We start from the raw sequence: 72,089 nt of genomic DNA, 5'->3' as shown, positions 1-72,089 counted from the left end.
GCTTTTTTCTTTCAATTCCGCTTCCTTTTGTTGCTGTGCCAACTCTTGGTTTTGCCGCCTTCTTGCAGTACGACTTAGTTTCGGCTTCTCTTTGATTTCTAATTGGGCGATGTCATGAGGTTGCGGAATACACCACATGACACTTTGGAGGTATTGTCCCCAATTATCCGCTAACTTCCGATGAGCATCAACGATGAGCATCAATGGCTCCTACATAACTAAGCCATTCTGCAGTAGATCTTTCCTTGTTTATTGCAGTGCGTACATTAGCTCGATAGCGTTGGCGCTTATGTCTTGTTTTCTTCTTACCAAGTTTTTGATTTTTGTTTCTATCAGATTTGGACTCACTTGGTCGATCTTCACTTTCGGATGAACTGCAGGAGGTCACTGTCCTAGGCCTTGAGCACCTTGCTTCCACATTTGGGTGAATATTTGATTCATCCCCCCCATCAAGCTCAGAGTTAGTTTCTTCTTGAGATTCATACTCAGAGTTGCATTGGTTAGAGTCTTCGCTACTTTCAGTGTCAGTGGAGTTTGCCACTTTTTCGCCATCAGGAGTCAAGTGCATAACACCTACCATGTTTATTGGCACTAACGGTGGCATATCTTGCCCCTTAGGTGTTACCCAACTTGTGCCTTTATTTCCCCATGTGTCTATGGTTGTGGCTAGGTGTACCCAATCCACGTTATTTGACTCAGACATACCCGGTAGGACATCCATATAAGGAGAATCTTTCCCATCATCAGTCTCTTTTTTGCATGTATAGCAATACCTTAATGGGGCGGAGTGAATAGTGGTATCCGATCGATTATCAATGATAACCTTGCTTCCTAAAGGATGTGCACGACCATTCTCAAGATCAACTCGAATGACAGAGTCCTGGAATTGTAGATAGACATGGTTTTTCGACCAGTCATGCACCATTTGTGCTTCCCTCATGAAAGGACGTCATAAGATCATTTGATATGACATAGGATGCTTGGAGAAATCCATTACAATGAAGGTATATCATACCTTGTATCCCAGAACCTTGATCTTAAGGTCCCTTAACATTCCAATAGGTTTAGCAATAGTTCCGTTTTGCCATCTTAACCACTATGTTTGTGACCTCGAGGTGAGGTCTCCCCATAGATTCCCAACAGTTTTTAGTCACAATGCTCACTCCAGTACCACCATCAAGGATTCCCTTTAGAGTTAATCCCTTGGTAGTAATGGGGAGGGTTGCATTAGATTCGTCACCCTCGAAGTACTGTCCCAACTTGTTAACAGGTATTTCAACGACCGAGTCTTCATCTAGGTTGGGTTGTAGATCCCAATGTTCCCCTTCATCTTGAAGCGTGTTGGGTCTATCCATATTTGCAAATTGTGGTAGCCCCACCTTTAGTTCTCCACCATTGAGAAATGCCCGAAGAGCTAAGAATAGCTCAGGATCTCTGTATAATTTGGATATGATCGTGGTCCTGATTTCAGAGGACATGAAATCCATTAGCTTGGACACATTCAATGGTACTTTTCAAGATATCGCCCCTTGACTAGGAACTGGTGAAGATGGAATTCCTCTTCGATGGGGTCAGGCATTCCCTCACTAAACATTCTTTCAAGCAAAAAGGGTGTTTGCCCACTTCCTGATGTCCTATCCTCACTTTCTTCCCGAATGATACTAGGTATAGCTAGTGGTTTATGGTTCCTGTGAGGCTGAACTTGCGTAGGAAACACTGTGTCTGGAATTTTGATTTTTCTCGGGTTTGGCTCCAGTTCTCTTTGTGTTTCTTCCACCAAACCCCTTAAGTGTTGCACTTGTTCAATCTCCTCAACTGGGTTTGGGTAAGTTCCAATCTTTTTGTTGAGGGTTTTTGGCCCACGTGGCTTGTCTTAGGGAGTCTCAGTCAGCTTGGGTGGTCGAGAGGGCATTAACTGACTTGGTTGTGGGGCCGAGGAAGTTTCCTTTTGTTTCCCCTTATTTATGTACTCGCTTGATTCTCCTTCATTGAGCTCCCGAGTGGGTTCCTCCCTTAAGGTAGTGGCTTTGGTCCCCATGGTTTCTATTGAATCAGAATCATCCTCAGGATCATTCATATACATGGGGTCGTCTCTCGTTCCTATGTTAGTCTTTGAACCAGGCTTGGAGCTCGTGGCATTAAGCGATCTCTTCCGCCGGGTTTTCTTTTTCTTTGCCTGAGCGATTGATGCGGTATCCCTCTCTTCAAGAATGTAGTTTTGATTTTGAAGCATTGACCATGTAACTACATTTGCGGGTACAACGGGTGTGGTTCCTCGTGCTTGGTTGGTGACCTCAACCAAATTCAATGGCATAATCTTGGGTGCACTAGGATTATGTGGACATTGAGTGATCAAATGATCTATGCCACAACGATTACATGTAAGTACCGGCATTCCCGATGTGCTCCCTTGATTTGGTTGCATCTGAGTAGCGATCTTCTGTAGCCTATTAGGGCACTCCGCTACACGATGCGGTCCACAATCGTAGCATTGAAGAGGTGGTCTCCTCGCCAAGGTATTAAGGGTTTTCCCTCTTGTGGCGAGAGCAGCCGCTTGATATACAGGCTTGACTTGCCCGAAATGATCCTCCATGTAGTACTGGGGAATCATTTCAAACGTATCAATCCCATATGGGGCAGTGGGGTCTATCTCCTCTTCATAATCCCCACACGCACTATGTGACTCACAACCCATCTGGTTCATTGGGGTAATCCTTGGTGGATGTGGAGGTTGTGGTCCTAGCACTGGCGGTGGTAACGGCACAGACGGGACTACACTCGGGTTCCTTGGAACTATGTGCTGTGACGGTTGCTCGATAGGTTGTGCAGGCATCAACGCGGGTACTTGAGGTGTGTTTGACCAGGCTAGTGGTGCCTGATTTGCCAACATTCGCTTAAGTACTAGGCAATCTTTAGATTGATGGCCGTACTTACCACATGCATTGCAATTCCCATTGAATTTGACTCTGAATGTGGGACATTCACTCGTGCTATGTGGTCCTAAGCACACCGAACACCATTGTTGCTCTCTCCTTGGGTACATATGGCTATTCTGAGGAGCTCGATTACCCCCTAAAGTATTCTTGGAGAGCCTTAGTAAGGTCGGTCACACAGACATTTCAGATATCTTGGGCTCCTTGGCAATAGGTTTCACCGTCATTGGCTCGTGCCCAGATACTTGCGAACTAACGGATTTTGTCTCTGAAGACACCTTTTGACCTGTAATCATCAAGTTGTCTTCTAACTGGATTACATTGGCAGTGACTGCTTCCCACGTTGTAAGACCTCTAATGACCAGGCCATTGTATATGTCCTCGTGGCGCAATCCTCGGATGAATCTATCGAGCAATTGGTTATTATTGAAGCGCTCGTCGGGAGTGCAGCGAGAATTTAGATGCTTCAATCGACTTATAAAGTCTCTCACTGACTCCCCTTCCTCGCGTTCAGCATTTTGGAGTTGAGATTCTACTCCCCAAAGCACACCCTCACGTATGTATTCTTTCAAGAACAATCTCTTAAGAGTGGGGTAGTGAGTGCGCTCTTCAACCCTTAAGGTTCGATACCAATCTCCGGCCTTCCCACTTAAGGTTAAGCCTAAGGCTTTACACTTATGCAGCTCATTGTGCTCTTCCAAGGAATCACACACGTGTTCGAAGACTTCAATGTGCTTCCTAACATCCTCGTTGCCACTGAAGTTTTGAGTGAGCTTAGCCACTTGTACTGCCTTGCTTCTAGGTTCTCTCTCAGGCATACCCCGCATGTTTTCCACAATAGATCGTCCGATTGTCTGAGCAAACGCTGCGAGATCACCTAGGTGAGCAGGCATAGCTGGTGGAGGCACTTCTGGGATAGCTTGGCTGATAGGAGTTGGCGTTGGTCTGAGTATGTTGGCAAATGACGTAGGATATGATATGTGGCTAGGCCTAGCTCCTCTTGGATAAGGGTTGTGATAAGGTGGTTGTGGAGCATACGCCATTGGCATACTAAGAGGCGTAGGAGCTACATAAGCATGAGTAGCGATAGGTACATATGGTCAATAGGCACTGGCACGCACTGTTGTAGCTACTGTTCCACTAGGTAGCGGTGTCATACTAACTACCATGGTAACAGGTGCGCTTTCTGTCATACTCATCATTGGGGTAGGCATTGTGGATTCCTTAATGGAAAGTTGAGCCAAGGTTGGAAAGCTAAAGTTACTGCTCGTGGGCTCAACCTGCATTGAGACTCTAGGCGAAACTACATACGAAGGGTCTATGGGACTCACCGAGGGAGTCTCCAATTATGATAGGGTTGGTTGTTTAGCCTTGCCCGTATCCAAAAATCTCATAGGGCCAGTGGAAACTAAGTTCACTCCCCTATTTTGTTGTTGTTGCTCCTCTAGATTAGTGGCGCTAGATGTAGATCGTAGGACTTCTAACCAACCTACATGGTATGTGTAACCCGTGTATAGGTCAGTTAGAGTCTCTGTGTGTAGATCATATTCCCAATTTTCATTGAGAAATATCCCATCCAGACTTGGTGTGCCAAACGGTTCTCTTGAAGTGGACGCAATGTCACTTCTTATGGATTGGCTTCTAGGGACCTCTACTTTAGGAAGAGCATAGGAAGGTGGTAACTCAGTAGGGCCCTCATTAAACGAAGTGGGTAGAATATCCACATGGACACTCTTTGGGAGGGTAGGGTCTACATAAGATGTGAATGGCGAATCTACCACCCCTCCTTCCTCATTTACTTTGCTTGTCGCATGTTCAGAGCGTGTAGCTCTACTAAAGGTCTCTATTAGACGACTAAACATGCTAGATCCGGGTTGTGGGGCCCACACTGGCATGTTTTGGCTTGTCTCCTCAGGGTTCTTGGTAGGATGCCCTTCCATGGCTTCTGAGTCAGAGGACGAGTCACTATCCACTATTCGTGGATCTTGGGTTGCACTCCCTTGGGTTCCAGTCGAAGGCCAAGATGCTAACGTGGAGGGATGGTGTGAGCCTACGTAAACTGAAACGCTTTCTAGTGGCTCAGGCTCTAGCACCCGACCAGAACGTAGATGCATGTGACGTGGTTACCCCACGTGCGTTGGTAACTACCCTTGAAGCCCACACAAGTGGTTTCTTGGGTATTTCGCACCCCATTTTTACTTGTTTTTAGATTGTTTTTAGATTGTTTTTAACTCGTTTTTGACCCCCTTACTTACGGTCGAACTTGGACTAGGGCGTGTGATAGCTCGAAACGAGCGTATCGTTTAAAAGGTCCTAGCGTGCTTTACAGCACCGTGTTTGCCTATCCAGAGCTCCTGTAATCCTCAAAACAATTTGTTTCCTTGTGGGGAAGGGGCGAAAGCCTATTTGCTTGTGGAGGAAAGGGTGAGGGCTTTATCCCACATGCTCACTTTACTCCTTGGGGAGTGGGCTACATATAGGGCATAACTTCCCATAAGCTCTCACTTGAAAGAAAGCTATGGAGGCTCACTCTCCTATATATATATATCAAAAGATTGAGACCGAGACCGAGACCGGGGTCGTGGGTCAATTGGGGTTTTTTCTTTTCAAAATAAAATTTAATTTTTTTTATATTTTATATTTTTTATTTTTTGAGATAAGTTTTCTAGGGTTTCTTTCTAGGTTTCAGCCTTGGCCGCGGTGCGGTTCACACACAGCACAGGTCTGCTGGGGATTCAGAAATCCCCCCTCACGCGCAGAAAACCAGATAACAGAACGCATGCCCACACGCAGAGCGGATAAATAACAAAAGAAACAGAAATGCAGAAGACAAATTGCAGAAACAGATTGCAAAACACAGAAACACCTCAACAACAAACACACAGTCGCTTTCCTACAGTGTAAATTAAACTTCACGCAGCAGCCCGAGCTGCAAACTGGAGCTTGGTGTAGGACAACTCCCCGGCAGCGGTGCCAAAAATGTGCGCTTTTGCCGCACAGGTCGTAGAGCTGGGGACTTGCCGAACACCTTATGTGAGCCACGAATAGCTGCAAGCATACAACCAAGAAAGCAAGCTCAAACAGAATGCAACAGGTGTGTCACTCACCGCTCAACCGCCGCCTTGAAGGATTCCCGCGTCGCAGTGAGGAAGAAGCCGCCGTCGTCGCCTCTACCGCCTCTCCGCCGCCGTGCCGCTACACAGTGCTCGATCGCTCTCTCACTCTCTCTCTCTCTCTCTCTCTCTCACACACACGTAGGAGAAGGAAACCAAGAGGATAAGGCAAGAGCACTCTTGTATTCACAACACATGAGAATGAGGGTTTTAGGGTTACAATTGACTCTTATAGGTGACTTGGCCGTTCACACATGGGCGCCCATACATGGCCGGCCGATCCTAACCCTTACCCTGCTGATATTCAAGGTGCGCCTCTCATCGGCGATCACCCAATCCCTTTATCCTTGACATATGGTGCCGACAAGCCCGGCCCATGACTCAGAATATTTAAATTTACATGACGTAAAACGTAGTACGTCTCCATGTCCGTCATAAGTTAACACACCCTGCGAGCAACAGGTTCTTGTGTCTACTCTCTTTTTTGAGAGAATAGGTTCTTATGTCTACTGCATAGCTTTTGCACTTACACTTCACATCCAGAGGGGTGAAAAGGGCATTGTGAGTTTATCTTTGATGCGCTTATAAGTCACCGCAGTTGATGTGAAAATTGATTGGTTAATTTGTGGCTCAAGTGTTATCGAGGCGGTAGATACAAATTCTGGTTAGGTGCCATTGGGGATGAGTGAACACACAAGCTCTTGTGTAGGTGTTGTATGCACGAGATGGGTTGAGTTGGTGTTGCTTGGGTTTCCATTCTTGTCAAACTTAAGATAAAGTTGTTGGGATTGAAGTCAATGGTGAGGCTTTCTTCACTTTGTTTGATTTTAGCAACCATATGATGAGATTACCATCATAGTATCCTTGTTGTTGAAGCACGTTCACAAGCACTCATCTTTGATGAACATTATAATTTGGGGCTGATGGGCTGATGCTTTTGGTGGTGAGGTTTCTTTCTTTGTGTAAGCTTAGGGGACTTTTCGATGCGCTTGGGAATCCAAGCTTTGGTATTACTTGTTGAAAATATACAAGTGAATAGGGTGTGTGCGGGAACAAGCCCTTGGTTAGAGGCTGTAAAAGAGAATGAGTAAATGTGAAAGAACCTGTGAAAAGGTGAGAAGAATCTACTGGGAGAGAATAAAGGGTAGCATGAGAAGATTTAGGAAGTGTGGAGATATTCTGGGAGATATTCTGGGAAAAGTGAAGAGGTGGAGAGAATCAGGGAAAAGAGGTGGAGTGAATCATGGAGAAATCAATGAGATTTGATGCTTGATGTAAACTCTATAAATTGAGGCATTGCCCTAATGAGAACTTGCTGGTTTTTGAGTATCCATGCCTACATTAATCTATTTGCTAATTATCCACTAATTACGTCTTAATTATTTACTAATCACTTTGTTAATGATGTTGATTCTAGTGTTTGATCCACCATAGCTCATCACAATGCTCAAATTTCAACATGGTATCAGAGCCATGCCTAGAATCCATCAGATTTATGAGCCCATTATCTAATTAATTAGGATTAGTAGATAATTAAGAAATAATCAAAATTTTAGTTATTTTTCACTTTACTTCTGTACCCCCAGCCAGTGGAGGATCTCATTCACCTTGGACACTCACATTTAGCTTAAACCCTTCTAGCATATGGTAGCCAACCCACTTGCCTTCAAGCCCATCAAAACGGCGCAGCAAACCGCCAAGCAACGAAGGAGAAATCGACGATTTTGCTGGCACCTTTTTTTTCTGAGTGAAATTGACATTACTACTTGCACAGATCAAAGGTCTCTAATTCCTCCTAGCCCAAGGTGTTTTCAAGCATGCTCTACAAGCTGGTGAAGATAGAATTCAGTTTCATCAAGTCTACGGTGAGATCCAAGCTCTTCATCAAATCTGCAAGTGACTTTGGTAAAACAGAGATTAAGCTTTCAATATTTGGTCAAATCTTGTGTTTCTTGGCTTAATCCTCTACTAGATTCATTGCTATTGATGCCTTTGAAAGCATTTGAGCTCATTTGAAGTCTAAGGCACCAGATCTGGACTCCCCGCATACTCTGTTTTTTGCACACAAAATAGAGCATTAATTTGCTAATCAGTGATTAATTAGTGCTAATCACTGTATTTTGGTGCAGTTGAGGGTTCAAATTAACCATTAGGTATCTGATGCAGATCCTTATAACTTCAGATTGCAATTCGGAGTTGGTTTGATACTCCAACCATCCCGTACAAATTGGTTACCCTTGATTTAATGTAATTTCTGGTAAAATTGTGCTGATAAATTTGTGAAAATCATCATTTTGCATTTAACCCTTGGTTAAAGCCTGTAAATCTCACTCAAAATCAAGATTATTCACATCCAGAGTTGCATTTGGGAATGTCCATAAGAATGGATGCTATATGCATTATGTATTGGGCACATTGCATCAGTGTAAATATGGGAACAGACACTGCCCTTGTCCAGGATAAGGCAAGAGGTAAGACCTCCCGCATAATTTTGCGTTTGCATTGCATAATGACAAAAGATAAATATAAAACGCCCAAAGGAACTGTTAGCAAAACATTGAAACATGTTGCTCACATGGAGCAAAAAGACCTGACGGACAAGCTCATGGCCCCAGCCACCATGAAAGAAGAAGAATATCTCTTTCCAAGAGGAAGATCCACACCAAGAAGATCTAAAGGAAGACATGGACACGAGAAGAGAAGCTGCCCCAAGAAGACTGAAAGAAGAGACGGACACGTGGAGAGAAGTTGCCACGACAAAGAAGACTGAAGAAAAGAGAAGATGTGAGGCTCCAAAGAGTGAGGAGCCATGTGAAAATCTCTGACAGAGAGAGAGAGAGACCCCACAACCCAATGTAACCTGCCCCAACAAAGTAAAACCACCTCTGAGCCACCGATGATGTAGGCCACGTGGTAGAGAGATGTATGTGTGAGCACTTTAGTCAAGGTCGCGGGCAACTATAGTAAGCCTTGGACACATAGAGAGAGAGAGTGTCAAGGACAATAAGTTTAGGGACTTGAGGCACTGGTCGCAGGCTATCAAGTAGGGTCCAGGTGTGCTAAGATAACTTGAGGGGAGGTGTGCTAGACACTAGTCGCAGACTATTAAGTAAGGGGAGGCAAACTTGGTATAGGGTCTAGGTGTACTAGGAGTATTCACTTGAGGGGAGGTGTTGAAAATATACAAGTGAATAGGGTGTGTGCGGGAACAAGCCCTTGGTTAGAGGCTGTAAAAGAGAATGAGTAAATGTGAAAGAACCTGTGAAAAGGTGAGAAGAATCTATTGGGAGAGAATAAAGGGTAGCATGAGAAGATTTAGGAAGTGTGGAGATATTCTGGGAAAAGTGAAGAGGTGGAGAGAATCAGGGAAAACAGGTGGAGTGAATCATGGAGAAATCAATGGTATTTGATGCTTGATGTAAACTCTATAAATTGAGGCATTGCCCTAATGAGAACTTGCTAGTTTTTACATTAATCTATTTGCTAATTATCCATTAATTACATCTTAATTATTTGCTAATCACTTTGTTAATGATGTTGATTCTAGTGTTTGATCCACCATAGCTCATCACAATGCTCAAATTTCAACATTACTTTGGTATAGTACCCTTGTGCTTGTAGTAATCTTTTTGGTACCCACACTTGTTGACTTGGTGGAGTTCTTTGAGGAACTCGCATAGAATTTTGTGGACGGTGCTTTGGAGTATTTTTTTTCCCTTGGCCTCTAAGTGTTGCGTTGAGGAAGAGGCTTTAATGATCAAGGCACCCAAATTGGATTGGTGCCTTCATAGTAGCCTTGGGCTACAAGTAGTTTCTTCTCCACCCACCTTTTGATACCATTAAGATACCTTGATTTGTGTTGTCTTGGTGGATTTTTCTTTTTGGTGGAAGTGGAAGGTTTTGGGCCCTCCTTCACGTTGGTTAGCGTTGAGGCTGCAAGTTTGAGACTCATGGGCGTTGTTGATGATGAGGTTCGAGTCTCTTACTCTGCAGAGTGGTGGTTACTGATGTGGAGGCTTTTGAGCATGTAGCTCCCTCTTTTGGCGAGGTTGGTTGATGAAGAGGCGTTTGCTTCGAGGCTTTTCCCTTGAGTTCCTTGTTAGATGGTTACGCATGGGAAACTTCTTCAGGAATAGAAGTGGATTGTGAGGTTATGGCATTGGACTTTGTTGGTGAGGATGGAGTTGAAGGAGTAGATACTTTATCGGAGTTGGTCGTTGAGGCAAGTGGTACGTCATTGTGTAGAGGGGCTTCCGTGGAAGAGGCTTGTAACTTTTTGCGTTCAGCATCATAGAAATCCATAAGGGTTAGATCCTCTTCCGTGGAGCATGGTATTGTCAACAACTGTGTGTTGTTGACCGTCATTGATGATCCTATCGTTCCTAGCAAAGCACAGTGGTGCTTGGGCATCAATAGTCCATTTATGTCCCAAGTTCAAATCTGCTTCCAACACATAATCACAAAAAACTTGCAAGTAAGGGGGTTAGTTTCAATATACATTGTATGTTCAAAGTACCCTAGACATGGCATGTTCAAGTTTTGTGTAAATGGAATTCTTTCAGGATGAGTCATAACTCGAGGGTCATGAGATTGTGTTCTCGAGTTGGATAAAGTTGTGCTTGGATTGTGATGATTCTATTGGAAATTTCCAATCCAACCATAATTCTTGGAATATTCTTAGTAAGGTATGTTGGAAGTTCCTGCTCCTCTAAGGTCTCTTCTTCCCGTAATAGCAATTGCACAATGCTTGCAGGAGTGTTCAAGGTGAGACTGTTTGCATGGATTCATCAATTGAATACAACGAGTCACGTATCCAAGTTCCACCAAGATGACATCATACTTAAGGGGATCTATGGTAACATGGAATAAAAATTCCACATCTCCACCGATTGTTTGAGTAGCATAGCTAAAGTAGCAGGAACTTCAATGTTTGACACCCAAGTGTCTATTGTCATGATGTTATGACTAGCTCAAGGGCTAATCAATGCGCATTTACACTTAACATCATTGCATGTAGGAAAATCTTACTATACCATGATAGAATCTTCAAGAGGAACCATGGATGTTTTAGTTTTTGTTTCAGCTTCAGATCACATTTTGGTTTCATATTCCCATTCACTTCCATCCTCGTTTTGGCTCTCAGCTTTTTCAAGAGTCCCCAATGTGTACAATGGTACACTTGGTCCTTTGTGACAATTCTAATTGAGGCCTGGTTGGAAACTTGTGAACCCTCACAATCTTGTTCTATGTAGCTCTAGATGTCTTTTTAATAACTCATGTTTAGCCTTTAAAGGTGCAATTGCTGATGCTATGCTGGCTTCACCCCATGAGAGAAGAGCACTCCTCTAATTGAGGATTTGAGAGACTACTTAAATTTCGTAAGGGATTCATCAAATTTCTCATGTGCTTTTTCAACTACATAATTCTTGTAATATGTCTCTAATGACTCTTCTGTAGAGAGTACGTCTTCCTCTTGAAAGGGGAAGCCGTACTCCTCAAGGTCTTGTATTTTGGTTACTTTTTTAGGATTGGCATTATGAGGTTCAATCACAACCGGTGATCCTATAAGACACTCAACCATGCTAAGCATGCTCTCTTGAGATTGCTTTTTGCATTCCGCATATGTCATGTGATCATGATTTTCAATTTGGAGTGGTTGGGCGGGTTCTAGTTTCTTAATTGGTCTGTGAGGTGCACCTAGTGCTGAATCAGAACTTGTTTCATCCTCTCTTAGCGACGTATTAGAACTTGTTTCATCTTCTGACTTTCTTTGGATTGTTGTTAGGTTTTCATTATGTTTGCCCATGCGACGAGAGCAAACTTTCTTTTGGGCTTTTGTATCCTATGTCGCACATATGGGTCTTGTGGTTTGTGTGGTAACCTTTGAGGTGGATGCTTCTGCATCATGTGTAAGTTTTAGCTCTTTTGGGGTTATGTCCTCCACATGCTCTTTTTCCCTGTCCTTTATTTCAGCTTTGGTTTTGATAGTTTGTTGCCCCTTGTTTTTCTTGAGTTTAGAAGGTTTTTCTTTCTCTTTTAGCTCCTGTTTTAAAGCATGTTCCTCTACCCATTTCAAAGTGTTTTCTTTTACGTTCTTTTTGACCGTTTCTTGTGCCTTGGCTTGCAATCGCATAAGCACATTCAAGGGTACCATGGACAATTGCCCGTTTTGGACACTTAAGATGTTTAGAGTTGTATTCTGTGAGACATGTTGCAGTGAAGCAACTCGCCTTGGGCAATCTTGGAACATATGGTCGATGCCACATCATTCACACAGGGGTTGCAAAGTGTCTGTGCATGGAAGTATTCCAAACTGTGCTTGCAATCAACCACTTTGTGTGGTCCATGATAATAGAAACACTGAAGTGTTTGCTTAACTGCTTCATGAGCTGTTTCTACCCTTTCGAGTGTTTTTGCTTGATGCATGGGAGATGGAGGTTTTCAGTTATTTGTAGATGGATTGGGACATAGGGTTGTGTCATGACCCAAGGTTTTGCAATATATATAGTACAGAAAAATAGGTGCCTTGTATATGCACAATGGGGATTGGGATGGTCGTAGTGATTGCACTGAACATAAGGCATCTCACTCATCACTTGGAGAGGCATTAAGGATGTTTGGTTTTGGAGGTGCTCATCCTCTCCTAGAGATGTCGATTGTAAGTTTTTAGGCAAGGTTGCATAGAATTCAGGGAATGACAATTTTGAGATCAATCTTTCTTTTTCCATTGCTTCACTTGGTTTAGATGAGGAATATCTCGTAGCATGATCATCTTCCATCGTGTTGTCATCTAAATGTATTGCTTCTTTATAACAATGATCAAATGTTTCTAGATTGGATACAATGATCAAGTTGTGTAAGTTGTTTTTCTTTAAGCCCATCATGAAACATCTCTTCAATTGAGAATCGTTTAATTTTTTCCATGACTCACATTGTGAGTCCAAGAGTTTTATCCGAAGGATAAAGTCCCTAATGGTTTCGTTTGGTTTATGCTTAATTGAATATAGTTCGCTTTGCACTCCACCGATCACCTTGTCTTGAAAAGCCATGGATAAAGGCTGACTTCAAGGTTCTACGAAAAAGGTGCATGTTAGTAGCTTCCCAAATGGAAGAGGAGGTCCTAAAACCTATTTTCCAACATTTCCTCAAGACGAAATTTTTTTCTCGAGATTTTTTCCCTTGTTTTTCGCAGCCCATTTTTGAAGGTGTTCCAAAAGTAAATTGGAAAAACTCTGTATAAGAGAGTTGTAGTATTTTTGGAGTACTACAACTTTGTCTCTCTGAGTCTTTCGTGATTTTGTCGTTTAGACCCTCAAAACGTAGCCCGAATATGGTTCGTAGTCGTTTTGTGTTGTTTTGGATGATTTTGTGCTTTAAGAACTAATTTGGTTCTCAATTTGTAGACAAAATCACACGAGTACCGAATGCCCTCACTTAAGACCAAGACAATTGCTCTATTGTGCTCATTGGTGAGCCAGGACACAGCCATGTGTAGATATCCGAGGGTCCAGCCATATCTACACAGCCATGTGTAGATATCCGAGGGTCTAGCCCTAACACAACTGCCAGCACCTAGAGTACCGCTAGCATGACTGCAGGGTAGCCAAATACCTACCAACCAAGAGGGATGTTCCGAATGTAGGACATGTTGCCTTTGCCACACCACCCGTTCTACGACCACAACCAACACAAGCTAGAATCAACCAGGTGTTGATTGAGGAGCCCTTGGATGAAGGAGAAATCATGCGCTAGGTAGTAGAAGTCAATAAAGACTACTACGAGGAGCCCACGGAGATTACACCAGAGTATTATGTCTTACAAAATAGCATGCTAGTACCAGTGTTTCAAACCATGGTACAATGGAAAGGAAAGACCTAAACTCAACTATGATAAGGGGACCCATACAATGCTTTCATTGTAATGGACCTCATAGAGTGGCAAAGTGTTCCTCTTAAGAATTGGGCTAATGCTGGCTCAGCCAATGGCAGCACATACCAATGCCATGCCACCACTTTCATGTGTTATGTGTGGTATTCATCATCTGATCAAGGACTGCCCATATCGCGCTAGTGGCTCTGCTTCTACTTCTAACCACACCACCATTAGAACTATAAGTGTTCCTCTTAAGAATTGGGCTAATGCTAGCCAAACTCAGCCAATGGCAGCACATACCAACGCCATGCCACCACTTTCATGTGTTATGTGTGGTATTCATCATCTGATCAAGGACTGCCCATATCGCACCAGTGGCTCTGCTTCTACTTCTCACCACACCACCATTAGAACTATAAGTTTACAACCTAGAAATATCGCGCCACTGAATGTCCTGACACGAGTGCAAGCAAAACAAGCGCCACTGAATGTCCTGACACGAGCGCAAGCAAAACAAGTGGACAAAGAGAAAAACCTAGGTGGTTTTACAACTTCCAAGGCTAGGAGAAGGAGAAGAGTGAAAAAAGTGGGTAAGGGAGATACCATGGTCACAATTCAGGATGGATCAAAAGAAGATACCATTGACACCGGATCCACCCAATCAAAGGAAGAAGGTGACCAAGTGCCAACAGGATGGGAATGCCCAAGAAACTACAAAGGGAGAGACCAGCAACCCCTAAGGGGATTGGAGAATATCCAAATGCTGAAGAAGAAATAAGGAATCTTGAAGACTCTAAGGGCCTAGTTGAAGAGTGTCAACGCAATCACGAAGCCAAATTGAGGGCTAACTGGGCTAGGGATATAGTGTATCCAAGGAATGAGCTATTAAAGGAAAGGAGATTGGATGTGCCTACTCCAATTCCAGAAGAGTCTGAGGAAGGGACTCACAGTGACCTCATGGAGAGAATGTTTGAGGAAGTGGATCAATATTTGTCAATCCATTCATTCCCTAGGATTGACTACGCGACAAACACATGGAAGGAGCCCTCACTTTTGCTAGAGAACCTAGAGACATAGGCAATATTGTAGCAATAGTGTCCACAACTGTCAAAATGCCGCTAGGACCATTGTTATGCAATACCTTGGCAATGTGGGCAGATGTCAAGGATTGGGTTGAAGAGAGAACGAGCCCCATGTCCACTAGAAGGACCTCTGGCAGAGACAAACCTAATACATGAGGAAGGGGGAACACCCAGATTTGTCAAAATACCTATCAACCAATTGGGTCGATATTATCAGAGTGATGATATGAATGCCATGATTCCAATCCATTCATCATAATAGGTACCAAGCATTGGCTATCCTGGATGGAGGTGCGGGTGTGAGCATTATTACCAAATGATGTTGGGAAAATTGGGGAAGACTAGAATTGGAAAGAGCGGATCTATCTGTCAAGATGGCAGATGGAACATCCTCAAGACCAATGGGGCTATTGAAAATTGTTAGACTCAAGGTCTTTTTATTCCTCTACCATCATACATTTGTTGTAATGGACTTCCTGCTCTAGGCGGATTCATATGACATTATCTTGGGAAGAACCTTCATGAGGGAAGCTGAATTGGTGCATGATTGGGTGTTAGATCAAGTGTATGTTCAAAAGGATTCGCACATCCTAAAAATTGATCTGCATACGTGGAAGGTACACGCCATGGAAGGGCAATTGTTTGAAAATGATTCGGTCACCACAGAACGAATGACATCCTTACAAGTATGTCAACCAGTTGATGAGGAGAATTCACGGGAAGAGGAAGAGGCTGAAATGTACGCATCGCTTCCACCTACAGATTTTAGTGAAATTCGGATGCATGTGCTTGCCACTATAGATGTGTTGCCTTCCCCGAGAGGAACCCAATACATTGAATCGGGAAACATTCCTATACCACCTCAGTGCGCATGGTATATGTGCAACCAATAGAAGAGGAACCAGAGGATGAAGCCTCCAAGCACCAAAGGGTCTGATTCGCAAGGCCACAACAACACCCAACACCTCAGTAGATGGCTAAAGAAAAAGAGGTATATTGCTCGACAAAATGCCCTGTTACGAAGTAAACCCATGTACGCCCCAGTGGCTAAGATATCTCGAGGTCACTAAGGTGCACGAGGAGTTTTCTAAGAACTGGGGTGAGGAGTTGAGCAAGATAACATTGGAAGAAAAACGAGAGGAATCTGATACGCCACAAGAGCCAGAAAGAAGGCGATGGCTCGGGAAAAAGATGAGTAGGACAACAAGCCAGACCTGCTCTCAATGTCGAACCATTTTAATACATACGCCATTGAGATGAACGAAAAGTGGTCCAATTGATGACCAAAAGAGTAAATAAAAATGGCCAATCCATGTCTTACGACGATGGACTAGCGAAAGTTAAGGAGGTAGACATTGCACAGCCAGGGGAGGATACCAAACATGTTTACATTGCTAAAGACTTAAAAGGGCGGTAGAAGAGGAGCTCATTGCTCTCTTAAAAGAATTCAAAGACTGTTTTGCTTGGAAATACACGAAAAGGTGGTTTGACACACTATTCTGATCATGGAAGGATCAAGACCATCCAGGAAAAATCCATACCATTTAAATCCGAAGTATGCAGCGATTGTAAAGAAGGAAATTGATAAACTCATTGTTGCTGCGGATTTCATTTATGAATTGAGCACACATATTATCTTTCACCAATCGTGATTGTGCTAAAGAAGAATGGAAAATTGAGAGTCTGTGTTGATCTTAAAAAGGTTAATGCAGCCACTAGGAAATACCACTACCCACTGCCTTATATGGAACATGTTTTAGAATGGGTAGCAGCAGCAGGTGAAGAGGCCCACAGCGTCTTAGATGGATTTTCAAGCTATAACTAGATGTTCATAGCACCAGAAGACCAATATAAGATGACTTTCAATAAGATGTGGGGAACATATGCTTATAAGGTTATGCCTTTTGGCCTTACCAATGCCCCAGCTACTTTCCAACGAGACTGATGTGCATAACATTCAAGGACTACTTGCAAAAGTGGTTAGAGGTATTCATTGACGATCTATGTGCACAGTCACACTGGACTAAACACGTGGCTTATTTCAGAAAGGTGTTTGAGAGATGTCAATTATATCATATATCCTTAAACCCTATAAAGTGTCAATTCTGGGTCAGGCACGGTGTAATCTTAGGGTACATTATGTCTAAGAATGGCATTTCCATAGACGAGAGCAAAGTAAAATTGATCTTGGAATCACCCCCACTAATCAATTACAAAGGTGTACAGTGGTTTATGGGCCGCGTGTTGGGTATTATCGACGCTTCATCATATTCTATGCTAAAATTGCCAGGCCATTGTATAGACTACTCATTGTCTTTGAATGGACTGAGGAATGCCAAGAGGCCTATGATAATTTGAAGAATGCACTGTGCACCAATCCTGAGACCACCCAAGTGGGATCTTATATCCACGTACACATTGATGCATCAAACTTCGCTATAGGATGCATATTGGTGCAACTTGGGGAATACAAATTGGATTACCCAGTTTGCTTTGCCAGTCGCCATCTAAATGATGCAAAGGAAAATTACACCACCCTAAGCAAGAAGGGTTGGCCATGGTTTATATTGTAAAGATGTATAGACATTACTTGTTGGCTAACAAATTTGTATTCTTTGTGGACCATCAAGCCCTATTATATTTGGTGAACAAGCGTTGCACCACATGAAGGATCACAGGCTGGTTACTTCTACTCCTAGAATTTGACTTTACGGTCACGGCGGTGAGGAAAGGAAAACAACACATTTTGGCGGACCATATGTCTAGAATTCTAAACGAAGAGCCTACAACTGGCGTTGATGATGACCTCCCAGAGCTGCTTGTCTGTTCAAACTTGACATGGTGCTGGAGTGGAGTAAGGAAATATCCGACTACCTAGCACATGGTTTCCCACAAGAACAACCTTTGAACAAGGATAAAATGCTTCGACTTATTAAGCTGGCCACACCTTACCAATTGATTGCTAGAGAATTATATAAGCTAGGCAAGGACGATATCTCTAGTAGATGTGTGTGAGAGGATGAGTTTGTCACAATCTTAAAAGAAGCGTACCCAAGAATAGCCAGAGGACATTTTGCTGGTGAAGTTACTGCTCACAAAGTGCTTCAAGCGGGACTATGGTGGCGGGGACCCCGTAGAATTTGTTAAGAGATGCGAGGAATGTCAACAATTTTCTCTTCCCTAACAAAAGGATAGGATGCCACTTACCCCTGTGATTGTGAGACAACCATTTGAGAAATGGGGTATTGATTTTGTTGGAACCATTAGTCCAGCAGTGCATCCGTTTTTATAAGCCTGTTATGTGATCGTGGACACGGATTATATCACTAAGTGGGAAGAGGCAAGAGCCTCTAAAAGAGTTGACGGTCAAGTTCTTATATAAACAGATCATTTTTTGATTTGACTGCCCACTTGAATTAGTCAGTGTGACCGGGGTTCACATTTCATTAATGAGGTGATTGAACATTTACTTACAGGATTCCTTGTAGTCCATCACAAGTCATCACCTTATTACCCACAGGTGAATGGCCAAGAAGAGAGCACGAACAAGATTTTATGTGCTATCCTGACTAAAACCTTAGAAGCCAACCTGAAACAAAAAGAACTGGAAATGAGGGACCTCGTCCTCATGTATGGTGTTGGGAGCACCAAGAAAAAGAAACTAAAATACTAAGGGTTAGGACCCTTTAGGGTGTCCGAAATCACCCCTCAAGGGTCAGTCCGAATCGAAATGATCGAGGGACCCTTTAGGGTGTCCGAAATCACCCCTCAAGGGTCAGCCCGAATCGAAATGATCGAGGGAGTAGAAATGGAAGGGTACATCAATGGGAGTAAACTCAAAAAGTATTTTGGACCCTTGACCCAGGAAATGCGCGCCCGAGAGCATCTTCTAAAACAAAAGAAAGAGCTAGTCAAGGAAAAAATTAGACAAGCTTGAGAAGAAGCCAAGGCAAGGGAAGCCAAAGCAAAATAGAGATTTCAAGGGAAAATGCTACATGTGAACATGGCTTCACTCACCTTGCTTGACAAGGATAACCTGGATATTGAACCTGCATGACTCAGTGTAAAAGTCTTTACAAAGGAGGGTCACACGACAATAATTGATACGGGGTCAAGCCATAACTTGATTTCCTATGAGACATGGGCAGCCTTAAACATCCCCCGAGAGGATGCACAGGTTCGCAGTGTGCATCCATTTGTTACACATACAATAAGGCTTTTGAAACATCTCAATAAAAAATTATCCCTTGGTCAGGAAGGTGTTTGTTATGCCTATAGGAACCATGGAAGAGGAAATGCTTCTTGGACGATCCTAGATTTGCGTGAGCAACTGCCATATCCAATGGGAAAAATGAGAAGTACAACTCAATGATGGCCAGGACACCATCACCGTGCCATTATGGAGTCCATTGAATAAGGGGAAACAGGTAGTGGCATGCGACATGAAGTCTCCAATACCACGAAAAATAGAAGGCTTAACAAAACAAGCATCCACATCAAAAAAACATTCCTCTTCAAGAGAACCAAAGAAAAGGCAACAAAAGTATCCAGGTAAAAACTAGTGGGTTCCCAAGGCCTGACTTCAAGCACAAGAATACTACGAGACAGACAAGGCCTCATGGGTAACAAATCAAAAAAGCATGCTACAAGTCCCAGTTAAATTAAGTGCTAAGGAAGCACCAAAGTTAGTATGGAGAAAAAGCAGTACAGTAGCCAAGTAAACAAAGGAGTGCGTCACTGCCAATGCCATCCACCAAGGACGAAAAGCTGAACCAAGCTGTGGACCATGCAAAGGAAGATGTGCACTCACATGCACAGGAAGAAAAACAGGTTCCCCGGGATTCAATGGATGTACTACTCCACTGGATGGAAGGAAAAATCAAAGTTCTCACTCAGAACTCAAGCGGTTGCAACAACAAATATCCATTGGCTCCAAGGTACAACATTGGTTCTTGTGGCAATAAAATGAAGGAGGATGATGAAGGGTACCCAACTCTAAGCAATAGGGTACAAGGTAAAGGGGTATGCTTTTCATGTTGTGAAACATGTTCATTCATTTCATGTGTACACTTCTAATCCTTAGAATGCATAACATACGGCCTTGGAGTGTTTGAGCATATAGGAAACCATAGGGTACCAATATTTGCATGCATAAGGGTACAAGCTATTTCACATCGTGAAATGCTTAGGACCTTCATGTTGTGAAACACTTCAAAATGGTTCACATCATGAACTGACTCATGCTAGTTCATGTTGTGAAATGGTAAGAAAAACCTCCACGATGAATCGCAGGCCGACACGTGGTATGCCCAATTAAGATGGTCGTCGAGGGCCAACGGCTAGATCATAAATACATTTTTTCCCCTTTTTTTGTCATTTTTCATCAATCGGCTTTCTCTGCTTCTTGGCATCATCATTTGCATCGTCTTTTGGAGTGCATTCTTCATTAGGGTTCTTCCTCACGTGATTGCTTGCGACTATTAATTGTCAGGTATGAGTTCTTCACACACCTTCAATGGTTTCATTAATTTTCATTAAATCATTGGTGAACCATGGTTTCATTAATTTTTCATTAAATAATCTCTATGCTTACACACACATTGCCTGCATCTGTACCATTTCTAGTTTTCATACATCTTGCCATTTTTGTTATCATCTTATCGACCACCAAATCTCATCATACATGCATACAAGAAAGGCCCATGAAATAGCAGTCTGCTATTTCATGGAGTCAACTGAAAATCTCGGGCTTGGGGTAAAAAATGCTAGTTGCTAAAACGATATTGCTTACACGATAGGCTACCCATCAACACTTATTAAACATTGATAATAACACACTGCTATTTCACGAATTAACACCTGCTACTTCACGGGTTAATAGTTCACATAGTACTAACACTTCACGGGTTAAGCCTTTCACGAACTAACCCTTCACGTGCTAACGCTTCACGGATTAACCTTCCATGGCTTGCTACTTCATGGATTAGGACTAATTCTCGATAAACACTAATACACACCCTTTATTAATTCACTGCTCACCCAACTAACACTCTTCCCATCAAACATTAATGTACACAAACACACACACACACACACACACACAAACACACACACACACACACAAAAGGTTCGTGAGCTCCTACCAATCATAATGACTGATAATCTTTTCAAAATGTTATTGATGGCCTCCTCTGCTACTTCTAAACTAGAGGTTGAGGAAACCTTGGTTGTAACTCAGGCTAGTACCACAGGGTCACCAGTAAAAAAGAGGAAAAGAGCACCACGCGGCACCAAGCTTACTTACCTTGGGCCGTATGTACAAAAAGTACAAGGTACAGTGATCCACAAGGACATTCAGACAGCTCACAGGAAGATTATGTTCCAATATCACAACCCGGAGTGTTTGAAGATCTTAGAAGATATAGATGATAGGAACAAGATGAAGGTCAGACTAGGTAGAATGGAAGAGGTCCTTCACTGCACCATCAATCCACAGCGATGTGCGGAATTTCTGAAGACATGACAGAAATGCCAAGCGAGGTATAGTCACCAAGTCAGATGGCTCCATTGAGTAGGTCCTCATCACAAAGGAAATGATACGAGATTCTCTACAGTTACCCCCACCCATACCGACACGTCCATACAATTAATCAGATGCCTATGGACATGCTGAAGAGGGTTTCCTTTAACTCGAATGGGGCAGAGTGAGAATATAAGAGATGAGGCATATGAGAAAGCTTGCATAGCCATGTCCATGCTTATGCAAGTAAAGCCAGTGGATAGATATAACAAGGTTATACGCACGTGAATGACCTGAGATATTTTTCTGAAAAAGCGTATGCTAGGAACTTCCCAGATGGAAGAGGAGGTCCTAAAACCTATTTTCCATCACTGTCTCAAGACGAAAAATTTTCTCGAGAATTTTTTCCCCCTATTTCAAAGCACGTTTTTGAGGGTGTTCCAAAAGGAATTTTGAAAAACTTTGTATGAGGGAGTTGTAGTATTTTTGGAGTACTACAACTTTGTTTCCATGAGTCGTCCATGATTTTATCGTTTAGACTCAAAAAAAGTAGCCCAAATATGGCTTGTTGTTTTTACACTGTTTCTTACGATTTTTCGTGGTTTTTGGGCTATTTTTACCTCGATTTTCGGGTCAAATTTTGAGGCTGCTGGTCGGAGACCAAAATAATCGATTTTGACTTCAGACGACTAAGTCCAAACTCGAAAAGCTCGATGTCAGCTTTCTGATGAGCCCTAGAGCGCCTTCATCGGATATACGGTTTAGGAGATACGGGCCTCCAAACAGGGGTGTTTTTTTCCCCACGTGAAACTGGTTTTTTTTTCCCCCACGTGAAACTCTGGTGTTTCATGTTGTGAAACAGTTTTCATGCGTGAACCGGACTTCACGCGAAAAAATAAATTTTAATTTTTTATTTTTTTGTTCCCCCCCTCCCACGTGTAACTTAGCAGGTGTTTCACATCATCAACAGTTTTCATGCGTGAACTGGACTTCACGCGGAAAATAAATTTTGATTTTTTTCCTCCCACGTGAAACTTTGGTGTTTCACGTTGTGAAGCGGTTTTCACGCGTGAATCGGACTTCATGAGGAAAATAAATTTTGCTTTTTTTTTTGGCCGCGTGAACTAGCGTTTCACGTCGTGAAATGGTTTTCACGCGTGAACCGAACTTCACACGAAAAATAAATTTTGATTTTTTTTCATTTTATTTTTGCTGCGTTGAACTAGTGTTTCACACCATGAAATGGTTTTCACGCGTGAACTGGACTTCACGTGGAAAATAAATTTTGATTTTAATTTTTTTTTTGCCAGGTGAACTAGTGTTTCATGCCATGAAACGGTTTTCATGTGTGAACTGGACTTCACGCGGAAAATAAATTTTGATTAAAAAATAAATAAAAATAAAAGTCTAATAGAAAATACGAATTTTTCTTTTTTGGGGGAATATTTTTTGAATTTAAAGTAAAAGGGATATGGACATTTTTCCAAAAAAGGTAAGTGGAATAAAAAAAGGTAAGTGGAATAAAAAAAGTCAACCTTTTAATGACACACCTTACACCCTTCATAAATGACTCCCAAAATGGACAAATTGACAACTTATGAGCATCTTCATTAGCCTTAATGAGTCATGTAAAAAAGTGATTAAGAATTAATCCAAGTTTAGTCCTTGCACTAATCTTTCTCTCTTTTATACTAATCAAGGACTCTAATTAACCATTAATCCCTAGCTAATTCACACAATTGGACACACCATTGGATAGAGCAAGGAAAAACTAATCTTTGTGTAAATTAATCTAAATTAGGAGATTAATTAGACTCTTAATTATAGTCTCCTCTTTAAGATAAAATTAAGCAAAGAGAGTCAAATTTCTCCAATTGATCAAAAAATTGATGTGATTAGATGCTCTCAAAACACTCAAAAACCCCAATTTCGACTACTCATATGATCAATTTAGACCCTAATTAACACATTTTCTAAATTTTTAGCCTCTTGAACAAGATTAATCACCCTACTCATATGATCAATTTAGACCCTAATTAACACATTTTCTAAATTTTTAGCCTCTTGAACAAGATTAATCACCCTTAATGACAAAAACCAGTCCATTAAGAGAAATTAATTAAATTCAAGGATTTTTTTATGGTTTTATGAAAGATTAAGCTACTCCTAATGCTTGCTAACACTCTAATCCAAACAATTTCAATAAAAAACACTTAATTTAACTAGAACTAATAATCTTAGATCTATGTTTAAACTAAAGAGAGCTAACATTTACTAAGAAATGCATTCTCTTGCATTCTTTGATGCAATAGTCTAATACAAACTATGTACAAGTCCTAAGAACATGAAAAACCACAAAAACAACAAATTAATCTAAAAATTAAGCAAAAAGCATTCTTTTCAAAAACAAAAAAGAGAGCTATTCTACACCAAATCTCACACAAATCACCATCAAATCCACATCTTTTTCATGGGAAACCATTAATCAAGATAATGGGCAATGGGTTATGCGTAAATTAAAGACAAAACGATGGAAAAAGCCAAGGGATGGCTCCCTGGCAATGATGCCAAAAATGCTATGGCTCACCCTAACCCTCCTTGAAACACACCCAAAAAGAGATTACCTGGTGAATCGCAACTGTCATGAGGATCTTTCCAATGGCCGAGCTAGTAACCCTTAAGGTCTCCAAGCTCCACAACTCCTTGAGAAGCAATTCTACTATGTCTCTAATGAGCGTTGTCACACCGTCACGTTGCACCATGGGTCCTCGTCCCTCCTCTCACCTCACTTCACTCACACACACTCACTAGCATGCATTAGAGAGAGAGATTAGCAAGAGCAAGACTCAATTGCACAATGGGAGAGTATGTTGTATTATGAGATAAATTCACTTATATACATGGCCATAAGCGTTCACACTCACTTAAACTATGGTCGACCGAGCACTTTAGGCTCATAAGGGGCCTAATGCTATTACAATGACTACTTTCATAATATATCCATGAAGTACATCACTTAGGACTTCATCCTAACTTGCTACCACACACTCTTGAAGCGGGAATTGCCATAAATACTCCGTCACACCATTACGGGCACCCGTCCAAGTTGTAGCTTTGGATACTATTGCTTCATATCATGAATGTATGACCCTTTGGTGTATCTACCGTGACTCCTTGATGTAAGATAATGGTTGTAGCTCTTGTTAATCCTAGAATTGGATTAATAACTTAATAACGTGACACTTGATCCAAGTTTAGGTCCATAACATTTGTCAAGAGTTACTAAACTCTTGTCTATCTTATTCCCTTAAAACATAAGAGACTATAGTACCGTAAGATCACATAGCCCTACCTTAGGTTGAGAACTTTAATCATAGAACTCATAATTTCCTAAGGTTAAGTAGGCTCAAATTCTTTCAAATAACACCCTCCTATTTTTGGGTTTCAATAAGAAAATCATGCACCCAAATTAACTCTCAATTAAAAGAAGTAAGCTAAAATTTTAAGGATTTTTGGATATTTTGATAGAGATAAAAGAATCGAGGCATGATTAATTATATCATAAAATCAACAAAGAGGAAAAGAAACTAAAGAACAATAAACATGGGAAATATATATTAGCTTTCTGCATAAAAAGAATCGAGGCATGATTAATTATATCATAATCAAATTTAAAGGTTTAGAGTCCAAGGTTGTTGGAAATAATCCAAACATAAAGCCAAGATTAAAGCCCAAGGTTCAAAGGTTATTATCCATGTAACTTCAGCATTGTAAAAGGCACAAGAATCTAGCCAAAGAGGTGAAAAGAGGGCACCCTTCTCCATAGGGAATTAAGGAGAAAAATGAGGGCAGTGCCCACCTACATTCATTGCACCTCTCCTACAATCACTCCACCTCTCCACGTTCCTCTCCATCTCTCCTAAAATCAAGCCACCTTGCTAAACATATGTAATGGAAATAATGATATATTTATGGTGGATCAAAGCATATGCATGCCATTACTAGTGGATGATTAATATGAGATTAAGCTAATCACACAAGCATGAAGAGGGCATGAATCAAAACACATGAACTGTTTTCTCATTCCCAAAGGTGCCTTTTTATAGGCCAAAAGTACATCCTTGAATATAAGAGAGGTGGCTTGATTTTAGGAGAGATGGAGAGGTGGAGTGATTGTAGGAGAGGTGGCCTCATTTTTCTCCTTGATTCTCTGCGCCCTCTTGTGCCTTTTACAATGTTGAAGCTACATGGATAATAACCTTTGAACCTTGGGCTTTAATCTTGGCTTTACGTTTGGATTATTTCCAACCCCCCCTATAATCCAAACATGAACACAATGACTTATGACTGACTTTTCCTAACAACAAATCCTCCTTGATACATTGAGATAGAGTCCCCCCTTAATCACAACATAGGGTGTGTGTACTCTTCTCTTACAAACTTTAAGGTATGGATTAACAACAAGTGGGTATACACAATAAAGATTTAAGCTAATAGCACAACAAGGCCTACTCAACAACTAGTGTTCCCACAAACATAAGGCATAGCCAATATATGACTTAGATAATGCTTTAAAAGGCATAAGAGTCATCTACATCTTCACACAATTGAGCAAGGTTGGTTTCTTCTACAACAGTGTTAACTTTCTCCTTTCCTTTCTTCTTGTCCTTGAGGTAGCACCTTTGAGATGAGTGGTTAGTCATTCCACAATGCACACATGGACTGTTGGTGAAGTAGTCTTTAGTAAGGTGATTTGTTCTTCCAGAGCTTGCACACTTCTTCTTTATATTGTTGGAGGAGACAACATAGGCACCTCCAAAGTCATCTTTGACCCGCTTCTTCTCTTCTTCCTGCAAAGAGTTAATCATACTTTCCAAAGAAGGAATGGGTTCCTTCTCTTTAAGCACAGTGACTATTTGATTGAAATTTGAAGGTATAGCCTTTAGCAGTATGGCACTGGCATCTTCGTGAGTGAGACTGGAGCCTTCACATACACAAGTTGAGTCATAAGACTCTTAAGTCTATTGATTCGTGAAGCCAAACCTTCACTATCTTCCATTTTAAGCTGATACAATTTCATTTTAAGAATAATTTTAGAGTGTTTAGCCTTAGCACCAAAGATCTTTTCAAGTGTGTCCCATGACTTTGTAGCAGTGTCATCATCATCAATGTAATGAATGTAACCATCATCAAGTGTAGTGATTATGATGCCTAAATCTTACTCATCTTTGGCTTGCAATGCAGAAGTGGTTGCTCTAGTAGTAATAGCAAAAGTTTCATCTCCATCAAGTTGTGGTTTGCCAAGACTCCATATATTCTTCTTCATTAAGTACCCTTAATTTTGGCTTGCCAGGTGTGGAAACCTTGGCCATTAAACTTATCTGGCACTTTAGATGAGGCCATGAGAAGATCTTACCCACTGCTGAGATGAACCCAGGGTAGTGTCTAATCTCTTACAATTATGATTAATATAAGTAATTATCCCAAAACCCCAATTACATTGATATACCCTGTTTTGTATGCAGATAACTATATGTCTTTTGTGGGTACATTAGGGTAGAAAATGAGAGTAAGAGTTAAATTTTTTTGAATAAACATCAATAAAAACTCTCTAATATTGGGTTAGACCAAGCAATGGTCACCAAACACTTCAATTATAAGGATTAATTGCTTGTTTTTCAGAGGTAAGATCACTGTTGGCATGTGTAGGGGGTACCCTGATTTGGAGTGCTCAAATGGAGTACCAAATAAGAAGGGAAGCTTGATGTGAGGCTATATAAGGCTTTAGAATAACATGAATTGAATATTTAAAACTTGAATGGCTCCAAAAACCAAGTATGCAAAGATTAATTGAGCAAATTAAAAAGTTTTTCTTACTGTGGTATTCTGCAGAAAACAGGCAACTGATGACCTCCCTTATGTAGCCTGTGTGGTTGATTTTTTGAGAACCCTTTTAGAGGTTTGAAGATGGATTATAGGGCTACAAAATCCCTCAATAAATTTCTTGAATGACTCACTCTTCAATGAGTTATGGACTCTGCAAAATTGGCGGTGTCATTTTCTAAAAAACACAGAAATCGACAGTAACACGCGATGATTCAGTGCAATTGAGTAGCCTTGACTGTGCACCCTGATGTGTTGAAGAAGCTCCAAGTTGTAGATCGCCAAATGAAGAAGTGTGCATAGAGATCTAAGCCCTCCAAGGAGTGTGTGTGTTGTGGGAAGAAGACCTAGATTAAGCTTATGATAAAAAAACTTAATGATCTGTTCATAATATTGTGAAAGGTGATTAGAGGAGTGTAATTAAGGTACCAAGGGATGGCCTAGCCTTGATACCATGAAAGAAAATGGAAATAATGATGTATTTATGGTGGATCAAAGCATATGTATGCCATTACTAGTGGATGATTAAGATGAGATTAAGCTAATTACACAAGCATGAAGAGGGTATGAATCGAAACACATGAACTGATTTCTCATTCCCAAAGGTGCCTTTTTATAGACCAAGAGTACATCCTTGAATATAGGAGAGGTGGCTTGATTTTAGGAGAGATGGATAGGAATGTGGAGAGGTGGAGTGATTGTAGGAGAGGTGGAGTGAATGTAGGTGGGCACTGCCCTCATTTTTCTCCTTGATTCTCTATAGAGGAGGGCACCCTCTTTTCACCTCTTTGGCTAGATTCTTGTGCCTTTTACAATGCTGAAGCTACATGGATAATATACTTTGAACCTTGGGCTTTAATCTTGGCTTTATGTTTGGATTATTTCACAATATTATCAATGGATCATTAAACATATGATTTGTTGCTTATGGATCATTGTGAAAGCATAGGCACCTCCAAAGTTATCTTTGACCCACTTCATCTCTCCTTTAAACATATGTTTTTTTGCTAGGAAGGCCTTGGCTAAGAGTAACTCGATTGGTTCATGTAGAAAGAATATTAGCTCATTAGTAAGTTTTACGTATAGACTTACATATGGTAAGATGTGGAAGTAGAAGTTACATACATAACTAACACAAAACCCCAAAGTGTGAAAAAAATTGGAAACCAAAAGTGGCCTAGACTAGGATATTATAATACAAGATTTAGAAAGGAAGAGTCCTAGAATATCATTCTAATTAGATAGATAAACATACAATCCTTGACTAGGAAACGTAAGATGAATAGAAAAAGCTTTTTTCCTACAAATTTGTAAGAAGAGAATGAAGGAAATAAAAAAATCACATAAAAAATTTAAAGCAAGAAAGAGGAAAAGAAACTAAACTCCAACAAACGTGGGAAATCAATCTAGGCTATAAGGACAAAAAGAGTGAATGTAAAACTACCTATGGATTTTTTCAAAAAATTTGAAGCATGATTCCATGAATTAAAATGTGTGTTTACCTAAAAGCACACATATCTCAAAGGAGTAGATCTAGTAGTATGCTAATACAAGATATTACTAGTGCCAAATGTGCAAGACCTATTAGGATGCAAAGGTATCAAATGAATCCAAACTATGCAAAGAAAGTCAAAAAATAAATTGATAGTTTTTAAAAGTAGGATTCATTACACACAAGTCACAAGAAATGGTTGGTTGCTTCCAGTAACTGTGATACCCAAGAAGAAGGGAAAGTTGAGGGTGAGTGTAGATTACGTGAAGTTGAATGCATAGATAGTTAAGGACCCTTATTCCTTTACATGGATGGCTATTGTGGATACAAACAACTCATTATTACACGTGAAGATAAAAAGAAATATACTTTCATTACTAAGTGGGGACCATTTATAATGTGATGCCATTTTGACTATGTAATGCTCCAGTAACTTTCTAGAGGTGTTTGATGGAATCTTTTGCTCACTTATTACACAACTTTATGACTATTTTCTTGGATGATTTAACAACATTTTTAGCTATGATAAAGCATTTAGTATGTTTGAGAGCTATCTTTTAAAGATACATGGAAAGGAGGTTTTTTAAAAAACCCAAACAATTGTCTTGTAAGTTAGAATTGCTTGGTCATATCATTTGTTGATAGGGAATTCATGCTATTATAAAGACATGTAGACCCCTCAGATCTGAACACATGTTTGTTCTTCTATTGTGGAGTATGTGAGCTTTTATAAAAGTTTCATTGATGGATTTGCATGAATAGCTCTATTTCACTATATGAATGTCAAAGTTGGATGCCAAGGTCAAATGGGGGGAAGAAGAAGAAAATTATTTTTAGACCTTAATGGAAAAGGCTACCTACTTTAAAGCTTTTTTAGATGGGATGTCATTTTTCATGTGCATGTCGGTGCCTCAAAATCAAGAAAATAGGAGTGATCTTGGCTATACTTGAAGGAGCTATTATTTTATGTTATTCTATCACTATCATAGTTTTCTACCATTGAGTAGGCATTCATACACTATAACTCAATGAGAAGCTCTCAGAATGGTGTTCAATGTATAAACATTCATTATTTAATGGGAAATTTCTTCCATTTCTAGTTATTCTAAAAACAAGGTTATATGTCTTTTGGCATTATTGTTACTCACTTTGTATGAATTACACACCTATGCGTATCACAAAAATATTCTCTTTGCATAAATTGTTAACTTAATAAGCATCACAAAAAACACCTCAACTACGTTAAGTGCACTAATGACCTTAAAGATACATGGAAAGGAGGTTTTTAAAAAAACCCAAACAAGTGTCTTGTAAGTTAGAATTGCTTGGTCATATCATTTGTTGACAAGGAATTCATGCTATTATAAAGACATGTAGACCCTTGAAATCCGAACACATGTTTGTTCTTCTATTATGGAGTATGTGAGCTTTTACAAAAGATTCATTGATGGATTTGCATGAATATCTTTATTTCACTATATGAATGTCAAAGTTGGATGCTCAGGTCAAATGGGGGGAAGAAGATAAAAATGATTTTTAGACCTTAATAGAAGAGGCTACCTATTTTAAATATTTTTTAGATGGGATGTAATTTTTCATGTGAATGTTGATGCCTCAAAATCAAGAAAACAGGAGTGATCTTGGCTATACTTGAAGGAGCTATTATTTTCTATTATTCTATCACTATCATAGTTTTCTACCATTGAGTAGGCATTCATACACTATAACTCAATGAGAAGCTCTTGGAATATTATTCAATGTATAAACATTCAGGCATTATCTAATGGGAAATTTCTTCCATTTCTAGCTATTAGAGAAACAAGGTTATATGTCTTTTGGCATTATTGGTACTCACTTTGTATGAATTACACATCGATGTGTATCACAAAAATACTCTCTTTAAATGAATTGCTAACTTAATAAGCGACACAAAAAAACAGCTCAACTACTTTAAGTGCACTAATGGCTTGATGTACTGTTTCATGAACTTCTGGAGTGTATAAAAATAACCCTTGAAAATGTGAGCTTTGAGATTCAATGTGGTGTGCACTTCTAATATTTGTTTTGCAGAGCTTTGACACCATTTGTAGATAGTCTTGGGTTTGATCTCCTTTTCATTTAATACTTTTATAATTGACTGCACCCTGTTAGTTGTGAATTTAAACAAGTAGCGTACTCTTCATTGGGTCAAACAAGTGTCCATTTGCCCTCATTAGCTTAGACGCTACATGCACGTGAATCTCTTAGAGATATTTTTTTGGAAAAGGTGCATGGTAGTAGCTTCCCCCCAGATGCAAGAGGAGGTCCTAAAACCTATTTTCCATCATTGCCTCAAGACGAATTTTTTTATGGGATTCTTTTCTTGTTTCGTAGCCAGTTTTTGAAGGTGTTCCAAAAGCAAATTGGAAAAACTCTGTATGAGAGAGTTGTAGTATTTTTGGAGTACTATAACTTTGTCGCTTTGAGTCTTTCGTGATTTTGTCATTTAGACCCTCAAAAGGTAGCCCGAATATGGTTCGCAATTGTTTTTGCGCTGTTTGGGGTGATTTTTAGTACTTTGACTATTTTTTGCCTCGATTTCCAGGTTGAATTTTGAGGTTGTCAGAGGCCAAAACGATCAATTTTGACCTCGGACGGTCAAGACCGATTTCGAAGAGCTCGATGTTGACTTTTTGTTGAGCACTAGAGCGCCTTCATCGGATTCACGGTTTAGGAAATACGAGCCTCCAAAAATAGGGCTACTTTTTTTGGCCGATGGACCCCTTTCACGACGTGAACTAGTAGGGTGTAGTTCACGGCGTGAAAAAGACTTCATAGATTTTATCAAATTTGATTATTATTATTTTTTGTGCAGGGACTGTTTCAATAGGGGTTCACGACGTGAAATGCTTAGGACGTGAATTGATTTTTTATTTTTTTAATAAAGCCGTGAAATGCTTAAGGCGTGAGCCGATTTATTTATTTTTGCGCGTGAGGCCTTAAGGCGTGAGACCCTTAAGGCGGTGCAAGCCGATTTTTTTTCCCGCGCGTGAGACCTTAAGGCGTAAGACCCTTAAGGCGCGAGCCGGTTTCTTTTTTTTCACGTGTGAGGCCTGAAGGCATGAAACACTTAAGGCATGAGCGGTTTTAAAAAAAATCTTGAGGAAAATTTGAATTTATTTGTTTGGAGGGAATATTTTTTGAATTTTAAATTAAGGAGATATGGGCATTTTCCCAAAAAAGCAAGTGGGAATCAAAAAAGTCAACCTTTTTACCTTACACCCTTTATAAATGATCCCCAAAATGGAAAATTTGACAACTCATAAGTATCTACTCTTTTAATGCTCATTAGCCTTAATGAGTTATAAGTATCTACTCTTTTAATGCTCATTAGCCTTAATGAGTTATATAAAAAAGTGATTAAGAATTAATCAAGGATTGATCCTTTCACTAATATTTTACTCTTTTAGACTAATCAAGGGCTCTAATTAACCCCTAATCACTCATCAATTCAGACAATTGAGTACATCATTGGATAGAGCAAAGAATTGCTAAGCTATGTGCATCAACTAATGTGTAAATTAATGTATAATTAGAAATTAATCAAAATCTTAATTTTGGTCTCTTCTTTTAAGGTAAAATTAAGCAAAAGAGAGTCAAATTCCTCCAATTGATGTAATTAGGTGTTTTGATGCACCTAGATGATCTCAAAACACTCAAAAACACTAATTTCGACTACTTAGATGATCAATTTGGACCCCAATTGACACATTTTCTAAAATTTCTTGTCTCTTGAAGTGGATTAATCACCCTTAACACAGGTTCTTCCTACCAAAAAGTGTTGCCTCAGGCCGCTCAGCGAGCACTCAATTGAGTATTTCCGCTTGGAGGAATCTGACCACCATAGAAACAAGTAGTGAGAGGAATCCATGGAAGAAGGGCTAAGATTCTCTAGCCTTGGAGGGAAGAAAAACACTCTTCTCCTACGAGATCCAACAGAATCTTTGATATGGCTCAGGGATTTTTTGTTCTCCAGCACGGCACGGAAGATAAAGCACAATATGCGGGCATGTGCCCATCAACAAGCGTGGGATACGGTCTAAGACCTGATTTACCAACCTAACCTTCTCGTCCCACAAATACTAACACAGTGAGGATTAGTGGGATGACCCCCAGGGTTAGGAGGGATAAGGAAAACGCTGCCAGGATAGGTCAAGTCTTCTTCCCCACATCGGAGGAAGTAGAAATGGACTTGAAGATGGCTGAGGTAGAGTGATAATTGTGGCTATTGAACTTAAGAAAACAAGATCTCAATACACAAAGAATGAGGGCGGAACAAAGGGAAATGGAGAATGTGAATCTGTTCCGACCATGTGGCAAAGAACCAGAAACATCTAGAAATGCCACTGATAGCATGTGGATAGGAATAACAGGAGTGATACCAACTCTAGAACCCATCAATGACGAACCAAAGGCTGACAAAAGCCTTGAAACATAAGAAGAGGAGGATAATCTACCTAGGGAACCTACAAGAGCTGAGGATCGTCTCTATACAAGAGAGGATATACAAGAAATGATCAATGATCCCACGTTCTTGTAGAGCATGGAAATTTTGATCCAACAAAGGTGGGATGAGACCGCTAACAAACAATGAGCTAGGCAATAAGGAATTACCCGAACCCAACCATAGACCCAAATTGAATAGAAGAATCAACACGGGAAGAGGAGGTGGTCTAGGTAGGGGGGTAGCTCCTCGAAGGCCAATTGTGGATCCTAACACAAACCTAAATGCGGGCACAAGGGTGGATCTGCTGAATATGGTTGTTGAACTGGGCAGAGGTATGGTTAGGGAACTAGGGAGTGCCCTGGAATCCAAACCATCCCAGATGAAGCTACATATAATTTCAAAGGTTTTGTAAAAGCTCTCAGGAGATGAGGACCCGATGCAACACGTAGAAGTCTTTGAGTCTACTTGCAAAAACTTGTGGGGGGCCAGTGAGCAATGTAACCATGATACATACTTTTTCTCTGACCCTAGAAGGGACGCCCACTAATAGTATTGAACACTAAAGACGAAGGATAAAGTTAATTTCACTCAGCTTAAAAATGTGTATATATCGAGCTTCGCTCAAAGTGGTGACAGATGGAGTCATGTGGCATAACTCTGCAACATCAAGCAAAAGGACAATGAGTCCATGAGAGATTATGTTTCTCGGCTCAAGCACTTAAATTCAAGATGCAAGTTGAGAGAGAGGCTAATTCATGATTAGTTATTTCCTTGCTTTCGGAGGGGAGTTTGAGATCATAAGATGCATGATTATCTAGTGTTAGCCCGTCCGGCTACTCTAGATACTTGTTGTAAGCTCGCAATTGAATCTGAGGATAATATGCTTGAGTTGTCGCAACCAGAAGATGCCAAGGCAACTTCGGTAGTGGCAACATCGCAAGTCTCTAGCCATCAGGACACAGGAACCAAGAGCAAGCAAGTTGGCAATATGACACTGGAAGAACTTAGTAATGCCATCTTGGAGAAATGAAAAGTCAAAGATGGGAGAGAAGCATCAGGGAATGCTCATCTCTACCCTCCTCGGAGATAATTATTTTGGTTCTCAATTTGTAGACAAAATCACACGAGCACCGAATGCCCTCACTTAAGGCTAAGACAATTGCTCTATTATGCTCACTGTCATAGATTGGGGAACCAGGACACGGCCATGTGCAGATATCCGAGGGTCCAGCCCTTAACAAACCTGTGAACACCCAGAGTACCACTAGCCTTACCAACACCATAGTGCAAACCAATGTGATTGCAGGGCAACCAAATACCTATTAACCAAGAGGGATGTTCCGAAGGCAGGGCATGTTGCCTTTGCCACCACTTGTTCTACCACCACATGCTAAAATAAACTAGGTGATGATTGAGGAGCCCTTAGATGAAGCAGAAATCATGTGCCAGGTAGTAGAAGTTAATAACAAATACTATGAGGAGCCCACAGAGATCACACCAGAATATTATGTCTTACAAAATAGCATGCCAGTACCAGTGTTTCAAACCATTATTTCAAACCATGGTACAATGAAAAGGAAAGACATAAACTCAACTATGATAAGGGGACCCATACAATTTTTTCATTGTAATGGACCTCATAGAGTGGCGAAGTGTTCCTCTTAAGAATTGGGCTAATGCTGGCCAAACTCAGCCAATGGCAGCACAGACCAACGCCATGCCACCACTTTTATGTATTATGTGTGGTATTCATCATCTGATCAAGGACTGCCCATATCGCACCAATGGCTCTGCTTCTACTTCTAACCACACCACCATTAGAACTAAAAGTGTACAACCTAGAAATATCACGCCCCTGAATGTCTTGACATGAGCGCAAGCGAAACAAGTGGACAAAGAGAAAAACCTAGGTGGTTTTACAACTTCCAAGGCTAGGAGAAGGAGGAGAGTGAAAAAAGTGGGTAAGGGAGATACCATGGTCACAATTTAGGATGGATCCAAAGAAGATACCATTGACACAGGATCCACCCAATCAAAGGAAGAAGGTGACCAAGTGCCAATAGGATGGGAATGCCCAAGAAACTGCAAAGGGAGAGACCAGCAACCCCTAAGTGGATTGGAGAATATCCAAATGCTGGTGAAGAAGAAATAAGGAAGCTTGAAGACTCTAAGGGCCTAGTTGAAGAGTGTCAACGCAATCACGAAGACAAATTGAGGGCTAACGGGGCTAGGGATATAGTGCATCCAAGGAATGAGCTATTAAAGGAAAGGAGATTGGATGTGCCTACTCCAATTCCAGAAGAGTCTGAGGAAGGGACTCACAGTGACCTCATGGAGAGAATGTTTGAGGAAGTGGATCAATATTTGTCAATCCATTCATTCCCTAGGATTGACTACGTGACAAACACATGGAAGGAGCCCTCACTTTTGCTAGAGAACCTAGAGACATAGGCAGTATTGCAGCAATAGTGTCCACAACGTCAAAATGCCACTAGGACCATTGTTATGCAATACCTCGACATTGTGGGTAGATGTCAAGGACTGGGTTGAAGAGAGAACGAGCCCCATGTCCACTACAAAGGAGAGCTAATCACCTCTGGCCGAGAAAAACCTAATGCATGAGGAAGGGGAACACCCAGATTTGTCAAAATACCTATCAACCAATTGGGTCGATATTATCAGAGAAAAATACCTATCAACCAATTGGAAACACCCAGATTTGTCAAAATATTAACCAATTGGGTCGATATTATCAGAGTGATGATACAAATGCCACGATTCCAATCCATCCACCATAACAGGTACCAACAAGCACTGGCTATCCTGGATGGAGGTGCGGGTGTGAGCATTATTACCAAATGATTTTGGGAAAATTGGGGAAGACTAGAATTGGAAAGAGCGGATCTAGTCGTGAAGATGGCAGATAGAACATTCTCAAAACCAATGGGGCTGTTGAAAAATGTTAGACCCAAGGTCTTTTCATTTCGCTACCATCATATATTTGTTGTAATGGACTTCCTACTCTAGGTAGATTCATATGACATTATCTCGGGGAGACCCTTCATGAGGGAAGCTAAATTGGTGCATGATTGGGCGTTAGATCAAGTGTATGTTCGAAAGGATTTGTAGATCCTAAAAATTGATCTACATACATGGAAGGCACACCCCATGGAAGGACAATTGTTTGGAAATGATTCGGTCACCACAGTACGAATGACATCCTTACAAGTATGTCAACCAGTTGAGGAGAATTCACAGGAAGAGGAAGAGGCCGAAATGTATGCGGCGCTTCCACCTACGGATTTTAGTGAAAACTGGATGCATGTGCTTGTGCCACTGTGTTCCTGAGAGGAATCCAATATGTTGAATTGGGAAACATTCCTACCGCCTCAGTGCGCATGGTATATGTGCAACCAAGAGAAGAGAAACCAGAGGATGAAGCCTCCAGCACCGAAGGGTCTGAATCACAATGCCGCAATAGCACCCAACACTCAAGAGAGATGGCGAAAGCAAAAGAGGTATATCGCTTGACAAAATGCCCTATTTTGAAGCAAACCCACAGACACCCACAGTGGCTAAGATATCTCGAGGTCACTAAGGTGCACGACGAGTTTTGTAAGAACTGGGGTGAGGAGTTGAGTATGATAACCCTGGAAGGAAAAAAAGAGGAAAAGGCTACACCATAAGAGCCAGAAATGCCTAAACTCACTAAGGTAGACATAGAAAACTAAATAAGGTTTTGGTTGAGGCTAAGCATGAGGCGGCAAAGAAGGCGATGGCTCAGACAAAAGATGAGGAGGATGACAAGCCAGACCTGTTCTCAATGCCGAACCATTTTAAAACATACACCATTGATGAACAAAAAATGGTCCAATTGATGACCAAAAGAGTAAAGAAAAATGGCCAATCCATGTCTTACGATGGACCAATGGAAGTTAAGGAGGTAGACCTTGTCTAGGGGAGGATACCAAACTTGTTTACATTGCTAAAGACTTACTTGGCTCGTCACACAAATCTGGCCAATCCGCACTTGTGGGAGAATGTGGCTCGTCACACAAATCTGGCCAATTCACACCTTGGCCAACCTACTAGAAATTTGAATTGTGACATTCATGATCAGCTATTGTTTTTGCAGGTGGTGCAAGTAGCACCCACAAGGGGAGGCTATACTGCAATCCAAAAAGATGATACCAACCCCTTACTAGCGGATTTTGGCATATAGCCAGATTGGCGCAAGGAGTATTTGATAGTCCCCGAATACAGTTACAACTTCTTGTTGATTCTATTGTGTTGGACTTTTTTGGACAGCAGTTGCACCTGTGCTTCCACTTGATCTATTTTTGCATGTCTTTCTTCATTCTCCAGCTTCTCCCCATGACACAATTTGTAATATTTTCTAGCACTGTGAGAATGCTCTGATTAGTTGGGCCAGTTGTCCACCTCATCTTGCTCAGCCTAGCACTTAATGTGGTTGGTGCCTTTTGGATTTCCCCCTGTGTGTGCTGCTTCTTCTGCTACTTGTTCACTTGCTCGGGGGAAATCCACTCTTCACCAATTGCTTACCTATGTCCTCAAGTTGCTGCTTTTGCTGCTCCTTGGTTGCTTGGGCCTCCTTTTGCTTCTTCATTTTGAGAGTGGTGATGTGCTGAGACCATTCAAACTTCCTTTTAAGGGAGCATACTTTGGAGGTTTCTTCTTGTGTTTTCTTTTCACATTCCGTTAAGGTTGTGTCTACTCTGCTCTTGGTCATAGATTCAATGTAAGGCATTTCTACTCTACCTCTTTAGCCAGCCTGGTTGTAGATTCAACTGCAAGGCATTTTTGCTCTACCTCTGCAGCCAGTTTTTGCCTGTCAGCTTCCTCCACTTATCTCTTCTTAGCTACTTCTTCCTTCTACTTTTGAGACTCCTCCTCTAGTCTCTTCCTTGTTGCTTCTTCTTCCATCATTTGCCTCTAAGACTCCTCCTCTAGTCTCTTCCTTGGCTTCTTCTTCTTCCTTCTACTTCTTCACGCTCTCCTAGTTTGTAGCGCAACTATCCTTATCTAACTCACTGAGCTGTGCCAAGGCTTTTAAGTGTCTTGCCATCTTTGTGTGTCCTCATGATAGTCGTAGCTTTTGAGCTTGCTGCTACATGATTTTATCCACCACTGCTGCCCAATTCACCTTCTTGCCATGTTTTATCTCATTGCCAATAGTGTGTAGTTGGTTCTGCTTATGTTGGCATTTTTGGCAAGCACACATATCATGTCTAGGTAAAATCTGAATTGCTTTTGCCTGTCTAGATCATAGCATGTGGCACAGAGGATTCCTTACCGACTTTTGAGAGTTCCCCCTCAATATCCACATCATAGGAGCCAGCATTGGTGATGCCTTCCACAAGAAGATGGAATGCCCGCCTTGGCGATGTTTTTTGGTGTGACCGGCATAGCCTTATGCCCTTCCATCTTGACTGTGTTGTTCTTTGAGACAACTCTATTAGCTACACTTTGGCTTTAATGTTTTCTTGCAGGCTCATCTAGTTCTTTGCTACAAAGCTGAATAGTCTGACCTTATACAACCACTCTTGCTGAAGCACAGGGTTCAGTATGGTGCTACAAGAATCAAACTCCATTGGCTTGCTACTATTATCCATGGCAGGTTCTGGTTGCAAAGTTTTGCAAGAAGAGGGAAAGATGGGTGATATCGAGAGAGCTTGAGATGGCGAGATAGTGGGAAAGAGCGAGAGAGCGATTTACAAATGATTTAGGGAGAGCAAGGGGGGAGAGGAGTTTGGTTGTGGTAGGGTTCCTTGATTGGGGCTGTGTTTTTGAGGTATTTGCACCTACCCATGATGATTTCCCCAAAAGTTAGGTAGCCACCATGAGAATGGTGTCCCACAAAATCCATTCCCCACTTCTGAAAGGGTTCAAGTGGTAGGACTGGCTAATGAGTCATCCAATCAATTGACGACTATCTGATCTATTGACACACATCACATTGCCATGAGAATGGTCCCACAAAATCCATTCCCCACTTTTGAAAGGGTTTAAGTGATAGGACTGGCTAATGAGGCATCCGATCATATTGGCAGCGGCTATCCAATTCCTTGTGAAAGGGTTCAAGTGGTAGGACTATGCTGATTGGATGTATGAACTGCAGTATGTCAAAGTACCAATTTCTTTGCATGGGTGCATACTGAATAGTAAACAGGCTTGCATCCGAAAACTAATGAGCCACCCCTATAGGCGGCTCTCCTGTTTATATTCTATTGAGGAAATTTGCTACTGCATTTTGGTTACTAGGGGTGTGCAGTAGAAGCATCCACCTTGCTAGCTTCCCAGTCAGATCTAGCTTACTCACCAGATACAGTAGGGCTTGATGATCTACATGGAATACAAAGTGATTTCCCAGTAGATAATGATGGAATTTAGTGACTGAGTAAATCAGTCCCAATGCTTCCCTCTCAGTGGTGCTGTAATTTTTCTTGACATTTGTGAGCATCCAACTAACATAGTAAACGGGTCTGTACCACCCTTCTTCTGTCTATTACATCAGCACACTTCCAATTGCTGTATCTAATGCATCCACGAGCACATGGGACATCTTGTCCCATTCTGGTGCTTGGATGGGGTGGCAAGCATTCTTTTAAGATTTTGGAAGGTGTCGTTGTGCTCTTCTATCTAGAGGAATTCTGCCCCCTCCTTTGTGAGGTTGTACATTGTCTATTGAGCTCCTTTAGGTTCTGTAGGTGGATTCAGCTTGCTGATCATCTTGACCTTCGCCGGATTGACAGCAATCTCATGTTTGGACACTATGTGTCCAAGGAGTGTTCCGCCCCACGAACGTGCACTTCATTGGGTTCACTTCGTTTGCCTACACATTTCTAGGCCTAGGTGTAGCTAGTGCAGGTGCTCCACACACCTCCCAAAAGACACTGAAGTCATCTACAAACACATGCATGAATTCAATTAAGTAATCATACAAAATTTATTGTACCATGTGTTGGAATGAATTTGCGTGGCATGTGCATTCTGGAGTCCTGAGGTCATGATGTTTGATGACGCGAATGCTCCCCACTCTGTTGCAGTCTTCTCCATGTCTTTAGGTGCCATTCTAACGTGGTTGTATCCATTGAATCCATCCAAGAAAGAATACATTTCATGGCCTCTGCTATAGCATCCACCAGAGATTCTGTGAATGGCAAAGGAAACGGGTTTGATATGGTTGCTGTATTCAGCTTCCTGTAATCCACATAAACTTTGAGCTTGCCATTCTTTTTTGGCATGATCACAATGGGGCTTAGCTAGGTTGCTTTTTCTATTTGTTGGATGAATCCTACTGCCAATAGTTTGTCAATTTCCTCCTTGACTTTCTTGGCATAGTTGGAGTTCATCCTGTATCGTTGTTGCTTGATCAAAATTGCATCCTCCTTTAGATTTATTTTGTGTTGGTAGAAGCTTGGGTCGATGTTAGGCATATCTGTGTAGCTCTAGGAAAAAACATCTTTATACCACATCAGCAGTATAAAGATGTTTGATCGAAACTCCGTCCTCCTTTAGGTTTATTTTGTGTTGGTGTAGAAGCTTGGGTCAATGCCGGGCATATTTGTGTAGCTCCAGGGAAAGACATCTTTATACTCCATCAATAATTCTTGGAGTTTGTTCTACATTGCTTCTTCCAGTTTTGTGCTGATTTTTACTATCTGTGGTTACTTTTCTTTCCCCCAGATTGAGCTTCATGAGCTTCTCTTTTTGTACTTGAATGGATTGTTGTTGCTCCCTATCTTTTCAATGCATTGCTTCCATCCATTCCTTTATCCCCTTGGTTGATGGGTCTTCTTCTGTATTACCTAAGGCACTGATTTTGGGTTAGTTGTAGCTTCTTTTTTTGGAGGTTCAGCTTCTCTTGTCTAATCCTCTGACACTACTTCTGTGTCAGTTGAAGTTTCTTCTAGTTAGATGTTCAGTGCTTTTGTTGAGTATTTGGACACAATCTTTTCTATGTCCAACTGGAATAAGGATATTGAGACATGGGTTTTCTCTGAGGATTCTTTCCTCATCATCCTCTTCAATTCCTTCTAGCATGTTCAATCCTTCTACATACAATGGCCTGACAGCGGGATTAACTTCCCTCTTTGGATTTGTGGAGATCTTCACCTTCTTTTTTCCTTTTCTAATTGTAATTTGTTCCCTGTGCTAATGGTGTTTGATCTTGCCTTGTGTCAGAGCCATGGTCTTCCTAATAGCAGTGGGTATGATCCCTCATTTTCCATTTGGAGAACAAGAAAAATGATAGGGAAATCATATCCAGTGATTTGAATGTGTTCCCCTCGGCGGACTTATCCTAGGGGCTGGACTTTGCGCACTGATCTTCCACCTTCACAGCAAAAGGAGCATGGTCATAGTTTGTGAGGCCGAGTTCTTTTACTGTGGATTTTGACAGTATGTTTAATCCCGGGCCTTCATTCAGTATTTCTCCATGGATCTGCTTCCCTTTCAACATTACTATTATCTAGGGTACATCATTGTCTATTACTGTGTTTTTTGTTGTTTTGATTAACTCGCAGTCCTTTTGACTCGCTGCTCTAGAGGAATCAGACAAGCTACTATGTTCTTCCTTGGGACCAAGCATATTACTTAGCAATTTCCTCCTCTAGTTGGGCAATAAGGACAGGAGTTGATATGTCCAATTTTAATCCCTTCATATCCTCCCATATGTCATATTGTCCTGCCTTCTCTTGTGGCCTGCTATTTTGCAGAGGAACTTGTTTTGTTGCTTGCTGTTGTCTTCTTTCCATGTAGTGCCTAAGGATTCCACCTCAGTTTACTGCTTGAGCTCTTTGTGTGAGCTTGCATGCTCCCACTCTATTCTGCTATTCTTGTGCAGGTTATGCATGCTTCATGAGCACATTATCTTCTACTCACCGTGGATGGCTGTGCTTCTCTTCTTCCTTTGGTTCTTTAGCTTGTTCTTGTACCTTGTGAGGTTTACCGTCTTGCAACTTCCCTTGTTTTGCCATCCTGGCCATTATGCAGGGATTGTTCTCCCTTGTCACTTGTTTGTCTAACTCCTTGCGAGGCTTATCTTCTCACATTTTTTGTTCTTTTACCTCCTTCGGGATTTCTTATGTTCCTCTTGGAAGTTGTCCGATCGAAAGGGTTTTCTTCCAATTTTCTTTCTATGCTTCTTGCACCTCATTTGTTACAGAGTCTTTGACTTGTTTTTGTTTTTCCCAACCCACATCGTTTCTCTTATGACTTCTAGGCTTTCGACAGTAATAACATTGGAACCCATCTGACTGCCTCTAGCACCACCTCTTCCTAGATGTTGCCCTTGGCCATAGTAAGGTCTATAAGGTGTTATTATAGCAACTATGTGTGCTGCTATTGTTATTACATTGACAATTGCACCTACCCTATGTTTGACATTGTATCTGCAATCGATGTCAGATCTGTGAATATTTGGCAAATGGTGTAGGTCGACTACATCTTGCATTCCTCGTTAAAATTACCTTCATTTTTGCAAGTCGGGCAGAAGACACCTATTCTATAGTGAGAGGAGTTAGAGGTCTTACCAGATAGCGAGCTTCTCTGCCACCTTCTTGGCCAGGACATCCACCTCGTCACTATTGCCTTTGCATTTGCTCTTCTTATTACGCCTGGATTCCTCCTCAGCTTCTGAATTAGATTCTAAGTATTCTAATTTCGACTCGCTGTCAGAGTCACTATTTGAAGAGTTACTCTTTTTTTTATTTAACTTCTTTTCCAATCCCATGTTGCGTTTTGCTCGTTTAGGAGCTTCCACGAGCCCATTGAACCCTTATGTATCGATGTTTAGTTGTTGCCACCATTGGTTTTAGTTTCTTGTTGAGACCATGCAGGAACCAGTCCATAAGAACTACTTCAGATGATCTATTAGGTAGAGAGAGTCTTACACATAGAGTGCGAAACTTGGCTGCATAATCTTCTACTGGGCGCGCAACACCTTCTGTTTTAGGCTTTGCAGGTTGTCCTGTAGTTAAGAGTTAGTTTTGACAGTTCTAAATCTTTTGATGAATGCTTCTTTTAGTGCATGGAAGGTGTGGAAGTGGTCCGGGTCATACTGGGATACCCACCTAGTTGGTATATCCCTGAATGTGGCCTGGAACTGGGCCCACTTCCTTTCATCAACAGGAACATTGGCACGAGTATGATTTACCTTCCACATAGCCTCGAATTTCGTGACATGGATGTTAGGTAATTTGGACTTCTTACCCTTGTAGGTTGGGTGTTTGTTGTTTCCTCCTTGATGAGCCATTTGATGTTGATGAATTGTGGGGAGATGTGGAGTGTTCAAGCAAGCCGAGCCGGGCGTGCTGCTGGTGCAGTTGATTCTACGTAGAGTGGGTGATGAGCCATCTTGCTATTGCTTCTACAAGAAGTTTCTCTCCCCTTTTAGAGTGTTGCGCTAGAAATGTTGCCTTCTTCTAGAGAGAAGTGGTGAGATTGAAAGTAGCATGATCGCCAAAGTGTCGATGGTCAATCCGACGGGCAAGACAGTACCACTAGTCAGAGGTAATTCTATCAATGCCTAAGCCCAATGGGTTCGTAACTCACGAGCCGTTAGCAAAAATAGAGATTGCGCACAGAACTACAAAGCTTACTCTCTCACTCACTCAGATAGTACACAATGAAATAATGCTCAAACTCTCACTCACTCACTCACTCTGATAGTACACAATGAAATAATGCTCAAGGGCTCTATATTACTGTCAAACTTGTACAATGCTATGTACTTCAGACTAACTCAGTCTCTATTATTCTCGTCTCTCTCTTTCTCTATACCTATCTTGTAACTACCTTCTTCTTTACTATCTTGGAAGGACCTTCTTGTTGTCCCATCCAACCATTGTTCTACTATTACAAGACTCATTGTGTTAACAAACTATTACAATAAAGTGCATATGATTACCATGGGCGTACGTGTATGTTGTTGTTTGTGCATGACTATTAGTATGCTGGCCTTTTACTGTCAGCCTATGTCCATCAAGTCCCACTAATTAGCTCCTATCGGACGCTCAATAATAGGAAAATCGAAAGCATGAGTGAAGCTTCCAAAACCTGCTCTTTGTGTTTGTATTGAACCACATATCCTAGAGGTTGTGGAATCACCTTGAGATTGTAACCTTTCCATCTATAATAAAATTTTAAGATTTATTCTCAAATAATTTTGAACGGATCCATTTAAAATAAAATAACTATAAGCATTGGTGTAGAATATTGCCAAAAGACTAGGAAAATAAAATCACTACAACGTGATAAGGGTTCAATAATTGGACATGACGACCCCTATCGTGTTGTAATGATTTAGCAAAGTTTGCCAAATCACTACAGTGCAATAAGGGTCCAACAAGTGGACATAACGACCCCTATCACATTGTAGTGATTTGGCAAAGTTTCCAAATCAGTGCAACACTGGCCGAAAGCATTAGGAGAGAATTAGACTCCAAAGTTTCTAGATCACTACAACACTGATAGAAGCATTAGGTGCATAATGTTGCCAAAAGACTAGAAAAGAAAAGTCACTCTACAACGCAATAAGGGTCCAATAATTAGATATGATGACTGACCCCTATCACATTGTATAGTGGACTCAATTTTGGGTATTTTTTCACTAGTAGAGAGAAAGAGTTTGGACCAACAGGAAGAGAGTCCTAGGAAAACAAAGGCACTACAACGTGATAAGGGTCCAAGAATTGGACATGACTACCCCTATTGTATTGGAGTGATTTGGCAAAGTTTCTAAATCACTACAACATGATAAGGGTTCAATAATTGGACATGACGACTCCTATCAATGCTGTAGTGATTTGGTAAAGTTTGCCAAATCCCTACAACAGGATTAGGATCCAACAATTGGACATGACGACCCTTATTGCCTTGTAGTGATTTGGTAGAGTTTCCAAGTCACTAACAACACTAGCGGAAGCATTAGGAAAGAATTAGACTCTAAAGTTTCCAAATCACTACAGCACTGACAAAAGCATTAGGTGCATAATGTTGCCAAAAGACTAGGAAAAAAAAATCACTACAACGCGATAAGGTTCCAATAATTGGACATGATAATCCCTATCGCGTTGTAGTGATTTGCCAAAGTTTCCAAATCACTACAACACACGGAAGCATTGGACTCAATTTTGGGCCTTTTTTCTCTAGAGAGAGTAAGAGTTTGGGCCAACCAACAAGAAAAGAGCCCTAGGAAAATAAAATCACTACAATGCGATAAGGTTCTAACAATTGTACATGATGACCCCTATCGCGTCATTGTAATGGATTGGCAAAGTTTCCAAATCACTACAACGTGATAAGGGTTTAACAATTTGATATGATAACCCCTATCACGTTATAGTGATTCGGCAAAGTTTACCAAATTACTACAATGCGATAAGGGTCCAACAATTGGACATGATGGCCCCTATCGCGTTGTAGAGTGATTTGGAAAAGTTTTCAAATCACTACAACACTCATGGAAGCATTAAGTGAGAATTAGACTTTAAAGTTTCCAAATCACTACAATATCGACAAAAGCATTAGGTGCATAATGTTGCCAAAATAGTAGGAAAACAAAATCACTACAATACAATAAGGGTCCAACAATTGGACATGACAACCCCTATTGCATTGTAGTGATTTGGCAAAGTTTTCAAATCACTACAACACTGATGTAAAAGCATTAAAGGAGAATTGGACTTAATTTCGGGCCTTTTTTCTCCAGAGAGATAAATAATTTGGACCAACAAGAAGAGAGCCCTAGGAAAACAAAATCACTCACAATGCGATAAGGGTCCAACAATTGGACATGACGACCCCTACGTCGGATATTTTAGAGTTAGTCTGGAGTCTAATGTCTTTTGTGGTGTGAACACCCTCTTATTTAGGGTCAAAATACAAAGGCCTTGGTGCCTATAAAAGCATGTACTTGGGTCCTTCATTCACACAATGAGTATCATCTCTCTCTCTCTCACACACACACACACTCACACACACAAAACTATGAGGATGATATTTCATCCTCCATAGCTCCATGTGTAATTCTATGGATGCTAACATGGTATCAGAGCTTGGATTTAGATTATCATTGTCATCGTGTGTTTTCTTCAAGTGAAGTCTTGGTTTACATGCTACAACCGTCACCAACAAAAGCAATAGTTTCATCTTCGTGGCTCTACTTCAACTGTGTTTTCTTCACTTGTGCGAGCACCGCCATGCTCAACCGCCCCCAATCCCACCATGCTCAGCCACCCCAGAGCCCGCCCGCGCGGTGGCCCCAGTCAATGACCGGTGCCCCAGCCTGCCGAGCTATGGGCGGCGGTGCTACTTTGGAGGGTTCTGCCCCGCTGACTAGTCCCCCTCATACTGGGCAGCGTAAGTGCCCATAGCTCTGCCCACACAGCTGAGCCACCATCTGCTATGCTGCCACCACGCCCAAGCCCCCAATTGTGCCGCGGTTACTGGGCCCCCAACTACATCTGGCCCACTACGCCACCAGCCTCAGCCCCGTGGAACGCCTTCAGCAAGTTGAACAAAATGCCCCCACACAGTCCCAAGGTGCTCTTCATCAGCACAACAACAACAACAACAACACAACCCAAAAAAAAAAAAAAAAACGCAGCATGTTTTTTTTCAAAAAAATTAGAGATAAGCTATTTTTCATTTATTCATGCATTTCCATCAAAGCTCGTAACCTACTATTCACATGGACACCTTTGGGTGCCCGGCTTTTGAGCCCTTCTACATCGCATATGAAATCCATGTCTCCATAACACCCATCTTTTCCACCATGGGATCTTCTTCAACAACTTCTATGTTCATGAATGAGCTCCCGACTCAAGTATCCATCACGTGGCAAACGAAGACGCAAAAGGGTCTACACCAGCATCGAGGCCTTTGCTTCTAGATTTTCTATTTTTTATGATTCAAGGGTTCTTTGCTTGGGTAGTCCCCAACATCTGAGTTTTTGGATCCTTTTAGATTTTGTAATGCCTTATTTATTTTTGGATCCTTTTAGATTTTGTAATGCCTTATTTCTATAAAAGCCTCCTCTCGATCATACCCTTTTTGCCCTTGCTTGAGGTGGGGGGGGGGGGGGTTGTTTTGGTATGCCGATGTAGACTGTCTTTGTCATCTGAGGCAAACCTAACCTCTGAGTCTTTCACGAAGACCATGCTTGTTAAGCCTCCTTGAGCCATGCTTGCTAAGCCTCTGAGCCTTTTGTGCCACGCTCATTGGCCTTTGAGCCACGTTTACTAGCCTCTAGGTCTAAAGCAGGGAACACGTCTTGTGTCTTTACTTGTGTTGATGTATGGGACTATTGAAGGTAATGCATGCAATGCCACCATCACTCCAAAGGGGGGTTTGTTGGATATTTTAGAGTTAGTCTGGAGTCTAGTGTCTTTTATGGTGTGAACACCCTCTTATTTTGGGTCAAAAGTCAGAGGCCTTGGTGCCTATAAAAGCATGTACTTGGGTCCTTCATTTACACAATGAGTACCATTCAAGTTGTGCAATCTCTCTCTCTCTCTCTCTCTCTCTCTCTCTCTCTCACACACACACACACACACACACACACACACACCACTATGATGATGATATTTCATCCTCCATATCTCCATGTGTGATCGTGTGTATGTCAACACCCTATCGCGTTGCAATGATTTTGCAAAGTTTTCAAATCACTACAACACGATAAGGGTCCAACAATTGGACATATTGACCCCCATCACGTTATAGTGATTTGGAAAAGTTTGCCGAATCACTACAGCATGAGAAGGGTCCAAAAATTGAATATAATGACCCCTATCACATTGTAATGATTTAGCAAAGTTTCCAAATCACTACAACACTATGGCGGAAGCATTAGGGGAGAATTAGACTCCAAAGTTTCTAAATCACTACAACACTGGCAAAAGCATTAAGTGTATAATGTCGCCAAAAGACTAGGAAAACAAAATCACTACAACGTGATAAGGGTGCAACAATTGGAAATGGCAACCCCTATCGTATTTTAGTGATTTGGCAAAGTTTTTAAATCACTAACACACTCGCAAAAGCATTAGGGAGAATTGAACTCAATTTCGGGCCTTTTTTCTCTAGAGAGAGAAAGAGTTTGCAGCAACAAGAAGAGAGCCACCGTTAATCAAACTTTTGATGATTAGATATATTTCATATATTCCTTTTATAATATATTATTAAAAAATAAATATAAATTGCTTAATAAAATACTTAGACCACAGTTCATATTGTCACTTCTTTAATATATATGAAAACTAGAGTGTTGTCATCTCATTTGCTCATTTGGACTTTCTGCCCAATAATTCTGGAGATATGTCAAAGAAATCACTTTTACTAGTGAGAGATGTGTGTGAAAATAAAGTAGAATCACTACAAGGCGATTAGATGGTCACAATCTTATTGGATGTTCCAAATCACTTTGTAGTGACTTTCTCAATGGTGTCAAAGAAATGGTGTCATATTACATTATGGAGAACTTATGTGTGAAAATAAAGTAGAATCACTTCTATAAGTCGATTAGATGGTCACAATCTTGTTGGATATCCCAAATCGCTTTGTAGTGACTTTCTCAAGGGGGTGTCAAAGAAATGGTGTCATATTACATTATGGAGAACTTATGTATGAAAATAAAGTAGAATCACTACTACAAGGCGATTAGATGGTCACATTCTTGTTGGATGTCCCAAATCGCTCTATAGTGACTTTCTCAAGGGTGTCAAATAAATGGTGTTATATTACATTATGTATAACTTATGTGTGAAAATAAAGTAGAATCACTACAAGGTGATTAGATGGTCACAATCTTGATAGATGTCCCAACTCGCTTTGTATTGACTTTCTCAAGGGTGTCAAAAAAATGACCATAACTTTTGATCTCCGTAGCTCAGATTGATGAGCTATAAAAAGCAAAAGTGCTCAATTTTTCATGCTCTATTCAAATATGAATTCAAACTTAAATTAATAGGAATAAAAAGTTGGGAATCTATGTGTGAGAGGTTGGGGGCTCACTATCTTAGAGGAGGCCCCAACATGTTTTTTGATTAAGTACAAATATTTTATGCCTCAAAACCTATTAAACATTGCTAGGTTCTTACAAAAAAACCAAGAAACACACATCATCTTGATATTGAATAATTTTCTTAAATTTTCATATAGTCTCAGTGGCATGATCAGTAAGCCTCGTCAGTCATTCAAGGATGTAGAAGAAGTTTGAACTACATACCGGCATTAAAGGAAACTCAATCCCCTTTGTATCTCATATTCAACTTTGTAAAGAAGTAGTTGCCAAAACTAATGGATATGGTACTGAAGATGAGTGGATGAGATCCAACCACCTGGAAAGCTTTCAAGAAGAAATTTGCAGAGGTTTGAACTTTGTGTCTTAGTTGTAGAAGAATTTTTCTAAAACCTTCTCATTCCAATGGGCCTTCTACATTAGAAGATCCTATTAGTCGCCAACTAGGAAAATTTAGATGGTTGTTGGGTTGAGGGATCAGGTGGGTTATTTGATCCTTTGACCCATATATCAACATGTTATATCTCCCTAATGCCCTAGCCTGTTGCATTACATAAGGATTGACCTTAGAAGCCTCTGAGCATACTCATCATCCAGGTTCACATGTATAAATCGTTGATGTTCTACAAACCATAAAACAATATGAAATTGTAATTAACTCCTTTCTTTGTGAAAATATAAGTGTAGTAAAACATTATCATTAATTTCAGACACTTGCATTTCAAATAATATAAAATCAATGCCCTCTAAACATATCCATACCTCCATTGAGCATTGTAGCACAATAGTTATTGATGCAACAATGCTTCCTAGTGGGGCAGTAGTAGAGGAATTGGGTATAGAAAATCAATGAAGGCAAATATGACTTTTTGGTTCCATTTAAGGGTACTTAAAATCAAATCTCTATTCATTGTTGTCCATGCATAAATAGAATGTGAGGAAAGAGGAGATTCGAAAGCTTAGAGGCTAGCTTGAGAGATTCAGGTGTAAGCTTAGAGGCATTCTTGAGAGATTGAAGATTTGAAATAGAGGAAAATTAAAATGGAAGCTAGGCCAAAAGAGTGGCTGAGGAAAACTCGCCCCCAACAACTACTACCATAACTTCATGAAAATGCACTAGAATAGAACTTAAGCGTGTTTATATGCAATGGATAAAAATTTTAAAATAATAAGCTTGCTTCAAGATATATTCAAGTTTTTTTTTTAAACACCACTTTTTTCAATCGACATCTTTCAATTCCATGTTGTACTTGAAGTTACATAGTTACTTATGTCAAAAGTATTATCGTACTTGTTTTCTTACTTTATAGAGTACTAGCTTTTCACATTTATGAATTTTAACTCACAGTGGTTGAAGGTACGTGGAATTCAAGCACATTAGAATAAAATAAGCATTGAATCCCTTTAGAAAATATAGAAAAGGTGAATTTAGATTCTAAAAAAAGAGAGAGAAACCCAATATAATAATACTCTTTTTTCACTTTTCCTAGACTTTAGGAAGAGAGAGAAAGCCCTTAAAGGGCCCATTTGGATCCCATATTTCCCCTAATGGGAGACTCAAGTCCCAGGGATGGAGCCATATGAACACATATAAGATGTGGGAATAACAAAAGGATTAGATTGTTGATGATGATTTGTATTCATTATCTTATGTACATACAAATTGTAAGAATTTTTAGGTGGAGATGGCCCCCCATTTGAGGGATGGACACTGTTCCATCCCTTAGATTGTATTAATTGTCTTATGTGGATACAAATTGTAATAATTTTCAGGTGGGGATGGCCTCTCATCTAAGGAATGGAAACTATTCCCAATGTGGGATGGCAATCCAATGATCCCACTAACTTGCTCAACTCGCTCGATGAAGGAAAGATGAGGAGTTGAGGGACTTTGACCTACCCCCTCCTTGGGTCCCCACATGAGGTGACCAAGACTAGGTCTCATGATGTGGACCTCAAAAAGGTCATGACTCAAGACTCTTACAAAAGTCTAAAAGTGGTGTAATTCAAAAATCCTAGGGTACATTTAGGTATTGGACCCATGGGTGTACCAAGGTATCTAGAGATGATCGAGTATGGGCAAATAATAGTCTTGTAGAATTATGAGGACTTAGGAATTAGGTTAAGAAAAATTTAATTGGAAATGGATGTTTGGAAATTACATGCTTGTCTTACAATTAAATCCATCCCTACTAGGACCAAGTGATTGGGTGGTGGAGGCTGGATCACAGGGTTCATAACTAAGGTTGGATCTAGGCTCGAGTCTCCTTCCCCCAACGAAAGTGGTGAATAGTGAAACTAGGATTTGTATTCTATTAATTAACTAAAAGTTTTTAACTGGCCAAAATCTGATAATGCTTTGTTAAGCCCCCCTTGGATTTGGATGAATGTTCATTCAAATCCCAAGATGGAGGCATCGAGTGAGGACTGTTCTAAAAGGGGGAAGCTAGGATGGGCCATGCAAAGGGCAAGAAGGTTCTTTAACATGAGCACTTGCTTTGAATTGTTAAGAGGACACCTTCCAATCATAGAACCTATGGAGCCTTAGAGTAAGAACTAAAGGGCTAAGGCCTTCACCAAACCTGTTTGACCATTCTCAACAACCACTTTGACGAGCCTTGAAATGTGTACAAGGAGGAATTCTTCATACACAACCCCTCTTAATCCCATCACAAGGCTCCAAAAACCATGGTCAATAGCCAGGGAAACATCCAAGGCTGCTAGTCCCAAAAAAGGCTAATGAAACAGAACCAAAGGTCTAAAAGAAGAAGACCTTGAAGAGCACGCAAAAATCTAATGCACAATTAGTTGTAAAAGATAATGATGCCGCATGACTGTTGAAAATGATTTAGTAAGGGCTCTGAAGCTACCTCCTTTTGCAGAGATAGCGAGTGATCTTCCACATATGAGTTATAAAGGACAACCATGGTATGACTATTGAAAGTGGTTTGAAGAACGAGACTTCTAAATCTTCCTCCTTTGTAGAGAAAGTCGAGTGATATATATCCCACTTAAACCAAGTCTTCCCAAAGGAAATAATTGGGCCATTGATTATAAAAACCTTCCAAACTCAAGGCATACCACCCCAACCTTCCAAACTCAAGGAGTACCCCAACCTTGTCTTGGAGAAAGAAAGAATGAAAAAGACCAAGAGAGCTTGCGACGAGGAGGTTGTAGGCTATTAGAGCCTATACTTGAGCAAGTAGTTGAAGGCTATCAATCCTCCTTCTTACTCATGGGTGAGGTCTTTTGGCAATAATTAATGGTTTAGGTTCTTCACCTAGGCCAATGAGGTTTACTTCTTTGACCTTGACGGGGTTATCTCATAAGAGGCATGAGTTATCTGCCCATGTGTTTTTGAGCCTTCTTGCTATGTATCACTCTATCCCCAATAGTGTAGGACTTAAAGTACTTAGGCACTTACCTTAAATTTCCCTCTTGAGGCTCAGTGAGCTCTTTGAGTTTTTCTTTCTTCTCTACCTTAGCCTTGACTTTATTGAGCTCGAAAGAGCTTGGCTTGCTCGAAGCTCATGGGCTTCTTGTCACCTTCATTGCCCATTGTCTTGGTCTAAAGGGTGATCTTTTTTAGGTCATATTCCCATTGTTTGGTCAAGATATCATGTAACCACAATTTAGTGAAGCCAATGATGATATATCTCCATAGGTATCTGGTGTAGGTATCATGCAACCTCAATGTAGTGAAGCCAATGAAGATCCATCTCCATAGGGAGAAGATACTTCTTAGCTTTCTAATCAGTTTTCTCTTTCTTAGTTGGGTGAATTTGGGCGATGTAGAAGTTGATCCTTCCATGGAGGCGTCAAAACCTTGCTCTAAGCTTTTGTGGAAGAGATTCCGCTGTTGCCAAGAAATATCAGTTTCATCAGCCTCTAGTCTTGGTTCTCATCTTCACTATCCCCAAGTCTCCCAACAATCCTTGGTAATTATGATGACATTAGCACCATTATGCAAGATCACGAAGACATTAGCTTGTCCTTTGGTAACACGACATTCATTTTCATTTTCATTTTCTCACTTTTAAAGTAGTGCCCCAACTTGGTCATGGGAACTTTTGGCTATCCTTTAGTTTTGGTTATGAAGGGAGGGAGGGCCGCAACGTGGCATAGCTCATCCTCCTCCTCTTTAGGTTTAGGTTTAGGTTTAGCTATGTGGGCTCTTAGAAGAGAGAGAGAGAGAGAGGGTTGGAAAATACCAGTATAAATCGTTTATTCCTCTCATTATATGTAGATATGAAAGGATTAAATTCACAACTAAAAGGGTGCAGTCAATTATAAAAGTATTAAATTAAAGGGAGATCAAACCCAAGACTATGTACAAATGGTGTTAAAGCTCTGCAAAATATTAGAAGTGCACACCACATTGAATCTCAAAGCTCACATTTTCAAGGGTTATTTTTATACACTCCAGAAGTTCATGAAATAGTACATCAAGCCATTAGTGCACTTAACGTAGTTGAGGTGTTTTTTTGTGATGCTTATTAAGTTAACAATTCATGCAAAGAGAGTATTTTTGTGATACGCATAGGTGTGTACATAGTGAGTAACAATAATGCCAAAAGACATATAACCTTGTTTCTAGAATAACTAGAAATGGAAGAAATTTCCCATTAGATAATGAATATTTATACATTGAACACCATTCTGAGAGCTTCTCATTGAGTTATAGTGTATGAATGCCTACTCAATGGTAGAAAACTATGATAGTGATAGAATAATAGAAAATAATAGCTCCTTCAAGTATAGCCAAGATCACTCCTATTTTCTTGATTTTGAGGCATCGACATGCACATGAAAAATGACATCCCATCTAAAAAAGCTTTAAAATAGGTAGCCTTTTCCATTAAGGTCTAAAAATTATTTTCTTCTTCTTCCCCCCATTTGACCTTAGCATCCAACTTTGACATTCATATAGTGAAATAGAGCTATTCATGCAAATCCATCAATGAATCCTTTATAAAACCTCACATACTCCACAATAGAAGAACAAACATGTGTTCGGATTTGAGGGGTCTACATGTCTTTATAATAGCATGAATTCCCTATCAACAACAAATGATATGACCAAGCAATTCTAACTTACAAGACACTTGTCTGGGTTTTTAAAAAAACCTCCTTTCCATGTATCTTTAAAAGATAGCTCTCAAACATACTAAATGCTTTATCATAGCTAAAAATGTTGTTAAATCATCCAAGAAAATAGTCATAAAGTTGTGTAATAAATGAGCAAAAGATTCCATCAAACATCTCTAGAAAGTTACTGGAGCAGTACATAGTCAAAATGGCATCACACTATAAATGGTCCCCACTTAGTATGAAAGTATATTTCTTTTTGTCTTCACGTGTAATAATGAGTTGTTTGTATCCACAATAGCCATCCATGTAAAGGAAAAAGGGTCCTTAACTGTCTATGCATTCAACTTCATGTTATCTACACTCACCCTCAACTTTCCCTTCTTCTTGGGTACCACAGTTATTGGAAGCAACCAACCATTTCTTGTGACTTGTGTGTAATGAATCCTACTTTCAAAAACTATCAATTTATTTTTGGACTTTCTTTGCTTAGTTTGGATTCATTTGATACCTTTGCATCCTAATAGGTCTTGCACATTTGGCACTAGTAATATCTTGCACATTTGGCACTAGTAATATCTTGTATTAGCATAATACTAGATCTACCCCTTTGAGATATGTGTGCTCCTAGGTAAACACATATTTGAATTCATGGAATCATGCTTCCAATTCTTTGAAAAATTCCATAGGTAGTTTTACATTCACTCTTTTTGTCTTCATAGCCTAGATTCATTTCCCACTTTTGTCGGCCTTTAGTTTCTTTTCCTCTTTCTTGTTTTAAATTTTTTACGTGATTTTTTTATTTCCTTCATGCTTTTCTTAGAAATTTGTAGGAAAAAACTTTTTCTACTCATCTTGGGTTTCCTAGTCAAGGATTGTATGTTTATCTCTCTAATTAGAATGATATTATAGGACTCTTCCTTTCTAAATCTTGTATTATATCCTAGTCTAGGCCACTTTTGGTTTCCAAAAATTTTTCACACTTTGAGGTTTTGCTTTACTTATGCATGTATCTTCTACTTCCACATCTTACAATATGTAAGTCTATACATAACACTTACTAAAATGAGCTAATATTCTTTCTACTTTATGAAAAAATCTGGTTACTCTTAGACAAGGTCTTCTTCCTAGCAAAAAATCATATGTTTAAAGGAGAGATGAAGCAGGTCAAAGATGACTTTGGAGGTTCCTATGCTTTCACAATGATCCATAAGCAACAAATCATATGTTTAATGATCCATTGATAATATTGTAAAATAATCCAAACATAAAGCCCAAGGTTCAAAGGTTATTATCCATGTAACTTTAGAATTGTAAAAGGCACAAGAATCTATCCAAAGAGGTGAAAAGAGGGGACGCTTCTCTGTAGAGAATCAAGGAGAAAAATGAGGGCAGTGCCCACCTACATTCACTCCACCTCTCCTGCTCCACATTCCTCTCCATATCTCCTAAAATCAAGCCACCTCTCCTATATTCAAGGATGTACTCTTGGCCTATAAAAAGGCACCTTTGGGAATGAGAAATCAATTCATGTGTTTTGATTCATACCCTCTTCACACTTGTGTGATTAGCTTAATCTCATCTTAATCATATTTTTAATCATCCACTAGTAATGGCATACATATGCTTTGATCCACCAGAAATACATCATTATTTCCATTAACTTGAGGAGGCAGCCAACAACAATGTGGAGGAGAGGAGGTGAGTTAGAGATGGTGATCATCACTGAGCTCCGGACAACAAATCAGGACATCCAAAGCAAGCTGCAGATTAGGCAACTCAGTTAGGGGCGTATTTTTTCGGCGAGCATTTTTGAGCGAGTGCTTTTTGGTGTTGAGGTAAGTAGTTTCTCTCTCTACACTTCTTGTATCTATCTACTCCTCTCCCTCTACTATCACACCTACGAGATGTTGATGACTACACACCATGGGCCACTATCATTGCAACTCATTTACAAAGACATCATATTATGATCTAAAACTTCCAAAGCAAATTTATAAGACCACAACATTACATGATGACAAACACCTACAAGATGTTGAACACACGCAACAATACATGAAAGCACATGTGTACGCAATATTCTTTACGTCCATGGGCCACTATCATTGCAACTCATGTGTACGCAATATTCTTTACGTCCATGGGCCACTATCATTGCAACTCATTTACAAAGATACCATATTATGATCTAAAACTTGGATTGTATTCCAAAGAAAATCAACATTACATGATAAACTCTCATGGTAAGATGAAGAATAACCAGATATCTGTGAAGAAGACAGAGAGGTTCTGCAAGCAGGCAGCAGCTGGATTCTAGCCCATAGATACAAATATCTACTAAACTATTCTTTCATTATTTGAATTACCAAGCAACACATGCTGATGCATAAATAATTTTTGATATAATTCAACCCCAAGATAATAGGGTGGTTTAGGATGTGATCCATAGGAAGCAGACACGTACTGGCAAAATAAAAGGTCATCCCACATTAGGGCCAAAAGGTAAAAAAAGGTCTTTTCTTTAATTTTTCATTAAGGAATTGACAAATAACAAGTTGCCACATGCACAAAAATATGACATTCTTGTCTCCTCTATCTTGCAGGTTTTGGGTTTATTTTCAAATTCAAAATGGCCATCTTTCTTTAATTTAGCCAAAATACACTGAATTTAACAAGGTGAAGTCGTCAGTTTCAAGGGTGGAATAAATCTCCTTTTGCATGAGGTTCAAAAACCAAGGTGCATTAACTATCCCTTTTTGGCAATTTGAATTCCTCTCACATTAAAATACCCTCCATTTCTCTCAAACACTATTTTCGCTATTTTTCTTCTACTCTTCAAGCTTTAATGGCTTCTTCTCGATGCCCTACTCACACTATTACTTCTTGTATATTTCATAACATAAGAGAAGATGGGATTTGGAAGCCATTGACTTTGAATGTCAATGATTGGGTAACAATGGTTCCATCTTGTAAGGGCTCTTACAGAGTGAAGAGAACTAAACGAGAGGACATTAGAAACCATTGGAAAGACCACATCACTGCATTCAAGGTGACAAAACATGGATGGTTTGCAAAAGTTCAACATGTTGACACGGCCAAGGATATGTTCTTGAACCCTGCAGTGCACCCATCTATGCATTCACATTGTAAGTTTTGTGATGCAATCTAATAATGTGGAGTTTTTAATATGTATTGTTATTGCCTATAGCAAATAGTAAACATGTAGCTATTTGATTTCTAGAGGTGTTTCCATCATGTGTTGAATGTAGCCTGTGGAGAGCTTAAGTGGCACATTTCAAGACATTCATAAAAGAAATTTCTAGACGTGTTTCCATCAACATGTGTTGAATGTAGCCTGTGGAGAGCTTAAGTGGCACATTTCAAGCCATTCATAAAAGAAATTTCTAGACGTGTTTCCATTAACATGTGTTGCATTCACATTGTAAGTTTTGTGATGCAATCTAATAATGTGGAGTTTTTAATATGTATTGTTATTGCCTATAGCAAATAGTAAACATGTAGCTATTTGATTTCTAGACGTGTTTCCATCAACATGTGCTGAATGTAGCCTGTGGAGAGCTTAAGTGGCACATTTCAAGCCATTCATAAAAGAATTTTCTAGACGTGTTTCCATCAACATTTCAAGCCATTCATAAAAGAAATTTCTAGACGTGTTTTTAATATGTATTGTTATTGCCTATAGCAAATAGTAAACATGTAGCTATTTGATTTCTAGACGTGTTTCCATCAACATGTGTTGAATGTAGCCTGTGGTGGGGAGAGCTTAAGTGACACATTTCAAGCCATTCATAAAAGAAATTTTAGATATTCTATATCCTGAACAACCATCATTTTTTTCAGCAAGAATGGTTTGTTTGTTTACTTTGAACAATATAAAGTTCTATCTAGAGCAGGTTCATATGGAGAGCTTGAAAATCTACCCATTCCTCTTTTGAATTCACTCAATTGGGAGATCTCATATAAATCAACAGTTTTAAGCTTTAAAACCAAAATTTCACATGACGTCCAGAAGGCAATGACACTAGGAAGGATCTCAAGGAGAATAATGCTCTCATGGTTTGTTCCTCTTTATGTGTTTGTTGCTTGTTTCAAGTCCTTGGTGTTGTAAAGAACAAAGAATATGTTGCTGAATAGAAGGTTGGCTGAACAAGATTTGGACTCTTGGAGACATGTGAAAATCAAGGGAAAGCTTTCATCTATAAGGTGCAAGTCGAGTCCCAATTCATTGTACCTCTCCTACCAAATAGCCCATCAATCCTTGGTTTTAGGGTATGATTATAGGAGGTGGAGGCAAAGTCTTGGCAGTTGGATCCCCCTTGACTCTGAAGAAAATTGTCCAAAGTTTGAAATAGAGATCAAGGTTTCCCCTTTTCAAGAACCTAGAAAGCTTGTTGTTAATGCTAACTCGACCTTAAAATATATTAGAGATTCACTTGAGTTTATTTATTGTACAAACTCTGACTATAGGTTCAAGATCAATGATGCTGCCATTGGAAAGAGGGTTGAATAATCAACCTCTTGTATCAAATGTATGCCCCCAAATACTATTGCCTTTGAGCCATTAGTAATAATGAGAAGAAATGAAGAGAATTGATGAATACAAACATGTTTTTTCTCAACTTAAACATGTATTTATGTGTCTTAAGATTCAAGTGTTATCTTAATTATGTTATTTGATAGAAAATGGTAAAGAGTGACAAGGAAGCATCACACAATTTTCTTTTCACAAAAAGATGTTTTCTATTCTCATAACAAGATGTTACATTGGGATAAACTCAAAAGAGCTCTATAAAATGGAAATATTTTACATTGGGATAAACTCAAAAAGGTTCCATAGGGAGCATGTGTAATGGGCTCCTCAAATAGACAAAAATCATTGGGCCGCCTCAGTTTGTTAGGCTACAGTTGTGGAATTTTGGGCCACTTCAGATGAAGGCTCTACAACTGGGGCATTTGCAGGCTCTTCAACCTGTGTATCTACAACTTTGCATGTTTGAGCCCCCCCTCCACCTGTCCATCATCTTCAATGGCTCTAAAATTCACTTGCCTTCTAGCACACTTAGAGCTTTCCTGGCCTCTGATATATTCTTCTTACTTCTCTTAGAGGAAGTCTTTTTTAAATTAGAGAACTTCAGAGGTACACCTTTGTCCTTTGGAGTGTGCTTGGAGGAGGGCTTCTTGGGTGAATTCTGGCTCTGGGAATGACCATGCTTTTGGGGAGGATACATGGCCATCCCCTTGTTGCTACCTTTCTTCTTTAGCTTCTTTGCTCTTTATGCATCTTCTCTTTTTGTTGTGGAAATGGGGAATCTAGGTCATAGGGGGTAATTGCTTTCTCAAGAATGCAAGAAATGCATTTCTTCCTGATCCACCAAACCCATGAATCAAGGTAGTCATGCATCTAGAAAGTGCAAAGTTTTTTTAAAATTAGAAACTGAAATTAAAGCCAAATTGAAGAGCCAAATTGAAGAGCACAAAGGTAGTAGATACTTACAATTAATGTAGTCATTATGTATTTCATTTCAATAAATCTCCAAGCATTAGCAATAACTCTCCATCCATAATATGTGAAGCCTGGCTGAATAGGTACCTATAAAACAAACATTTCTTGAATAACAGAATCATGGTGAAACAAAGGAAATGGGAATAGTTGGAAATAATCTTACCAGTTGACTTAAATACGTAAAAGGATTCTCACTTTGGAGATCTTCATATTTCTTTTCCAAAAATGCAATGATAGCTTTGCATGAGCTAAAATTTGTAAAAATGACATTATTTGACATAACAATGTAAAATTTTAATAAATTAATGATAAAATTAATAATATGACTCACAGTTTGCTTTACCCATGAATTCCCCTTAGAGAATTCATAAATATGGCCTGTCTTCCAAGAAGGTCAAATAAAATAAGGCTTCAGTGATGATGACCACTACAAAGAAAAATGCATGATAAGAAAAGTATAATCTAAAGCCTTTAATAAAAGCTTGGCCACGAAAAATGAGCAAACCTTTCATTATAAGGCAATATAATTATATTACACAATAGCACATCCAACCTACTAAAGAAATGCTCCAATTTACTATCAGAGTCTTTCAAAAAATTAAAACTGACTAGAGGATCTAATACAAACAAGTTATCTGACATTTCCTTTGGCAAAATTGTGATAATGGCTCTAAAACAAAACAATTTACTATCACGAAACAAGTTATCTGATATTTCCTTTCTATTTCCTCTTTCAAGATCTCATCTTCTGAAAGCATTGTTCTTTCATGTGTCTCCTACTTCTCATGCTCTTTCTTAGCCTTTACATCTTCAGCTTTTCTTATCTGGTATAAATGAGTGACATCCTCAACCTGGATAGGCTTCTCCTTGACATGCCTTGCAGGTGGGATGTTGAGGATATCAAAGGCCTTCTTATCAGAAGTTGGGATAGGTTGTAAGAATTTTTCAAATCTATACCTGATCCTGCTGACCACAATAAAATCTGTATTCATCAAAGTCACCATGTAGGCATGGGTAGTTGCAATATAGATATCATTCATATGATGAGGAAATCTTTAGAAGCCTCTTGTAGACAAGCAATAGCAGAAAAATACCATCTGACAAACTCAAACACCTCTGACTTCATTTGCCTATAGAGCCTGTCTGAAACTTACCTTATGAGCCTCATGAAAGATGCCCATGGGCTGACAAGGTTGGCATGGGCAGTTGCAATATAGCTATCATTCATAAAGTCTATGAGAAAATCTTTAGAAGCCTCTTGTAGACAAGCAATAGTAGAAAAATACCATCTGACAAACTCAAACACCTTTGACTTCATTTGCCTATAGAGCCTGTCTGAAACTTGCCTTATGAGCCTCATGAAAGGTGCCCATGGGATGACAAGGTTGGTGGATTTCTGAGCTTTTCTTATCTCCCTAAGATATTTGAGCTGGTAGTGAAGCCTAGACTTGACTTTCTTCCTCTGCATTGCAGCTTGATTGTTCGTTGCTTTCTTCCCAAATGATAAGTTGGGGCTTGTGCCAACATTTCTCATAGTTTTCTTCGTTCTTGCCATGAAAAAGTGATGGGAAAATGAATTTACAAACAAACCAAACGGTGCAAAATAGCAGGTTTAGAAGTGAAAGAAGGGCTTATATTTCGCTATTTTGTTGACGGTGGATAAAAAACAGAACAAATGGGCCAGTTTCCAAATGGTGCGAGAAATGGGTGTTGGAGCAAATATGAGCACTCGATTTCATGCTGTTTTTGGTAAGAGCAAGAAATGAGGGTAAAATTGAGCAATGAGCATAAAGAAGGCTTTGTGGGCAAATAGTGAAGCGTGAATTGACAAAGAAAAATGAGGAAAGTGAAAAAATTACGTTATTAAAGGGAAAATGAAAAAATTACGTTATTAAAGGGAAATGAGTGACACGTGGCACAATGTAATTGGTTACATGGCTCCAATGGTCATGACACATGGGCACTCAACAATCATACACGTGTGAGCTCCCATTCGTTGCATGGATTGCTGTTTCAATGGCCATGACACGTGGCAATGTGTCATATAAAGAAAAAACACTCCTTTTTCACATTTTCCCAAAAAAAACACCTCTCTTCAACCATATGGCGCAAATTTAGCCATTCCATGAGTGTCTGCTATGCTCACTGCATTATTTGGTGCCATTTGGTCAACAACTTATGGTATTTGGGAATCGGCAAGTGGTAAATGGTTTGCCCAAAACTAGGTGTTATCTCATCTCTATTAGTTAACTTGGAAAAAAGGGGCTCATGCATATCCTAAGGTTTAGTCTAGCCAGCCCTTGAGGCCCAAAATCTAGGATCATATCCGAAATTATGACTCGAGCTATATTCTCCAAGAGCATTACTTTGTTTACATGAAACTAGATATGGGAGTATCCCATCAACCTTGAAAGAACTTTAAGGGTTAACATTGGTACATCTGGATTATTTGAGAAGACACTCTGATAAACAATGAAAACCTCCTTGTCCATATGTGGAAAATAGGGCAAGGGCTGAGTCGTTTTTGCTAGCATCCTTCTCTACAGCTCCCCTTGAACCCATTCCTCTGCCCAAGAAGTTGTCTTCATCTCTACAATTTCAATCTGCACAATAAACAAATAGAGTCAATTTAACAAACAAAGGAAAACAAAAACCAAGGATAAGAATGCCCAATTAATCCTACAAAAAGTTGAACTCACTTTCTGATTTTCATCTTCTTCAAGAACTTTATCTCTCCATGAATTAATGAAGCCATACTTCTCTTCTATTGGCTCAAAAACCTTTTGCTTCTCTCTCCCAAAATCAGCAACTCCAAGGGTCTCTAGCCTCTACTCAAAATCTTCATCTTTAAGAGTTGGAGGTTCCTCTAATGCCCTTCTAATACACAAAGACAAGGCATTTGATTCATTAATAAATCTTTCATTGGAGGTCTCTATATCCAAAGAAATGAACTCCTCCTTATGTTCATTGTCAATGTCTATGAAGCCTAAAGCAACATCACAACCCTCTGCTATAATTGATAGACAATAGTCCTCTCTAAGGTTGTAAAAATTTTGGATAAAGCCAAATAAATTTTTTCTCATTGATATGGAAGGAGGGGAGGCTTGGCAAGGTAAATGATGACTCTGAAACATCCTCCTCTAGGATAGGAGACTCTTCAATTCTTGTTTCAACTTTGAACACTGTCACATCCAAACCTGCACTGAACTCCTTTTCAATTTCATCCTCTATTGGTTCAACCAATTCTTCAATTTCTTCTTTTTCCAATTCACTCAAAATCAAAGCATTCTCCTAAGGGATGAAGTATTCTCAATCTGTGCCAAAGTCTCCCTAATGTCAACCAAGAAAAAAAGTTATGCAAGAGACTTGTGAACTAATATGCAAGCTGTATCATGCTCAGCGCATAACTGTTGTGTTGGCATCTGATACTGAGCAAAGTTTAATGATTTAAACTTTCTTGTCACATTCCCCCTGTCTGCTAGGCTTCCACCAATCAAATACAAACGAACATACTCAACTTCATTCACTTTGATTATTCGACCCTCACACAGAAGTTGAAATTTGGCTCTCTTCAGAAAGGAAGTCCTTAGAGTGATCAAGAAAATCTTCTAAATCAAACTCTGTATTAAAAATTTGGCTCTCTTTAGAAAGGAAGTCCTTAGAGTGATCAAGAAAATCTTCTAAATCAAACTCTGTATTAAAAATTTCTCTTGCAACACTAAAGAAACCTAATTCTTATCCCCCCTTGCGCATGAAGTCAAGGAGATTTTCACCAGGTGTTTCATCCAACATCTCACATAGACCTATTACTGAAGTACCTGCATGCTGCTCCATGGTGTGCCAAACAGTGTGAAAAGATGGAGTTGGAGATATCTGTGATGCTAAAACTCATGGCGTTTGGTTGAGTAATTTGCAAAGATTTGCTATAGCTAAGAGTAATTAGGATAACCAAATGGTGCGAAAGAGGGTTGTCAAGCAATGAAGCAAAGGTTATTCTCACGTCATTCTATATGCATGAGAAGTTTACCAAATGGCACGAATATTGGTAGTAGTCAGCAAATCATTAGAGTGCGTAAACTCGCATCATTCTATCAAGAGGAAGATATGTAGGAAGAAGAAGTTCATAAGCTTATTCTCCAATCCTTCAAGTAATAACATATGGTCCACAATACCTTGGTGATAACTTCTAATACTTTCCGAAAGAAAGAGGACTTCTCTTGGGTCATACGCGAAGAAAAACCATATCACCTTTTTTGAATTCTCAGCTAGACCTCTTAGACTCTGCATGTGGTGATCCATCTCATCCAACATTTTCTTCAAGACTTCAGACACAGATCAATGGATCTGACAAATAAGGGTGTGAGAAATTCTTGCCCATACAACACCTTAAGCGAACTCATGTCAATACTTCAATGGTGAGAGGCATCATAAGCAAATTCCACCAGATGAAGATAATTCAACTATCTCTTACGCTGATGAGCCCCACAAAAATCTCAGAGAGTATCTTCTACAACCCGATTAGTTTTAAGATGATAAGAAGTACTACGATTAAGTGAAGTCCCAACTGCTTCAAAAAATAATATCCAAAATTGAGAGGCAAATTTGGCATCCGTGTCACTTATAATTATGTAAGGTAATCCATGAAGATATCTCACGCAAAAACACTTTGGCAATGTTAAATGTAGTAAAGGTTTTCTTTACTGGAATCACATGTGTGATTTTATTCAACCTATCATGACCACCATGAATATGGAATCATAACCTACACTTATTAATGGTAGACCAATGATAAAGTCCATACTTATGCATTCCCACCTCATATGTCCAAGGGATGCAACTTTCCAAGCATTTTCACTCTTTCAATCTCTTAATTTTCTGACACGTAAGGCATCGACGAACATGATTGAGCACATCCCTTTTCAATCCAGGCCAAAAGTAACGAACTAGCATAAAGGTTTTACTGTAACTAGGATGTCCTACATTAAGGATTTTATGAGATTTAAGCAAGATTCTTCTCTTGAAATCACCCTCCTGGGGGACACACATGCGATTTGTTAAAATATAAACAACCATCTTCAATCTTGTATAAAATATAAACAACCATCTTCAATCTTGTATCTTTGAACTTTTATTAGCTCCTTAGGAGCCGTGCTCTCTTTGAACTTTTATTATCTCCTTAGGAGCCTTGCTCTCTTTGAAGGCAATTATTGGGGGTGAAGAACTCATATGCCCCAATATTCTCTTTTATTTCACTAGGCAATGGCATGGAGATCATGGTTATTACTAACAAGAAAGCTTTCCGAATAAGGGCATTGACAACTACATTCTCCTTCCCATACCTATATATCTCGAAGTCAAATTCTTGTAGATTCTGCATCAATCTCCTTTGCCGTATGTTGGGGTCGTTCTGGGTAAATATCCATTTTAAACTTTTGTGATCCATCATTAGAGTGTATCTCTGCCTAAGAAGATAGTGCCTTCACAATTTTAATGCACAAGTAATAGCTACAAGTTCTAGGTCATGAACTGCATAATTTTTCTCATGAGGCTTCAATTTCCAAAACTCATAAGCCATAGGTCAACCTTCTTGCATAAGTATTCCACTAATAGCAAACCCACTTGCATTAGTGATAACTTCGAATGGCTTGCGAAATTCTAGAAACGTTAGCACCAGGTTGGTCACCGATGCAACTTTGGTCAAAGGCACTTTGACACATTGGATTTCACTTGAAAGGTATGTACTTCTTAAGAAGTAAGAAGTGATGTCAAAGGCGAGGAAATCTTAGCATACCTTTGGATGGATAAATATCCAATACCAACCTATAAAACCAAGAAATCCTTGAACCTCTTTCATAGTCTTTGGTTTTGACCAATCAATGACATCTTTCACTTTGGCTAGGTTAGCTAAGATACCATCCTTTGAAACAATAAAATCCAAATATTCAATGCAATCAGTAAAGAAGGTGCATTTAATCTTTTTAGCAAAGAGTCCATGCTTTTTGAGAATCTCAAAAACTTCGAGGACATCCTTCTTATGATCCACAATATTCTTAGAATAAACCAAGATGCCATGAAAGAACATAAGAACAAAAGTCATCTAAATGTTCTATGAATATCCCTTATATCATTCGATTAAAAGTTACAGGGGAATTTGTAAGACCAAAGGACAATACTGTGGAGGCATTACTGTGAACTCGTAATGTCCATAACTCGTATGGAAGGCTGTCTTTGGTATGCCATTTTGATTTGATAGTACCTAGATTTTAGATCAATCTTTGTAATTTAACATTTGAGTAGCACCATGTAGATGATCTAAGAGTTCATCTATCCTACTTATTCTTAATTATTAAATAAATTTAATACTTGATAACCGATGCATAACCTTAAAGTACCATCTTTCTTTTTCTGAAAGAGCACAGGTACACCCCACACTAGGTTGAACATTTTTTTCTCCAAGAGTTATCTCAATTGTTCTTTGAGCTCGATGGCCTCAGGAACAAACATTTTTTAGGCTCTCTTTGTTGAAACGGGACCCTTAAATCTTCTTAAAGAGAATAATAAAAAACTCATGAAATATATCAAATATTAAAACAACTACTTGAATTAAATTGAAAATTAAAGCATAAAACAAAACATAAGGCAAGAGAAAGAAAAACATCACCATCAACACAACACTGGGTGCAATCTTCCCCCCCCTTGTGCGTGGCCTTCCCCAACACAAGAGTATTTTTATTAGCTTCCATCAAAAATAGGCCATAGCCCCCAAAATATACATAAGGTGCTTTTAGAGAGCACGACACTCTTCTTTTACAAAAATAGAGTGTCTAATATTGGGACTAGGGTAAAGCCATAGGCTTTAATAAATTCCACATTATAAATGTATCTTTCCTAAAGTTCAAAATGGAAAAATCATTTGCTAAGGTTGCAAGCTACTATGCTTGCCAAAAATTAAATATGATGAACATAAGAAACATTCTCCTCGACATTATTTATCAATCCTCGTAATCTTCTTTACCTGAAAATATAAGCCCAATTAATAATTAAATTAATCCCACAAATATTAAACAGGCACAAACCATAACCAACTCATGACTACCAGGCGTAAGTACTTCCAGGAATCACCCTGCTAATACAAACCTAACTGAAATAATCATAGACGGCCCCAAGCATACGTCATATATCGCACGTATTAATATTTATAGCGGTGTCACCCACGATATTAACCTAGCCGGCATGACGCAAGAGTAACCTAGGCGTCCCCAAATTACTCAAGAGGGAAAAATAATATTCTTAAAGAGGACTTAAAATATATTCTCATTACATCCCTCTTGCTTGAGTTTGCAATTGTCCTCAATTGCAGGTTTGCTGGGTTTGAAAAGAACGAAGGATCTCAGGGGGATAAGCTCGGAAAAATTTCTCGGGCATCCATTTTGCATCTTCTTGAGGATGGTTTTTGAATGTCAAAAGATATTTGATTAACATGGATCATAACAGTCCCCCCTGTTGGGAATCAACTGTCCTCAGTTGCGCAATCAATGAATGGATGGCTTCATGGTACCAGTGGAGAACAAGATCATCACATCAAACAATTTCTGAAAATAAAACCAAACAAGTGAACGCATGTGAAATGTATCTAAGTGTCCCATTCCACAGAGGTACCTCACATACAAACACTCGTTGGTGAAAGATAGAAGACATAGATACGTCTGGTGTAGCCATGTAAAACCAATCTAATGTCCCATACCATAGATTAATTCCACACGACACTACCTTAAGAACAGAAGTTTGAGACGGAGTAGCTAATTCCCTCTGAAACTTTCATTCTGACATAACTTTTCTCTATCCTCAAAATTAGACTACAAGTCTTATTCCAAAAATGAATTAGGTCGAAATGGAAATTCTTATCAACTTAAGATTGAAAAATAATCACTTACATTACTGTCAATAACTTGATGAATTTTGGGGATTTGTTCTTGATCTTATTCTTGTAATTGTCTAACTAAATTCTCGGGATTTATTTTTGATCTTAATCTTAATCTTGTAATTGTCTAACTAAATTCAAAAATTATAATATTTGAATAGGTTTATAATTCTTGAATTTGTGAATCTTACACAATGAAATGGAAAGGGGATCTTGATCTTAAGCTTAATCTTAAACTTGAAATCAAAACTTGAAGAAAGATAGACATTTTGCGCCCTAGTTGATAGCAAGAACTTGATATACTAGTAATGAATCATGGCTTAGATTAAAAATACTTGAATGGACGAAAATTGAGAGATTAGTCATAATTACAATTCTTGAATAAATCTTGTTCTTAAGGGGTTTAAATCTTGTGGTTGAATATATCTTTGACTTAGAGCAATTCTTGGTCTAGAAAGAATCTTGTACTCGAATAGATCTTAAACTAAAACGCTTGAAAATTTAGACGAAACTTTACTTGAATTGATATAAACTTCGTAATGGTGATTGGTATACAACTTAAGCTTGGTTTCTAGTCACTTGAGAGCTATTTCTTTACTTTTCTCATCGTCACTAAATTCGATGGTGAAGCAATTGATAACTTGAATCAAAGACTGGAAAAACTTGCTTGGTTCTTGAATCTTCAAATTGGTCTTAATCTTCTATGAAATATCTAGCAATCATTTTTACTTGAATTTGGGCAACTAGATCTTGAAGATAACTTTTGCTAATCTTGACTCAATCTTTCTAGTTAGGTCACGGTATCTAAAATTCTTTTCAGGAGCTAAAGTTTTCTAACTAGGTCTAGAAGGAAAGAATATTCAGAAAACAGATACAAAAGCAAACAAGAAATTGTATACAATAAATAATTTTTTTACACATACCTCCACCTTTGGTTAATGTGTCGAGTGTGTTAACCTCTTCGGTGTCAAGCATGTCTTTTGTTGCAATTTGGTTCTTCTTTTTAGTTGGGTAAGATTTAGCATAATGTCCCATTATCTTACACCTGAAACACTTGACAACAGACAGCTTGGATACGATGTCATTGGTCGGGCTAGGCATGTCAGATGCTTCCACAGTTTTAACTTTTTTCTTAATATATTTGTTCATTCTAGACAGATGTCGTTCAATCTTTCTTTGAAAGATTGACAGATGTCGTTCAATCTTTCTTTGAAAGTTATCCCGATGCTCTCGTTCTTGATTCAAAAGAATATGGAGAGAATCAAGCTGTTCCTGAATAGTACGACGGTGCTGCGGATATTCACCCATTTCTTGACAATTAAAAGGAATAGGAAAAATTTAAAACAAGAGAAAAGATAAGGTTTCTTATCTCATATGGAACGTCGAGCTGTGAGTCCTGCCAAGTTAGCTCAATACACAAATGCATAATTTTTCAAGAAATAATCCATGTACCCTTTAAAATTAGAAAAGTAGCCGTAGGTTAAAACAACATTTTAATGATATCTTCACTAACAAGCTGTTTATATTATTCGGACTTCATGAGGATTTAGAAAACAACATTATTCACAAGAATTTGACTAAAGTCTCAAAATTTCTCTTGAGGTAAATTCTAAAAATCTGTAGAAGAAATCCAAACTAACTATATGTACATGGGATCCTTTTCCATAAAATATGATGGGAATAGTCAAAAAATATATTCTTTTGTAAAACATTTTACTGATCTCATTTGTAAAGCTTTAAGCTTATTTGAAAGCTTATTTGAAAAAAAAACTTAACAAAGCTTTATAATAAAAGCTTTTTCAAGCATTTCTCAGCCTGAAACTATCAGCTCAGCTAATCCAAATTTAGAGAAGAGGTGATATATTTATAGACATGGTTTTTCTTTTTTTTTAAATAAAAAATAAAAATTCAAAGCTTTATACTAAGCTTTATCTCATAAAGCTTTTAATATTAAACTTATTAAGCTTATTAAAAAGCTTATGAAAGCTTTACTATAAAGATTGTAACCTGGCCAATGCCCAACGCCAAGCGTTGGAGAGCAAAAAGGAAACAGCCCACGAAAAAATTTCACTGCATCTAATATAAAGAATAAAAATAATCATTTTAAGCTTATAAAGCTTTTAGCTAATATAAGCTTTGTAATAACAAAGCTTGTAATAAGCACAAATAATGGTCTGAAAATTCCTCTCCCCTTGAAATTCGCAGCGCTAGGCGTCGCCGGCCGGATGGAGACAGAAACGCGCTGTCGCCCGGGTATGAAGGAGGGGGAGAGAGATAAAAAAATCAATTGGAAATTTATATATATATATATATATATATATATATATATATATATATATATATATATATTACTTTAAGCTTACGCCCAGCGCATCAACTGAGGAGGAAAAAAAGTAATTTTTGAAAACAACTCTTGAACAATTCTCATCCCTCTATTATAGAAACTGAGCAAAGGAAAGGTTTAGCAATTGTGATTATGGCTCTCCATGCTCCTCTGCTTGCTCTTTCAATCCATACAGATAGATTAAGAAGAGGATTAGTGAAGAGGAAGGTGGTTTTATGGTTTTGGGAAACCCACTAATGGTTTTCCACCTAGTTTTACCCTTTGGGCAATAGATTGATGGAGATTGATTACCCAATGGTTAAAAACAAGCTTTATTTCATCCATACATAAAAAAAAATCCCTAAACGTGTTCTTCTTCAATCTAAATTCAATAAAATTACCAAAATCACCTCTGTTTTTGTCTCTTTCACCTCTTTTGACCGCCTTCAAGAAAATTAAATTACACCAAAGCTCTGATACCACTGAAACGGGACCCTTTAATCTTCTTGAAGAGAATAATCAAAAACTCATGAAATATATCAAATATTAAAACAACTACTTGAATTAAATTGAAAATTAAAGCATAAAACAAAACATAAGGCAAGAGAAAGAAAAACATCACCATCGGGTGCAATCTTCCCCCCCCCCTTGTGCGTGGCCTTCCCCCACACAAGAGTATTTTTATTAGCTTCCATAAAAAATAGGCCATAGCCCCCAAAATATACAAAAGGTGCTTTTAGAGAGCACGGCACTCTTCTTTTAGAGAGCATGGCACTCTTCTTTTACAAAAATAGAGTGTCTAATATTGGGACTAGGGTAAAGCCATAGGCTTTAATAAATTCCACATTATAAATGTATCTTTCCTAAAGTTCAAAATGGAAAAATCATTTGCTAAGGTTGCAAGCTACTATGCTTGCCAAAAATTAAATATGATGAACATAAGAAACATTCTCCTCGACATTATTTATCAATCCTCGTAATCTTCTTTACCTGAAAATATAAGCCCAATTAATAATTAAATTAATCCCACAAATATTAAATAGGCACAAATTTCTCAGGCATCCATTTTGCATCTTCTTGAGGATGGTTTTTGAATGTCAAAAGATATTTGATTAACATGGATCATAACATTTGTAGAAGGTTATGCTCCTAGTGTCAACTCTATCTCGTGATCCACTTCATAATAAGTTGGGAGCATCTCTTTAACTCTTCTTGAAATATATCAGTGTATTTGCTTAGCCACTCAGCTCACTAAGGCTCCTTGGAGTTTGACTTCTTGCCCTTCACTAGATGAAGGGTAGGAGCTCCAGTTACTCTCTGATTCGTTGTGCTTTATTTGTATGAATGTCTATAAAAGTAATGGTTTCCTTATGGCAATATATTTCGACCTATTTTGAGTGTATTTGCTTAGCCACTCAGCCCACTAAGGCTCCTTGGAGTTTGACTCCTTGCCCTTCACCAGATGAAGGGTAGGAGCTTCAGTTACTCTCCGATTCGTTGTGCTTTATTTGTATGAATGTCTATAAAAGTAATGGTTTCCTTATGGCAATATATATCGGCCTAATTTTGAGTAAGCCTATCCATTCCGAGAATTCCATTATACAGTCTTAAAGGTAAGCCAATCCATTCCAAGAATTCACATACAATCTTAAAGGTAAGACATTTAATTTTCATTTAGTTAAGTTCCCATCCAAAGAAAATTGAATATGAACTGTCTCATGGCATGTGAAAAGTATCTTTCCAACCAATTCGACTTGCATTGGTTTACCATGTCTTTGGTCTAGTTATAACCTTTGCAAGCAAC

At 39.5% G+C, this 72,089-nt stretch overlaps 1 pseudogene; it reads right to left on the bottom strand.

The window, feature by feature from the left end:
* Nucleotides 1–26,091: 26,091 nt before the first annotated feature.
* Nucleotides 26,092–61,575, bottom strand: LOC147606949 (uncharacterized; annotated as a pseudogene).
* Nucleotides 61,576–72,089: the final 10,514 nt, after the last annotated feature.

This window comes from Cibotium barometz, chromosome 56 (genome assembly GCF_041138505.1).
Source record: "Cibotium barometz isolate CiBa-2024 chromosome 56, ASM4113850v1, whole genome shotgun sequence".
Classification (NCBI taxonomy): Eukaryota; Viridiplantae; Streptophyta; class Polypodiopsida; order Cyatheales; family Cibotiaceae; genus Cibotium; species Cibotium barometz.
The sequence above is the reverse complement of the archived record's forward strand: the minus strand, read 5'-3'. Positions and strand labels throughout refer to the sequence as shown.